This window comes from Choloepus didactylus, chromosome 8 (genome assembly GCF_015220235.1).
Source record: "Choloepus didactylus isolate mChoDid1 chromosome 8, mChoDid1.pri, whole genome shotgun sequence".
Lineage (NCBI taxonomy): Eukaryota > Metazoa > Chordata > Mammalia > Pilosa > Megalonychidae > Choloepus > Choloepus didactylus.
This window is the reverse complement of record NC_051314.1, coordinates 127,435,998-127,507,539: the sequence shown is the minus strand read 5'-3', so window position 1 is coordinate 127,507,539 and position 71,542 is coordinate 127,435,998. Positions and strand designations below refer to the sequence as shown.

Below are 71,542 nucleotides of genomic sequence, written 5' to 3'. Positions count from 1 at the left end.
TGGCAACATGATGCAAAGCTAGAATTGCGGAGGGTACATCTTGGAAGATGAAAAACACTGTTCTCTCCATAGTCAAGACTGCTTGCATTTGAAGTTTACTCCAGAATGCACCAGCCTAGTGACTCCAGGACATGATTTAGCTCGTCTGTGCTTCAGTTTTCTTGTTTATATAAGGAAGATAGGAAAAGCTTCTACTCTATAGCACTTAGAAAAGTGCTTAGAACACAGCAAGCATCCACTCAATGCTTATAATTAGCTGTTATTATCTTCAGTAAATATTTATTCAAGGATTAATAAACAAGTCTTTATCATAAAGACTTAGCATCTGTCCATGGTCCCCCTGGAGATGTCAGATAGGAGACCGGGATTAGAAAGCATATTGCTGTTACCTCAGGAGTACAGAGATCAGAAAATGGACAAAGAAGAGCAGAAAGCCAGACCAGTTTAATATAGATACACAGAAAGATCTCTACAGAAAGGTATGTTAAGGGAGAAGTAAACCACAATAACAACAAAAAACTTGGCCAAAGTTAAGCTTTTGGAATGAATTTCATGATCCATGTTCATTTTTCTTCTTGTAATAATAGGAAATAAAACATCGATGACCTCTGTGTTATAAATATCTTCCAATCAGGAAAGCAAGTAGATATATCAGTAAGGAGCCGTTAGGTTATGCTGTAGTAACAAACAAACCACAATTTTAATGGGTTATAACAAGGGATTATTTATTGCTCAGACTACACATCTAGAACTGGTGTTTTGGGGACTCTGCTCTGCTTTTTACCCAGGGTCATAGGCTGATAGAGTAGCCACCTTCTCAAGTGCTACAGATCATTATGGCAAAGAAAAAGAGCTCTGACAATTCAGTGCTTTGGGCCAGATATGACACATCACAATTCATTAGCAAGAAGTTCTCGCATGACCACATCCCACCACACATGGACCAGGAAGTATGCAATCCTACTATGTGCCCAGAAAATGAAAAGCTGGATATTTGGTAAATATTTGGTAAATAACAGCAATGGCTACCATTGTCTGTCCTTCTGAACACCAACTGTTTGGCTCCTACAGGCAAAACACTTAATTCCTAAGGGAAACAGTCTAAAAGTCCCATCCAATCTTAGCATCAAGCTGAAATCCTAGCATCTTTGGTGGTATGTGTAGTCTTTAGCTTGGGGGGATGACAAGTTCTATCTCTACATCAGTTCTGGTTATGGTTCCTCTTGATTCAGAGACTTAGGAACTGGAAAGACAAGTTATCTGTCCCTCCAACACAGTATACAGTAGTTGATTAGGAATAGGACAACTGTGATAATCATTCTCATTTCAAAAGGGGAAAGATGGAAGAAGCAGAGCAGTCACTGGTCCACGGCAATTCTGAAATCCTGCAGAGCAGAATTAGGCCCTTTTTTTTGGCTGCCTGGGAGAGGTGCCCAGTCCACTGTTCTCTGGCTCTTGGCTTCTCCCTTTGGGAGGTTCTTCTTTCCTTGTTATCCTCCTTGGTCACTGGAGGTGAGCACCACGGATGACCTCCTCCTGGGGGACTAGCTTTCTCAGCCTAAAGCCTAAAGATTACTTTAAATCTGGAGCAGTCATAAATCATTTAGTCCAGATCCTAGCTCCTTTGGCAGTATGGGTGTCTTAAAAGCTTCTTAGACTTTTTCCTACCTGTGCCAATCAGCTCTGTGAGCCAATAGCCAATAACCACACTTATGGTTCTTCTCAAGATGAACCTAACAGTGGGTAATTTGAGTCTATTAGGTTTTCGGTGGGAGGTTACATACCTAGTCTATTTTTTTCTCAAGATACTTTGTCTTATTCAAATGAGTCTTCTGGAAGCCACAACTTTAATTAGATTTTGCCCTAAAACCCCCTATTCCATTCAGAGGATTAGCAATGGGCCTGACCACCCTATGCTTGATTTGTTCCATGAAGCAAGCCTAAGTACTAATCAGCCTTTCTTGCACAGAGGCCATCTAAGTTTTGTTTATTTCTTATTGGCAATCAGAAGCATTTGCCTCTGCCAACCCTAAAAATCTCTGGATTTCTGAACTGTTTCTTTTCCATTTCATCTTGGTCCACTAACTGGCCAACTTCTTCTTCTGAGCTTGTCAATATGTTTTACTATATTGTCAGATGCAGCCAACAGTAGTCAATATGTTAACAATCTGTTTTCAAGCCTCTTTCTCTAGATACACTAGTTTTTTGGTACATTATCTGCTTTCTAAGTTATCACAGGTAGCAGATTTTCAAAGAAATTCAAAGATTTTCCCACTCATAATATGGATCACCTATGTGCCGGTTTGAGTGTATTGTGTCCCCCAAATGCCATTATCTTTGTGGTCTTGTGTGGGGCAGAAGTTTTGGTGCTGGTTGGATTTTCTTGGAATGTGCCCCACCCAGCTGTGGGAGATGATTCTGATGAGATGTTCCCATGGAGGTGTGGCCCCGCCCATTTGGGGTGGGCCTTGATCGGTGGAGCTATATAAATGAGCTAACTTGGGGGGAGAAAACTGAGTGCAGCTGGGAGTGATGTTTTGAAGAGAAGCAAGCTTGCTAGAAAGGAACGTCCTGGGAGAAAGCCGTTTTGAGGCCGGAACTTTGGAGCAGATGCCAGCTGCCTTCCCAGCTAACAGAGGTTTTCTGGATGCTTTGTGGCCTTAAGACTGTAATTGTGTAGTGAAATAAACCCCCGTTTTATAAAAGCCAATCCATCGCTGGTGTTTTGCATTCTCCAGCATTAGCAAACTAGGACAGATTTTGGTACCAGAGAAGTGGGGTGCTTTTGCTGCTGAGTTTGCAAATACCAAACATGTTGGAATGGCTTTTTAAATGGATAAGGGGGAGTTTCTGGAAGAGTTGTGAGGAGCTTGATAGAAAAGGCCAAAACTGCTTTAAAGAGACTGTGGAAATATGGACTCTAAAGATACTTCTGATGAGGACTTGAGCAGAAATGATGAATGTGTTGTTGCAAACTGGAAGAAAGGTGATTCTTGTTTTAAAGTGGCACAGAATTTGGCAAAATTGAGTCCTGGTGTGAGATGGAAGGAAGAATCTGGAAGCAACAACCTGGAATACTTAGCTGAGGAGATCTCCAGACTATGTGTGGAGGACGTATCCTGGCTTCTCCTTGCAGCTTATAGTAAAATGCGAGCAGAGAGAGATAAACTTAGAACTGAACTCTTGGGTTCAAAGAAACCAGAAGTTGATGGCTTGGAAAATTACAGGCTTCCAGGGGGTGGAATCCCAGAAGCTACAGCCCAACATGAGGATGTAACCAAACATGGAACCCAGCCGCCATTTCAGTACAAGCCAAGATTGGAAAAGGAGTTAAGCAGAAAGGATTTGTGAAAAGTCCTATTGTCTGATGGCTTTGACCCCTGCATGCTTCATGCAAAGCGAACAGAATTTTTGCGAGATCTTTATAGACAGAGCCATTGCCAGTCTGGACTGGAGGAGACAGACAAGGAAAAAATTAAAGGAAAAATCTCTTCAAAGACAGAGCCATGGAGGTTGAGGTCTGGAGTCTGGAGGTCTCGGGCTGGGAGAGCGGAGCAGCCCGCATGCATGGAAAGGGTGAGTTTGCCCTGGTGGTCGAGGGCGGGCTTTCCGCCTCGATGCTCTGGAAGAGTTTTGCCACCTCAGGTCCCAAAGAGGGTGGAGCACATTTCCAGGGAATTGAGGAGAGCCTGGCTGCCACCACACTGTTCTGAAGGGGTTGAGCGTGTGCCCCGGAGATGGAAGGGAATCCGGGAGCTGCCCCGAGGTTTGAGGAGGGTGGGGCCGAGAAGGTGGTCTCCCCAATGTGTGGAAATGTTGGAGCACTCACCCAAGCATTTGGAGAGGAAACAGCTGCCAAAAAGGCCCTTGGGAAGGGTTAGACTCCCGCTCTCTCAAGCCCCAAGGATGCAACGTTGTTCTGTTAATGACTCTCAGACTTTGAAATCTAATGGAGTTTGTCCTGTGGGTTTTAAGAACTGTTTTGGTCCTGTTAACCCTGTTTTCCTTACTGTTTCTCCTTATGGCAATGGGAATGTTTATCCTATGAATGTCCCTCCTTTTTATATTGGAAGCATATAACTTGTTCTAAATCCACAGATTCAAAGCTAAAGGAAAAGTATGCCTTAGGACTGACCACGCCTAAATTGAGTTTGATGGGATTTTGTACTTAACTTTTGTTACTGAAATGATTTAAGTTTTTGTGATGTTGTGATGAAATGAATGTATTTTGTATTTGGAAAGATAATGTCATTTTGGGTTCCAGGGGGTGGAATGTGCCGGTTTGAGTGTATTGTGTCCCCCAAATGCCATTATCTTTGTGGTCTTGTGTGGGGCAGAAGTTTTGGTGCTGGTTGGATTTGCTTGGAATGTGCCCCACCCAGCTGTGGGAGATGATTCTGATGAGATGTTCCCATGGAGGCGTGGCCCCGCCCATTTGGGGTGGGCCTTGATCGGTGGAGCTATATAAATGAGCTAACTTGGGGGGAGAAAACTGAGTGCAGCTGGGAGTGATGTTTTGAAGAGAAGCAAGCTTGCTAGAAAGGAACGTCCTGGGAGAAAGCCGTTTTGAGGCCGGAACTTTGGAGCAGATGCCAGCTGCCTTCCCAGCTAACAGAGGTTTTCTGGACACTTTGTGGCCTTAAGACTGTAATTGTGTAGCGAAATAAACCCCCGTTTTATAAAAGCCAATCCATCGCTGGTGTTTTGCATTCTCCAGCATTAGCAAACTAGGACAACCTAAAACAACCTCAAAAAATGTTTCTTCATTGTCCACCATTTGATCATAAAGTCAATGCCACAATTTTGGGTTTTTGGTTATAGCAGCTTCTTATTTATGAGTACTAATGTCTGAGTCATTTTGGATAGATTCAATTTTACTGTGGTAGCACTCCAAAAATACCAGAGGATTAGAACAACAAAGAATTACTTCTCACTCATGCTATATTCTTATTGCTTTGGTTGAGGGCCCTGCTCCATGTCAACTCATCCTGGAACCCACTTCACTTTTAACAGAGCAGCTACTATCTTGAGCAATGCTGGACATTGTGGCTGGGCTAACGAAAGCTCTGGAGGCTTTCACGTTGGTAATGAAATGCTCTCACCCAGAATGACATGTGTCACTTCTATTTACAACTCATAGATGAGAATTAGTTGCCTAGTTCAAACCAACTACAAATGAGCTAGAAAGTATGGTCCCCCATGTTCCTGAAACAGCAGTAGAATGGGTTGAAGAAGCAGACTATAAACTTGTGGTACTAACAAGATCTCTTGGGATCCTCCCTGAAAGATAAGGAGCTCTTAATAGGTTCATTTCTTGGCACAGTTAGTCATTTCCTAAGGCTGTTGATTTGTGTGGCACAGATGTCTAATGCATTCCTTTCTCAATATACAGCTTTGCTCAAGTGAAAGCTGTTAGATTTTTCTCTAGTGAATTCTGGAGCATCACCATCACCACTTTGTAGTTGACAACATCGTCATCATCATTAAAAGCTGTGACTAAGAAGTCAATTATAAACGATGCTTGTCTATAGGAGCTTATATATTTGAATTGTTCTTCCCCCATCCACTCAGGCCACAGGGAAAACCTGGGAGGAGGAAAATGGTCATGGTTCTTGGTTCTTCCCAAGACTAATTTATAAGGGGGGAACTTCTTTCGCTCCAAGAGTTATGCTGTCAAATGTGCATGGGGGACAACCGCTAGTTTGTAGAACCACTGGGTGCAAATGGCAGGATATTAGCCCTCAAAGTTTAAGACAATTTTTTTAACTAGCTCTTAATTGACAGACTTTTTGGTGCGTGTGTGTAGAGGAAGGGGAACAAAATGAAAATAAAAAAAATTGACTGCAAAGTAATCTATGGAACCACCCAATCACCCATTATAATTCCCCTCTCCCCCAGGAGTCAAAGCTTCCTTCCTTCATCTCCCCAGTAGAAATAATGGGGGGAGGTGAAGGGAAGGAATAAAAATGTCCCAGCGGTGAAAGACGTAACAGGAAGCAGGGGGCTAGTTTATGTGGGTGCTGTTTTCTGGCCAAAGGCACTTCCATATAGGACACATTGAAGAACTGGACAGTTAGAGGAGGGACACAATGTCGGACCCATCACCCCTACTCTCCACCTTCTTTGTGTGGTTTAGATTACACACTGGAAAGCTAAAGAATGGGATAAATCTTCTTAGGGAGGGCATGTGTGTACTTGTGCAAAGCTGGAGAGAGGGGAGTTGGCCAGTCTCCATCCCTTCCTCCCAGCAGGGGCCTGTGGGTGATAGAGCTGTGGAAAGGACAATTCCCAGAGATTAGCTGGTCACAAGTCCATATCCATCATCTACCCTCCCCTACAGGGATCCCATTACATTTATAATCGAAGTCTCACAATGCTATTGATATGAAGGAATCTGAAAATGGCAAGGTCATACACACACACACACACACACACACACACACACACACACGCAGCAAAGTGAAAGACATAATAAAAAGAAGTTTAGGAAATAGTATAGGATGATCATTTATATACCTGGGATAAGTACATTTTAGGGTCCAGGGTAGAGATAAGAATATAAATGTTTATCAAATTATGAGCTGTGTTGCACGTGCTCACCTCGTTTGGCACAGGGCCATTTTTAGGTGGTTCTCTCACTGGCACTCTTTTGTCCCACCAGGTATTCCTGATCTGATGCAGATCATGTGTTCAGTGGTAGGGTCAGCATGGACCTGTGAGGATGGGGGTCCCTGGAGTTTGATCCTGGTTGTTGGTTTCCAGGACAGTGCCTTGAACTGGTTTTCATCCTACCTCACTGGCAACCCTTCACTCTCTTTTGCTGGCCCCTCTTCCTCCTGAACTTGAACTGTAAACTGTAGAGTACTGTGAAGGGCTTGGTCCTGGTCACACTTCTCTTATTTTCCATATTCTGCCTCTCTAGAAGACTGCAGTGTCATGGATTTAAATACTCCTAAGTGTTGTAAATTCACAAATCATAAATTTCTCTTCCATATTCCAGACCTCCTTGACGTCTTCATTTGCAGGTTTCATTTGCCTCTCTAACTTCGTATGTCTAAAAACAGAGTCCTGATGGTTCTCAACTTGTTTAACCCCTTGTCTTCTCCAACTCAATAAATGGCACCACTACCCACCTGGTTGCTCAAACCAAAAATAAAACAAAGCAAAACGAAACAAAAAAAATCTGGCATTCATTGCTCATTTGTCACATGCTACTCATCACCAATTCCTGTTGACCCGATCTCCTAAATACCGCCTCCCCCCATAAACACACACTCCATTTCTACCCTCATACAAGGCACCATCATCTTTTTCCTGGACTACTGTAATTTCCTGGTCTTTCTGTTCTTCTTTTGCCCCTTTGTAATTCATTCTCCTCACAACCTCTATGTGAATCACATTATTCTGGTTTGCTAAAGCTGCCATTATGCAAAATACCAGAAATGGATTGGCTTTTATAAAGGGGATTTATTAGGTTAAAATTTACAGTTCTAAGGCCATAAAAGTGTCCAAACTAAGGCGTCAACAAGAGGATACCTTCACTGAAGAAAGGTCAATGGCGTCCGGAACACCTCTGGGAAGGCACATGGCTGGTGCTCCTGGTCCTTTGCTCATGGGTTGTGTTGCTTTCAGCTTCTGATTCTAGTGGCTTTCTCTTTAAGCATCTCTGGGTTCTCACCTAGCTTCCTGGGGGAAACTCTGGGCTTCATCTCTTAGCTTAGTATCTCCAAACTTCTGGTTTCAACAGCCATCTTCAAAATGTCTCTGGGTGTTTTCTCTTTAAGCATCTCTCTGAGCTCTCTTCAAAATGTCTCTCCCTTTTATCATCTTAAGAGGACACCAGTAAACTAAATAAGACCCACCTTGAATGGACAGCTTCACATCTTCATGGAAATAATCTAATCAAAAGGTCCCACCCACAGTTGGGTGGGTCACATCTATGTGGAAACAACCCAGTCAAAAGATCCCACCCACAATAAGTCTGCACCCACCAGAGGGGTTAAAAGAACATAGTCTTTCCTGGGGTACGTAACAGTCTAAAACCATCACACACATGAAGTCATTCCTCTACCTGAAAGCCATCATTGGCTTTTTGTTACCTGTAAGATGAAGCCTGAACACCTCACCCTATAAGGTCTCACCCCCTCTCTCTTCTTCACCTTCATCTTATACTTCTCTTCCTCTTGTTCTCTCTTCTCTCACCACACTGGCCTTCTCAGTCACTGGTGCCCTTTCTAGCTCAGGGCTTCTGCACATGTTGTCTGCTCAAAATGCCCTTCCCCTGCTCTTAGCATGGCTGGTCCATTCCCATCTTCCAGCTTCCAAGTCAACCACTACCTCTTCAGAGGGAAATTTCCCAACCATCTTATCAACAGTTGAATCTCTAGCTTCATTTCTGACAGAATATCCCATTTATTGTCTTCAAAGTATGTACCGCAATATGTAAATACCATCGCATTTGTTCACTATCTAAATGTTCTGTCTAGAATGCAATGTACTTACCACACTACAGCATAAACTTGGAAGAGTAGATTTTTGTTTAGATCACTGCTGGATCCCCACACCATGCTGGGCACCCACCAGCTGCTCATTTATTTGTTAAATAAACGAATAACTCCTAGGATCATTGCAAACATCCAAATTTAGACATAAGGAAAAGAAAGTCAGCTTCTCAGAGCACAGGGCCGGCATGAGACAGGTGCTCAGTGGATGCTGGGGAAATGATCACCTGTCCCCGGAAGCATCTCTGCAGCCTGTATGGGGTTGCACCTCTTGTCTTCTCTGTTCACCTGGGACCCTGCACTTCTGAAGGTGTGATTTTCCTCATTCTTAATACATTCTTAGGAGGAATGATCCAGGAATACGATTTGTCTTAAGTTGAGAAGTGAGAATATTTCACAAAAGAACTAAAAACAGAACTCTGATTCATGGACTTGCTAATGGGTTTTCCCTCCCAGGGGGAGCTCCCTGTGCACAGAGGAACTTCTCTTGGGTCAGAGCCTTCGGTGAGGGAAACCCGGGAACATCAGGCTCTGATTATCCATTGACAGGTGGTGCCAGCCAGGCTTAACCCACGGGACACTCCAATGGTGGTCTATAAAATACCCCGAGGCCCTGCTGTCATATTGGGCTGTGTATGCTTCTGGAAGAAGCATTTCCATGTTCCTCCAAAGCTTGTTTTGAAGAGTTCCTGACCTGGTTGACAATCCCATGAGTAAAAAGGGCAACGAGGAAAACAAACTTGTAAATGAATAATTCACTTTGATTTGAAAACAAATAAAAAAGAATCATGGGCAAACCAATTTACAACCCAGAAAATAATTACGGATATTTGGATGGGGTAAAAATATGTCTTCTATGCTGTATTTATTATTGGTTTGCTTTTCTTTCCTTTAATTGTTTTTTTTTTTTTTTAATTTGAATGGAGCAAAATACTTATGTGAAGTCTACACTGCACTTACATAACCTGTAAATAGGAAAACTATCGACTGGATGACTCCATACACTTGCTTTCTCGTCCTTCATTCCCTTCGTGGAAACATGAGGTGAGAGGAGTGTGGAAACCAACAGTACAAGCATAGATAGGAAGCAGTGGCCATTGTCCAGGACACCTACGTGGAACTAGACCAGGGAATGAGGATGCAGTGTGTCCCAAGGCCAGCATCTCTCCTTCTTACTCACCACCTGATCTCTTCCTTTCATATTCAGGAGTTTTAGTTCCCTCCTCCACCAACTCCACTGGGAGTGAATGATGCTGAAAACCACTGTGGTTTTAAAACACTTTATGCAACACAAAGCACTCTTATATGCATCTTGTGGTTTGAGAGTACCTTTATATATCATTCCCACCATTATACCATATCAATGGACCCTTACTAATGATCTGATATGTGCAAGAAATTACCCAAAGAAGACAATTTGTAGTTATCAGTCTCTTCATTCTGGTCACAACCTAGACCAGAAAGGGGGAAACTGATGCACAAACAAATGTCAATCCTACCTAGATGTGGCAGTCTGAGAAGATTAGACCAGCTTTCCTTACCTGACCCAACTCATTTGATCTAGCAAAGAAGGACAACATAGTCTCTGGAAAAAATGGATGGAAAACCATTCTTACCTCCTTCATCCTGGATGCAAGCGGTCCCTGACAACAAACATTACCCTACCCAAATATTGCCAGGTGGGTCTTCATTCTGATGTTACCTGGGAGCAGAGGTATTCTTTCTCACAGGGTTTTGAGGATTGAATGAGATATAAAGGAAAGGCACTTAGATGTGACTGGCACATATAAGACGCTCAGTAAAATGTACCTATTATTTTTAATCAACACTCTTGCATACCCCTCTCCACTCACCCCTCCCTCCCTTTTCTTGACTGCCCAATAAATAGCAATTCCAGACATGTTCCTAGAGAGTCTGGTAGCAAAGGATTTCCAGTGTGCACTTCCCTGGAATATGATACCCCCCGAGATGCCGCCATCTGTTTTTTTCTTCACCGGGTGGCTGCTTAACCTTCCCAAGACTCCCCTGGAAAAGTTCTGATCAAAAGGCATTGGGAGGCTTCCCACCTCTTTCTCTGCTATCACTTTGCAAACATAGGAGGATTACAGCTTCCCCTTCTGGGTTTGTAAAGGTAAATGTGGGATTCTCTGGGGTACATTGGAATACAGTTTAAATTGGAAGCTCTTAAGACATTCAACAATTCTCTCACTTCGTGGAGACTGGAGAGGCTAGCAAATGAGTCTTCGTAAATACAGAGGAGCAAAATATGATTTAATTTTTTTTTTTTCATTAAAGTTCTGGGTGAGTGGAGGGCATGATGCAAGCCTTGTGTGATGGGGTGGGGTACATGGGGGCGGGGGGCTGTTTTCTTAGTGATGAATGACACTGCACAGGTCAACTCGGTAAATCGAAATGAGAAAAGCCAATTGCAGGGGCTGCGGGTGGGGTGAGGTGGTATTAGGGCACTGAGTGCTTGTTTAGGGAGGCTGTGAGTGTGAAGGTGTGAAAGGGAGAGGCGTGTCAGGAGAGCGCGGGAAAGATTACCGGTGAGGCAAGTGTGTGTGTGTCTTTCCACAGCGCCCTGGCTCGCAGCAGCCCCTGGCTGGGTGAGGGGTGTGATGTGGGCGTGGGGTGGGAGGGGGCAGCAGGCGGGGCCTGCCACGTCACTTGGAGAGTGTGTGTTGGAAACCAAGGGCAGAGCGCAGAGCCGAGCCGCTGCAGCTGCAGCGGCTGCAGCGAAGGCTTGAGCGTTGGGGAGGTGGGTCCCCGCGCTCCCGCGCCAGGGCAGCCCCAGGACCCACTCCGAGGCCTGCGGCGCGATTCGTGGGGAGAAGGTGGCGGCTGTGGCCAGACAGAGGGAACCGCGCGACCTTGTCCAGACGGAGCTCCGGCGTGGCCGTAGGGCGGAGGCCGAGCCCCGCCAGGAGTCTAAGCCGAGCCTGAGGGAGGCGCATCTGGCGCTTCGGTACCAGCTGCAGCCTGGGGTCTTGAGCTGTTGGAGAAGCGCAGTGGGAGCCGGGAAGAGGTAACCGGTCTGGAGGGCGGACCCTTGCGTTCGGGAGCCCAGCTGCAAGCCGGGCGGGGAGCGAAGCCACGCGTCTCTTCGGGTATCCAGTTTCACACGCGCCAGTTTGCGGTTCCAGGTGTCCCTTTAAGCTCTAGCACCCAGGTGCGGGCAACTGGAGGCGCAGAGCCAAATACTCTGCGCCCAGATCACCTCCCCAGATTTAGCGGGGACCAGGGCTTCAGGGCTTCCGCCCCCCGCCACTAGGTCAGATCGCGGGCTTGGAGGAGCGCGAGCCCCACCCTAAAAAGAGGGCGCAGCCGGGAGCTGGGAAACGGGTGCCGCGCCGTGGGCACCGTCCTAGTGGCTGGGAGCGCACGGAGGAGGGGACATGAGATCGGAGAAATCCCTTACGCTGGCGGCGCCGGGGGAGGTCCGTGGGCCGGAGGGGGAGCAACAGGATGCGGGAGACTTCCCGGAGACTGGCGGGGGCGGGGGCTGTTGTAGCAGCGAGCGCCTGGTGATCAATATCTCCGGGCTGCGCTTCGAGACACAGTTGCGCACCCTGTCCCTGTTTCCGGACACGCTACTGGGGGACCCCGGCCGCCGCGTCCGCTTCTTCGATCCCCTGAGGAACGAGTACTTCTTCGACCGTAACCGGCCCAGCTTTGATGCCATCCTCTACTATTACCAGTCTGGGGGCCGCCTGCGGAGGCCGGTCAACGTGCCCCTGGACATCTTCCTGGAGGAGATCCGCTTCTACCAACTGGGGGATGAGGCCCTGGCGGCCTTCAGGGAGGACGAGGGCTGCCTGCCTGAAGGTGGGGAGGACGAGAAGCCACTGCCCTCCCAGCCCTTCCAGCGCCAGGTCTGGCTGCTCTTTGAGTACCCGGAGAGCTCGGGGCCGGCCCGGGGAATAGCCATCGTCTCCGTGTTGGTCATTCTTATCTCCATCGTCATCTTTTGCTTGGAGACCTTACCCCAGTTCCGGGCGGAACCTCGAGGTGGAAGCAATGGTGGTGGTGTGAGCCGAGTGTCCCCAATCTCCAGGGGGAGTCAAGAGGAAGAGGAGGATGGAGACGATTCCTATAAATTTAATCCCGGTATCACCACTGGGGGTATGGTGGCAGGGGGGTCATCCTCACTAAGTACTCTTGGGGGCTCCTTCTTTACGGACCCTTTCTTTCTGGTGGAGACGCTGTGCATCGTTTGGTTCACCTTTGAGCTCCTGGTGCGCTTCTCCGCCTGTCCCAGCAAGCCAGCCTTCTTCCGGAACATCATGAATATCATTGACTTGGTGGCCATCTTCCCCTACTTCATCACCCTAGGCACTGAGCTGGTGCAGCAGCAGGAGCAGCAGCCAGTGAGTGGAGGGGGCGGCCAGAATGGGCAGCAGGCCATGTCCCTGGCCATCCTCAGAGTGATCCGCCTGGTCCGGGTGTTTCGCATCTTCAAGCTCTCCCGCCACTCCAAGGGGCTCCAGATCCTGGGCAAGACCCTGCAGGCCTCCATGCGGGAGCTGGGCCTGCTCATCTTCTTCCTCTTCATCGGAGTCATCCTCTTCTCCAGCGCCGTCTACTTCGCTGAGGCTGATGATGATGATTCGCTCTTTCCCAGCATCCCAGATGCCTTCTGGTGGGCAGTGGTTACCATGACCACGGTGGGCTATGGGGACATGTACCCCATGACAGTGGGGGGCAAGATCGTGGGCTCGCTCTGCGCCATCGCTGGGGTCCTCACCATCGCCCTGCCCGTGCCTGTCATCGTCTCCAACTTCAACTACTTCTACCATCGCGAGACGGAGCAGGAGGAGCAAGGTCAGTACACCCACGTCACCTGTGGGCAGCCGACACCAGACCTGAAGGCAGCTGACAGTGGACTTGGCAAGCCTGACTTCTCTGAGGCTGCCCGGGAAAGGAGACCCAGCTACCTTCCCACTCCTCATCGCATGTATGCAGAGAAAAGGATGCTCACTGAAGTCTGACTGATGGAGGCAGGGCTTACAGGAGAAGATGGCACTGAGCAAACAATCTCCTATGCTTCTTTCCCATCCTCCTCTACCCTTACCCTAGCTCCAGATGACTTCCTGACCTCCTCTCCTGCACTCAGTGGAGAGCTTCCAGGACCAAACGCTGGAACGTATACCTTGTTGCTTGGTCCCTGCAATATTCAAGGTTTATCCACCTCAGTGACGGTTTTGAAATTCCTACGGTGCCACCCAATCATGCTCATCTTGTTACATGGATTGAAATATACATTTCCCCCTGACCTTCCCTCAAGACTCTAATTTTGCATATCTGGGACCTTAATATCTCTAGGAACAGAGATGTCAACAGGATGGAAACCAGGCATCCCAGCCCAGGGCCGCGTCTCTCTCCTTAGTTTACTTTGCTTTGGGGCATGCACCTGTGTTAGCTTCTGGCCTCTTGGTACCTGGCAGAAACTGGGGGACAGAAATGGTACTCACCGGCTGTTTTATTCCAGTGCCCTGTAACACCTGCTGGTCATCCTGCACAGGACCCCTCAGTAGGGCCTTCAGTAGCACAGTCTCCAAATGTGTTACTCATCTCTAACCTTGGATGGAACTCGATAAACTACAATTGAACTTGACTATGTGGAGGATAGTAGGGTCAGTCCTGGACAAAGGGAGCCAATGGATTCTTCCAGGTGTGTTTTGGCACAGCAGATATCGGTCTTTGGGCTATATTCAGTCCTTCCCACTCCAATCCCCTAACTCTCTCTAGCTTCCAGGAAGGTTCCTGCTCAGAGCCAAATACTCTTTATGCACGAGTGCCTTCCTGTGCAGAAGAACTGGAAAAAAGGGAATCACAGAGCCAGGAGAAATGGCTGAAGAGAGTCAAGCAACTGGCTGGATGACAAATTCTTAACTAGACATTCTTAACTCCAAGGGGTAGAGGAATCTTGTTGCAGACTGCAGATTTCTCTCCTTCGCTACGCCCCCCACCCCGTCCCCCCGCCCCCTAGGACTCTCTGTAGCCTTCTACCCTTCTTGGGAATCGGATTTAGCATTGCAGTTGAAGGCTTTCTAATGCAAACTCCAGCTGAAATCCCAGGCAGGCAAAAGCACACACTGGATGCTAGCATGGGTCTCTTCCCATTTTATGGGCAATGAAATGCGTGGTTTAGAGTAAGCAACAACCATTATTCCTTTGCTGACAGCCCCACTGCTAGAGGTTTTTTTTGCTGAGTCAAGCAAACATTTGCCTGCTCTTCACTTGGAGCTGTGCTGACTTCCTCTTACTGGTAAGGTAACCTGGTGGTTTACAGCCTTGGATTAAGCCATCCTCCTCCATTGTGAAACTGCTGCCTTCCATCCCACCCCCCACACCCCCTCATTTCTCACCCAGTAACATTGTCATTCATTTTTTAGCCTCGATAAACTGTGATGTACTATTCCGAGCTTTTCTGGGTGCAGCTCAGAAACCGAAAGGACTGTTAACATATTTTTAATTTTATATCTATGCTTTGAAACTCTTTGATGAGAATTAATTTGTTTTCCTCCTCAAAGAGAGACTTATGGGGGATGGCCCTTTGAGGGTTTGCTTGAGGAGCAATGTGGCTCCTGTGAGTGCCAGATTTAAAACTGGATTTTGCCATAGCTTTAACAGGGTAATTCGAGAACCATGTTCCCTCTTTGTGCCTCAGTTTCCCCGCCCATTAAATGGGACCATTAATGTCTTCCCCTTCTTACCTCGTGGGGAGTGTTGATGAGCTTGCCTGGGAAGCTGGGGTGATGCTATGCAAATGTGGGAATTTTAGCCACTGACTTGATTTTTAGTTCACTGCCCTGTATCCCCAGGCAAGGCTCTCCCCAACCCCAACCCAACTTCCTGCCTTGGATGCAAAGCCCAAGAATAGGTGATTATGGGCCATTAGTTCCCTAAATCTGCCCTTGGCCTCTGGGATGGGCCTGAATCTTTCTTCTTACCCTTCAGATAGGAGGATGCTCCTTAGGCAGGTTCTCTGGGATCCTTCCAGGGATGGAGGTCACCTTGACTGGGAGCTTTCCTTCTCCAGACCTGAAGGACAGTAGGAGATAGAAACCTACGAGTTCATGGTTCAGAAACCTCCTCTGAGGCCAGAATCTGAATCTCGTCAGTTACTCCTGGCTACCTGGGGAAAGAAGAGAAGGGCCCACTCCAGAAGCAAAAGGGATGCTCCAGGGAGGATAATGTTGGCACATGTCTGCAGGTATCCCTCTATATGTGTATGCCATCCTCCTTCTCACCATCCCTTAGGAAACATTTCCTTTTCAAGTCAGAGCATGCCCAAAAGTAAAGGGTTTGTGGAAAGCTGGGCTCTCTAGGGACTCTGGTTGCCATAGCAACCTGCCAGCCTGTTCTCTCCATCTTCTGATTTGGGCAGCAAGGGACAACATTTTCTCAGCTTCCCAAATGGGAGAATCTCCCATGTATTGGTTTAGGGGCTGGTCGTGCCAGGACAGGAATGAGTGACCTTTGGAAAATGTGGGGAAAGCAGAGCCCCACAATTTCCTTCCTGGATCCTTCTTCTGTTTACCCCACCCAGTCATTGAAGCTGCCTCATCTTACCTCTGACTCTTCAGAAACTTGAATGCCAAGCACCTGCCCAGTTAAACCGACATCAATATCATCTTTTTCAAAATGACAAGGGGAGCCCTTGGAGAGCCTCGCAGAGAGTAACCATAGTTTTTGGTGTCACAGAGCTCTTGTGTCAGGGGAAGGCTCTTCCCTCTCGAACAGAGTAAGAGATAAATGAAATCCTTCCTCCCGGGGAACAATCTACCCCCTGGGAGAAATCTCTTAGGTGGTTTTCCTTAGGACAATGAAGAAAAACTGAGAGTCTGGACCCTGAACTAGTTTCCTTGAAGGATTTTGCCAGGTGAGCCCTCTCAGCCTTTTTATGTGGAATTTGCATCCTGTGCACCTAGAGAATATGTACTTTGTGTTGCTGCGACAGCTGGGGCAGCTGTTTCAAAGCTGCTGGGGAAAGGTGGGATTCAAGCTGTGGTTACCCCTGACTCAAGCCAGCAGGAGCTCCCGAAGGACTTTCTGGAACTGTCAGCCTCAGCCTGAGACCCGGGAGAGTCCTCCTTCCTGCCTGATGGTCCTGAAGGAGAGAGGAGGCACAGCTCGCTGTCTTTCCATCTGAGGTAGGCCCTACTGTGGGGGAATTTCATTCCTGGCTCAGTCCTCTAGGAAAAATTAGAACTTGGGGTACAGGGTGGGGGGAGCAGGTGGGAGAGCATATATTTGGGGAGAAGTGAGGTTTTGCTTTCCCCTTTTTCAGCATCCGTGCTGCTCTCTTTCTGTGTATTTTTCTGTGTATTTTGACTCCATCTATTTTAGTCTGTTTTCATCTCCTTTTTCTCTGTTTCTGTCCCCTCCATGCTGTCTCTCCCCACCCTTCCTAATCGTCTCCTTTTCCTTTTCTCTGCATCTTCCCCTTTCGTTTTTCTTGTTCCCACCTTCTCTGCCTTTTTTCTTCTTCTTCTCATGTTTCTCGTTTTTTTTTTCTTTGTTGTTTTAACCTCTTCCTTCTCTGTGTATCTTTCTGTCTTTCCTCCCCCTTCCATTTTTTTGGTGGCCAGCAACACCTGTAGCAGTTCTGCCAGTCCCACACATTTGAGCTTTAGGACAGATGTGATTCAGGGTGTTTGCTAAGAAGCTCTCCAGATGGAGGATTCCCCCTTTTTCCCGACATTCTCAGTATTCCACCCTTTCCTGCCTTGCTAACCTCTGCTGGAGAAAATCCTAAACTTACCAAGCAAGATGAGATTGCTGTGGGTTTAAAAGAAAAAAAAAATGACTCCCAGAAATTTCCTGAACCTGTAAGAATAGAAGAGAGAGAGAGAGAGAGAGGGAGAGAGAAAAAAATCTGGTAAGTGAATGGAAATATTCTGCTGTACAGCAATAGAATATGTCCAGCTCAGGGTCCCACAACCGTAAGAGGCTCACTGAGAGTTTAATGACAAAGGAACAGTAGAAATAAGAAAATAAACAAAGAAAGTAGGACTTAGGAGGAAGGGAATACGATTGGACTTAGCTTGGAAAAAGCCTTAACTGAGGGTGGCCTTACAACAGCCCTTAATTGGCTCAGAGTTTCTTGTACTGTGCAGCTGTTCTTGTGTACTGAAGGTGGAGAAAAAGGGAAAGACAAATCCCAGTGGTCAGGTGTAGGGGCCACCCTTTGACAAGGTGGCTTAAGATTCACCAAGCAGTCCCAAGGAAGAGCTTGTGGCCTCTGCCTCCTGGAGGCTGCAGAGCACAGAGCAAGTCCACCCACTGATATCAGAAGCTGGAGGGGCCCTGGCCAGGCTGGAAGACTGGAGAAGGTGCTATTAAAACAGGCATGCGGGGATTTTGGGGGTGGAGGGGGTGATGGGAATGTGGAATTTTCTAAAACAGGATTGTGGAGATGGTTGTGCAACTCTATAAATTATCATTGAATTGTAAAACAAATAAATAAACAATATGAGGATAATCCTGGCTGGGGGAGTGGTGGTTTGGTTTTATAAATCTAAAAGTGTAGCATCTCTAGACGTGGGGCAGACTGAACATCCAGGATAGAATGACAGGTTTTTCCTTCTGCTACATAGGGACACCTTAGAGCTTTCATCCAGTTGCTTCCTGATACTTCATGTACAGCACCAAGAACTTGTGATTTTTTAGTTTTTATTTTGGCACTCAAACCATTGTGGAATTGCCATGCTCTTTTTGCTCTACACATAGATCAAGCCATTTCTTGGCAAGTGTGGAGCACAATTAGCATGTATTAAACTCTGATAAATATGCTGGACATTATTCATTACATAGGACTAGGGCAGTGAGCTTGCCCGAGAGACTTGGGTTTTGCTGGCAAAAACAAACAACAAATCTCACAAACACAAAACCCCACAAAAGAACAACAAAAACCCAAATAATCTCTGTACCTGTAAACTCAGAGTTCCTTAAGAAATTGAAAAGGAGTCAAGGTTCTGTTTTCCCACCCCCTCCCCATACTACCCACATCCCCAGTAGCCATTAGCCCTTAAAAATCCTGTGATGAGGTCTCAGCACGGTCTTTGGTGCTGTGCTTAAAAAAAAAAAAAACTGGAAAGTACCAGCCTTCATCTCTGTTGCCGTTTTCAGTTGTCATTTATCAGACTTTAGTCTCCTCTTGCTCTTACTTGCCTTTTTGCTCACTCCATCCTTTCCTTCTTTCCCCTTGGTGCTTTCTCTTCCAGTCCTGCTGTGTCTCATTCCTCTCTCTGCTTGCTGAGCCCTTGCTCCTGTCGGAATTTTCAAGCCTCTGCATCCCTGCATAATACCAAGACAGAGTCCCAGGGAGTATTGTTATCCCAGGACACTCTGGCTGGAAGCAGTTTTGACTGTCATTGTGTTGGCAAGGGAAGTGTGGTCTAATTCTAGCTTGTCAGTGTCACTCAGGGGAGGAAAAGTAGTCCTTTAAAAAAAAAAAAAAATTGTAGGACTTCCTCTCTCCATCCCACTTTGTGCTGGGCTGCCTTGGACTGCACAGATAGCTCATGGCAGAATAAGGCCTGGAGCAGGGGGGTCTGGCGGAAGAGGGCTCTTCCCAGATGCACAGGGAATAAAGACTGATGGGCTTGAGGTCCCTGTGGGATTGGAGACGGTCTTGTTTTTCATGTTTGGAAGTCTGCAGAGTGATGGCAGTGATGTGACTCCCCAGACTCTGTGCTCAGTGGCCTGGCTTCATGAACCGGCATCTGTGCTGGGAAATCCCAGGGAAAGGAGTTCACCCTGCTCTTTGTCCCTCTGTGGTCCCCAACCCCTTGCTTCACATGTACTCTAAAGTGGGAGGCCGTGGAAGCCGACTGCTATGAAGGATTATCCAAACAAGATACTGGCTCTCCTGTTCTCATAGCAAAAGAGAAAAGGGGCCCACAGTGCAGGGAATGTCACTAATACTGGTCTAACCTTGGCTGTCACTTTACCGGGGGGGGGGGGGGGCTGGCCCTGGTGGGGTTTATGGCCAGTGGTTGCTTTATTAACACAACTCGAGCATCATCAGTGTTACTCTGGAGAGGATCCTTGCTTAGTCTGTCATCGGCCCCAGCAAATATTCTTAGCCTGATCCCAGGAGATGCCTTGGAACTTTCAGGAGCCTACACCGCAGGCTGTCTGCACAGCTCGCAGACAGACCCTGGCTCTTTGGAGAGAGTAAAGCCGACATTTCAAAGGGAAAGCAGCCCTGCAGTCTGCTGGCGCTGCTATTTTTGACATGCTTGCTGTTCTCCCAGGGGTTGACAACCACTGTCTCCAGGAGACAGACAAACCCGCTCTGGGCAGCAGAGATCCTTTGCTTTTAAAGGGAACACAGGAAGACAGCGGTGAGACCTGGAGGGGCTTGTAGCGCCCACAGGGCTGAGGCCGGAGGCTTCATCTTTACCCAGTGAATCCTTCTGCTTTGCATCCTTCCTAGTTGTAATAAGAGTAAGAATTTCAGCAATCATGAGCAAGCATTTGAGACACGCTCAGGGCTTTCAGGTGCCATCATATAACAGATTGGTCAAGAGTCTAGATGCTGGAGCCAGATTGTCTGGGTTCTGGGTGACATCGGGCCAGGTACGGAACCTCCCTGCAACTCAGTTTCCTTCTCTGTACAATGGGAGATAATAATAGGACCAATCTCATAGGGCTGTTTTGAGGACTAAATGAGTTAATAATGCACAATGTTCAAAATAGTAAGCGCTATATGGAGATCAGCTATTATTACTGTTATTACTATCTTACAACAACCCCTGTATGTGGAAGGGTCAGTAGGATAGGCATTGTTTTCCTGTCTGGCAAGTAAGAACACTGAGGCTTAGAGAAGCTGTGACACGTTCCAGGTCGCACAGCTAAGGTGTGGTGGGTCCGTCGTCCTCAGGGGAGACAGTACGGAGCCGAATGCAGTGAGGGACTGATTAGTACTAAGCGAGAAGGGAGAAATGAACTCATGGCTCCTAAATGTGTACTTAGGCTTTAAAATGTTATTGTGTTTTTTTTTTTTTTATTTTGCAAGCCTGTTTGTTTCTTTGACTGGAAAGCAGCAGGCAGTGCTGTGGGGTTCTGAAAGCACCTGGCCTCATACAGATATTTATGGGCCATCCTGCTGTAAAGCCCTTTGTGATACCTTCACTGTTCTCCCCCTCTTCACATTTTAACATTCCCAGGAGTTGGCACTGCACTAGAACTTTCCTTACACCCTTCCTCCTTGGGACACATGCAGGGTCTTACAGTTAGCACCAGGGAAGGAACCCATAGGCCAGACTCCGCGGTTTTCAACCTTCTACACCCCTGACCCCCACAGCCCCTTCTCTTCCCCAGCCACCTCCATGTCCCAGGCCCGGGGCTCACTTTGCAGGCGGGGAAACCTTTCAATAGTCCTTGGTTGGGTGTGGTTCCAGCTCCGTTTCCTCCTGTAAGATGGAGGGGACGGGGGTAGTCTTCTGAGGGAAGAAGCCAGCTCCCAACTCCTGGGGTTCTCCATTTGCCTTCACTGCGACTACAGAGCGGCCACTCCCGCCCTCACCGGGGGTCCCGACTCGGGGGGGGGGGGGGAGCGCGCTCTGCGCACGCGCGGCGCACCCTCCTTGATCCTGTAACTTCTTACTGCGCTGGACCCAGAGCAAGGCGGCCGACTGCCCTCCGGGTCTCTGAACTCAGTGTGGACTTGGCTTCCTTGGCGTTGGAGCCAGAGAAGAGAAACTGTGCGCGAATCATTATTTATTAGCTGTATGTACCTCATTCGATCTCTCCAAGCTTCTGTTTTGTCATCTGCAAAATAAGGAAGCTGATAACACCTTCTCAGACGGTTGTGAGGCTCAAACAAGGCTGTGAGCTAAAGGGTTTAGCTTTCGTACCTGGGCAGGAGATAGATCCAGCAAAGCACAGTTCTGCCCTCTGCCAGTCGGCAGGAGGGGGCCCTTGGCGACACTTACTGACTGCACCCTCAGAGAGAAAGATGTCGTTTTCTGAAACCAGAGTTTAAATGAAAATGTGACCTAAGAAACAGACTCGGTAGCAATCTCTTTTACCTGAAGGCTCTTTGCCTAAAGGATTCACAGCAGAATATCTTTGCATAATTGCATTTAAGATGTGATTTAATTTACGGAAATGGAATCTGAGTGCATCTTGTAAGGAAAGGTTGGATCTACAGGTAACGTTTTTTTCAACAAAATTTGTTTCCAACCAAACGGATGAGGATTCTCATTTAATCCTTCCATGAGCAACACAGCATTGCAGAGGATGGTGCTCAGGTCATAGAATGTTAGAGCTGGAAGGGGACACAACTACCACCCCCCACCCACCCACCCCCATGCCTCAACCTCCTTCACAAAGGAGGAAAACAGTGCCAAGAAGTGATATGACCCACCCAAGATCACACAGGCAATTAGGGGCAGAGCTGAGTCTGGGATACAGGTTTTCTGATTCCAACACTGGTATATTTTCCCATGGAAAATAGAAACCTAAGGATTGAGCGTCTTTTACAAAATTATTCATTTCCTAACTCAACCAAACTCCTTAGCAGAGCTGCCTATAGGAAATGGAATTAATTGATTTTTAATTTCATTCCTCTATCCCCTGACTATCCAGGTTACTGCGGCAGCAGACCCAGCTAGAAAAATCCATAGCTAAATAACAAACTCCTGGGTTTTTAAGGAAGGACTAATTGCTCCTCTAGTGAATAGCAAGGATATTTTAGCACTGGGCCAAAAGAGGCTTATTCCTTGGCAGCCAAGGTTTGGGTTTCTAATCCCACTGGTGAAGCGGTGCTTTCACTTTTCTGGGCTTGACTATTTCTAAGTTCAGTGACTGGGTTGAAAGAAACTGTCATGGTTTGAAAATCAGGAAAGCAGGGGATTATTCGAGGCTTCTGTTTCGTTTTGTTTTGTTGTTTTTAGAAGGAAGCATAAATGTAGAAGGCTAGCATCTCGCCCAGGAGTTCCAGCTTCTGACTCCATAAAACTTCATGCTTTCCTGGGCCTCAAAAACCAGCTTCTAGACTCTTCCCTGCACTTTGTTGCCTGGCTAGAGAAAGAGAAGTTACTGCTGGGGTGCAGATCTCTCTTATAAATCACAGGAACAACAAAGTTTCCAGAAGCCGTGGTAGCTGAGCCATAAATCAGACAAGCTCTCCCCAGCTGCTTTAAGGCAATCTGGCATCGCTGGAAAGAGGAAAGGGCTGGTGTGATGCGGAGAATGCCTGGGCTTTCTGTGCTTCGGGGGAGGGATCCCACCTACACAGGAGCAGCACACACATGCATACGTGAAAGCCCAGCACACACCTGCCCCAGTCCCGACTTAGCCTTTGCAATCATTCCTTGCTTACTTGGAATGTGGTTTTGTTTGTTTTTGCCGCATCCTCTGAGTTCCCAAATAGCAGTTGTACAGCCCCTACACTAAAACCATGCAAGTTACTCCTTTTAAAAGAAGTCCCAAATCAGTGGCTTATGGACCAAATACGACACAACAGTAAGAAATATTGGCTGATTTTACACACAGAACTGGACATTGGGTTTCTTTGAGAAAATGGAAGGTTTGATCTCATTAATCCTGCATTTCTGCTTTGCAACACCAATCAGCAGGAGCTAACATGCAGCCACCCCCTGGGTTCCCTTTTGCCCAAACCCTGCCACTCTATTCCTCCCTGATGCTGGGGCAGAGGCCATTTGTCAGTTTTGATGGCGCCCAGTGTATTGTTTTTCCTATAGCTGGGGGAAAAAAAAATCTCTCTGTGCACATTTCTGGCAAAGGTAAGAAAATGGATGACTGAAAGGGCTCCATGTTTACAGAAAACTGCACCAGGCTTCCTTCACCCTAGTCACCCCTTTGGGCACTGGTGGGTGGGACGACTCCCTAAAGCTAAGTTAGCTCACATTTCTTGGTGATTAGCCTTGACTTTCTGGTTTAGAAGTAGTAAATGAGATGGGGATGGGAATAGGGGTGGTTGTTGGCAACAGATCATGAGAGCAGAAGTGCAGGCTGACAGCGTGCAGTCAAGACGGACACAACCTCAGACGAGAGACAGAACTGCATACTGCATGGAGAAGAAGGGACCCCACGGTAATCAGCGACATGGTAAACTGAATCTATTGCACAGTTAAGCAGGTGGGGAAACCTGGGGTACAATTAAGGATTTCCATCCAGATGATGAAAATGAGAAACAAGGCAAACTTCGGTGTTTGGCTCTGTCAGTTTGGAGGACCACCTTCTGCTTTGTGTTGTCAGGTAATGAGCCATCACTCTAGTCCTGCTGGAAGGAAGGGTATGGAGTGGGATCCTGTGGTTTTCCTGGATAAAGTCCTTGACTTGACAACTGAGCTGGGGGTCTGGTTGTGCTGTTGCATGAGGCTTAGAGTTCTTTGTTATTCTTCTTGCCTCTCTTCCTAGATATTCCCTGTTGGTTTCAGCTTTTGGTGGGATCTGCTGTCTTTGAAGTTCATTGGCCCAAAAGCTAAATGGAATCGTGTCCAACATTATTGCCTTGGGTGAGAGATGAGAAAGTCTCTTTTCTTTCCCTAGCTTTATTTGCAATTTCATTAAAATATTTCAGGGCCAACATTCAAGAGGGGTGTTGCAGCTGCAACTTAAGGCTAGAACCAGCACAAAGTCCTTAGGATCTCAAGAGAGGAGTAGATTTCACACTGGTCATTCCACCCGGGAGGAAAATGTTGTCAGGTTGGGCTTAAAGAAAATCCATTCTGGGCCTCACATTTTAATGCCTTTCTGCCTTACTTTTTCTAATCCATGCATTGCTGAAAAGTTGCTGTTGTGTGTGTATTTTAATAGAATCATTTTCCTATCAGGCATGTCAGAGGTGTGTTTTATCAGAATAAATGGAGCGTTTTGCCGTTAAAAAGAAAAAAACAAAAACTGTACAATGAAGCTAAATTTAAAAGAGCATGTGCATTCAATAGAAAAAAATGAATTTAAAATAGTTTTTAGTGTAATTCATACAGTGTTCCTGTGGAAGGAAAAGGAATGCTGTGGTGTTAGAAACAGTGGAGATGGGAATGGCTGACCGGATTTGAGAAGGCAAGAGACTTTTTTTCCATTGGAGGAACTGGGGGATATTTTTCAAAATTTCTTTTCAAAAATGGGAACCCTAAAAACCTCTATTATAATTTTCTCTTTTTCTTACTGCACTTGGACTCTGTAGATGGTGAAGTTGCCATCTGTAATGTAGTCAAAGGACAGGAGAAATGAAGGAGGAGCTCTGAGCCCTGGGTCTCTCTGCCAACTCTGGAGTCGGAGCTCAGTGCTGCCCCCACTGGCTGAGTGACAGTGTGACCTCAGGAAAGTTAGGAACCTCTTGCAACCTTGGTTTTCTCCTTTGTAAAACTGGGCCCTTGGTAGACCCTCCCTCATGGTGGCTGTTGGAACTGAACATGACAATAACAGCCACAGTGCTTCCGGGGGCCTGGTGTGTAGTGAGCATGCAGTAAAAGTCAGTTATTATTTCCAAGCTCTTTTTCTTCTTTGCCCCCTTCAATGGAGTAGAGGCATAGCAAGGCCTCTGAAAACAGGCCAACCTTTAGACATGGTTAAAACCACTCACAGCTCTCATAGATCAAAGTCTTTCAGGAAAAACACACATCAGAGATCACTCCTCTCATTTTCTACATTTGATATCCAGACCAAACACTGACCATGATTTGGCTATTCGATCAGCAAATACTTGACATAGCAGAGATGACTCATGAAAGGGCTTAATACCCTTTTAGAGTGGAAATGGCTTCTAAGAAATGGCTAAGAAAGCCTGCAGAAGAGAATATCCAGAGATTCTGCTACATTCCTAAGGAAAGGGCATAAATAATGAGCCAACTTATCCATTCAAAAACCCTGAGCTTAGTGAGAACTTCAGCGCTCTTGGGAATGAACTGTGGAAAGATAGTGTAAGTTAGAATGAGTCCCTTCCTAACTTCGTAGGGGTTACTTGAGCAGAATGAATGGTAAAGACGCTGCCTTTGGGCACAGGTAGAAGGCTTCCTGGAGTGTTGAGTAGGGTCAGAAATGTGTCTTTTGTGATGTGTTTGAAGTCACTGCTCCTCTTTGGAATTATAATACAAATCAGAAGAAAATATGACTCTATTTTAATTACATACAACATTTCAGGAATGCATTGAACTTGCAAATAAGTCAGCTGAACTCAGTTAATGATATATAAGTAGAGACTGAACTAAATGGTTTGCAATAATGGAGCAGAAAGAGACTTCCAAAAGTCACGGAGTTTACCCTGCTTTAGAGCAATTTCCAAATTATACTAGACTTATTTTGAAAAATCCCCAGAGAAAGAAAATCCATAACTCAGACTCCCTCAGCTATTTGTGTTTGAGCTTTATATTCTTTTTTCCTCAGGATGTTTTCCTCATATCTCAGTTACACATCTTCTCCACACATCCAGTTACACATTTTAAACTTCCTCCTACTTTGTGCTCTATTGAAATCAATTCACAACAGACCATATTATCTAGAATAAGTCCTTATGCCAGAGTTTCTCAAATGGGATCTGCAGATCACTAGTCCTATGCAACATTCCCATGGAAAAGGAATTCCCAGGTTCTAAGTTTCAGAAGTGTTACCCTTGGAGACACATAATGCATAGGAACATAAAATTAAAGGCTCTGAGAAGGCTTGCAGCAAATAAACCTAGTTCACTTCTTTTCACCCAGTGATTCCCAAAATATTTCACCACAGAATCTCTACCCATTTTGGGGGGTAACGTCTATTAACATCCACAAAAAACTGTCATCCAGGAAACACATTTTGAGAAACTCAAAGAGATTTGAAACTCCTTGCAATGGATTTGAGTGCATGGAACCTCAGTCCTTAAAGGTTTCTCAGAAGGACATTTTGTGGCTTCTTGTCAACCCTCTTAAAGTTCTCCACATCCTTCTTGAGTTGTGCAAGAGGATGTTTTAATAAAGCTCTGATTATTGTGAAAGGAGATGTCTCTCCCTTGTTGCCTTTCAAAGCCTTCTTAAATAGACGTCTTTCTGCAAATAACTGTAAGAGTTGGTCTTACTTGTTAGATTTAGATTTCTGTCCTACTCAGCTAAATGCCCATAATTCAGATCCCTACCCGTGGACAGGGATGCCTGCATTCCCTGCCCGTTTCAATGAACATTGCTAACCTAATCAAAGACAATAACATCCATTTCTACTTGCAAGCAGTTTTCCAACTAAACCAGACCTTTCCATGGAAACATTCAAGCATAACCTTTACTAATTCTCATACTTATAAAAATTTGTTTACAGAGCTAGGCATTAAGGAATACAAGTGAGCTATAGTTAATCAGCTTTTTCAATCTTCATTCCTATTTTTCTACATACTGTTTTCAAGCATGCCACGTTCCCAATCTGTCTCCTGATGTACTCCCATATCAGGTGGCCCAGGCTCCTCTGGGATGTAGATTTAAGTCCCCTGGAAAGCTCTTTCGTACTAGGTTTTCTTTGTGCTGCTGAAGGCTCTTACCTTTGACTCTCCTCTGCTTATCCCAGGAAAGGCCTGGTGTTCATTCTCTGCTTCTCCAGCAGCTGTCTTGGCACTAGATGCTTTCTTCCATGGTTTCCCTTCTGTGCTGAGAGGCAAAAGGAAACAGGAGGTAGCTGCTCTTGCCCAGTTATTACCTTTGTGCCTGCTTCTTTCCTGGACATCTCCAGCCCAGAGAAGAAGGAGTTTCTGATATCTGATTGTTTCTCTCATCTTTAAATCTACTAAAAGTTGTAACAAGTAGACTGAGGGGCAAGTGTGAATTGCATCTAATTCTGGGTCTGACGTCAACTGGTTGTGTGACTCTGAGGAGTCACCTGCCTGACAGTCAGCAAGTATTTGCTATTAATATTAGTCTACGGCTTTGGTGACCTCACCTGGAGAGCAGTTCCTGCTCAAAAATTCTGTGGGCACTCAGGTTTATTTATCAGATGTTCAGTTGGTTCTCTTGGCTTTTGACACCAGAATGATCTTTTAAAAACGGATTTGGAATTACAAAAATCTCAACTTTATATTAGAATCATTGAGTTTGAGAGCTTCTTTATTCCAGCCTCTTATTTCATAGGCAAAGATCAGAACTAAACATTCAAAAATACACTGAGCAGGTTATAGTAAGGTTTTGAAAAGTTTTGAAAGAGGCACAGCACTTTTTCTTTAGTATCAAGTAGGGTAAATGTCTTCCCGCTGTTTTCCTTCTTTCCTCCCTCCCTTCCTTCCTTCCATTTACCTTAGCTGAGGTCCATCTTTGCTATTAAGTGATTCTAGATCCTTTTTTATTTCAAAGTTGCAAAATAAACAGTCCTCGGTTTTGGCTGTGTCAAGCACCTTGGCATTATGATTGGAAAAATGTTGGGCATGGAAATGCACTTCTAAATTAAGGAGAAGCAAGGGAATGCAGACAGGCAGTGAGGCTAACTGGCATTCTTGGAGTCTCAGGGTCCACACTTGCAGAAAGACCTTTTCCAAAAGCATGGAGGAAATAAAGGTGGTACAGTTCTTTGTTATCCTTAAAGGAAGAAGAAGCTGGTTCTTTCCATTTCTGGGAAAGGGTAGTGACCCCAAGGACAGGATCCTTGGATTGTACACTGGGGTCAGCGCATTGTGACAAGCAGTGGCTCTGCTTGGAACAGAAAGTTCTTGAGAAAGCTCTGCCCTTGCAGGCTGGAGCTGCACAGCCAGCCCATTGTCCCCTCTGAGCAGGGCCGCAGCCCTGCAAGGCTCCACCAGGTCTTGGTCATTTTTGGTGTTTGTTCATCACCCTTATCCCCTTTAGCTTCCCTTCCTACTTCTAGTCCAGCTACGATGAACCAGCAGAAGCCCCGGGTGGGACATTAGAGAACCTATGGGGGCCCCTGATATGCTATTTGGACTTGAGCAAATTTGTTTTCTGACTTTAAAAGTAATATCTGCTCATTATGGAAAATTAGTATAATTCAGAAAAGCATAAGGAAGACAATAAAAATCCCCATAATCCCACAACCAGAGACACCTAGCATTGGCACTTTGATGTATTTTTCTTCCAGACCATCTCTGTTTGTCTTTGTATATATACTGTGGTTCATTTAAAAAAAACTTCATGTTATACTTTTAGTTTTCTCATGCAGTTATTATATAACCATTATATAGATGCACCATAATTTTGGTAACCTACCACCTATTGTTGGACATTTAAGTCATTTCTAGCTTTTTGTTCTTATAAATGGTGCTACGATGAACATTTTTAGTGCGTATCTTTTTTTCATATTTAGACTCTTTCCTTAGACTATATTTCTAGAAGAAACAAGAAGTCTGAGCAAAGTGAGTAAATCACTTTCTGGCCTCAGCTTCCTCACTTATAATAAAACAGAAACAGCAATGATAATAGTAGGAAACACTTATTCAGCACTTCCATGTGCCCGGTGTGTTTCTAATACTTTACATGGATTAACACATTTAATCCTTCCAGTAGCCCCACAAGACAGGTGCTAGTATTTTCCTCATGTCACAGCTCGGGCTTGCCCAAAGCCACACAGCTGGTAAGCAGCAGTGGTGAGATTTCAACCCAGCAGTCTGGCTGCAGGGTGCGTGCTCTGAACTGCTATGCTGGGATCGCCCCTGGGAGACGAAAGAGCTAAACTGAACGATCCCTCTGGTGCCTTTCGGTACTAACGTTATTTGCACATTTCATTTCTGCACTAGAGATGTTCCCAAGTAACCCCTGTTCCTTTAATTATCTTCATCCTCTCTCTTATGTGTATGATGGGGTTGGGGGTCTGTGCATGTGTGTGTGTGTGTGTGTGTGTGTGTGTGTGAGGAGGGAGAAAGTGTATGTTTGTATAACCATATGAATGGAATGGAGTCAGCAGAGAGGGCACAAAGCAAGAACGTCTGGACAATCTATGGACAAAACAATAAAACACTGGTAATCTTCGTTGCTAGTTACAGATAAGTCATCATGGGTTCCTTTTTATCTTAAAGTTCCCAGGCTTTTGGGTTGGGAAACTTGTCATTTTATAATTGGACTGCCATCCCAGTGGAGCGGGATGGGATTGGATTTGGCCGTCTAGCACTGCCCTATAAGGAGACGTCCGTACTTTCTGAGGAGGATGCTCCTTCTCCTTAGCTGATTTGACCGGGTGGTCCAAGGAACATCACTGATATGACTATCCGTCCTGAAGAGGAGGAGATGATCGACATGCTCCTTGCTGAAACAGTGTACTACACTGCTTCCAGTGCTTGTTATATATAGATTGCCAGGCTGCCTGAAAATTCTAATTCAGGACAGCTGAGAGAAGCCTGGGACTCTGTGTTTAAAAAACATGTTCTCCATGTGATTATCTTTTGGAAGTCTGGGGAATTCTTGGGCAGTGGATCTCAACCTTCACAGGATGTCACAATTACCTGAGAAGCTTAAAAAAAAAAAGTACTGGTTCCTGCCCTCTCTGCTCTCTACCCCCTAATTTGAATAATTGATCTAGGATGGAGTCTGGATACAGCATTTTTTTTTAAAGCTTCTCAAGTGATTCTAATTTGCAGCCAGAGATGGGCGCCATCAGTCTAAGAAATTCTGGCCATAATAATTTTACACTTTTACATTTAATTGCACTTCAAGTTTTATAAATCTCTTCCAAAGACTCCTAGCAGAACATCATAATATTCGTTAAAGTCAGTAGAGCTGCCATTATTAGGATCACTCCTATTTTACAGATGAAGAATTGAGGTTCAGAGAGGTTCACTGAGCTGCCTGAAGTTGCACAGCTGCTCCCTCAGCACCCCCTCCCTGAAGACTTTCCTGGATGAAATAACCTCAGCCTCCAGCCATTGCCTCTCCTAGTGTTGACACCCAGGGGACTCTTTCTTTCTGTCTTTCTCCTGGAGAGCCTCCTTGAGAAAGGTGCAGTTCTCTTATCTCCCATTCTCCACCCCACTTATACCAGGTACTGGCCTGAGGTGCAGAAAACTTGGGGACCTGGGCAGTCAGATCACCCACAGCAGTTGGAGGATGCAGGCTTCCGACATTCGGCACCCAGCTCTAGCCCCTTTCCTGCTGTCCCTCTGTGGGAGCAGGGTGCGTGCACGGCAGCCAGAAGGGTCAGTGCCAAACAGCTGCTCCCCAAGCTGAGCTGCATGCTTTCTCCCCCAAGCTCCCATCACGGACCCACACATGCACCCCCAAAGCTTACCCCCCTCCCTGCCCCACATATCCTTAAAGCCCACCTGCGTCCCTCCTGTGAGACTGCTCTGAGGGGCTAGAGGCCCTTGCATGGTGGGTCCCCTCCACTCTGGACGTCTCATTATTGGAGCTTCACAAGGTGAACCAGGGAAAGAGACACAACCAGGCGCCTGCAAATGCCCCTCCACCCTCTTCCACCTGGCAGCCAAATAGTGGCTCAGTTTCTCTCCCAGTTCAAACCAGGGACTTTGCTTCTTTTTGCTCTTCCTCTCGTTTTCAAACCTTTTCCCTCGCACAGGCCGTGTCCTGGAGAGGCTCCCAGTGACTGCAGACTTTCCGTGTCAGAATCCTGCAGCCGGCTCTTTGCAGCCTCTGTCCCTGGGATGCCTGCGGGGAGGGGGTGGAGGAGGCAGGGTTTGCCTTGTAGGCAATGCAGGCAGCTGAGCTGTGGAAGTGTTTCTGAGAGGATCAAATGCTGATTCCCCCAGCTTCCCTTGACCTATTCGGCAACCTTGTAACGAAGCTGATGCCACCACCTTTGCAGATTCCTGCCGCAGAGGCGTTCCTGTCCTCTCTCAGGGCTGCCTTGTTCATTGATTGGGTGGGCTGGTGTGGGGGGTCAGTTGGTGTCCTTGGTGACTTCTTTTTCCTTAAACTTTTAATTTTGAAATAATTTCAAACCTACAAGACAGTTTCAAAAATAACACAAAAACCCTTACACAGAATTCACACATACCCCCCACCCAGATACCCAGATCTACCAATTTTAACATTTTTCTACATTTGCTATATCATTCTATTTATCTCTCTCTCTCCCTCTCCTTCTCTTTCTTACCCTATCTATACCTATCTATCCATATCTATATGGATATCATCTCTCTGTCTGTGAATTGACTGAACATTTGCGAGTAGGTTGTATACATCGTGCTCCTTGAACCCACTCCCATGTACGTGTCCTAAGAACAAGGTTATTCACTTATGTAACCACCTAAAGTACAGTTATCAAATTCAAGAAATATAATGTTGATATAAAGTTTTCAGTCTAGAGTCCATTTTTTTTCATATGTCCCAGTAATGTCCTTTTGGACCTTTTCTCCTCCATTAATAGATTCAGACCAGGATCATGTTTCACATTTAACTAATTGTCTCTTTAGTTGCTCTGTTTTTTTTAACTGTAGAAACATATATACAACATAAACTTTCCCATCTTAACCATTCTCAAGCATACCAGTGGGATTAATCACATTCACTATGTTGTACTACCTTCACCACCATCCATTACTAGAATGCCCTACACCCATTATGCCTTAACTCCCCATTGCCCCTGCCCCCACCCCTGGTAACCTGTTCTCAACTTTCTGTCTCTATGCATTTGCATATTCTAGCTTTTCATGTAAGTGGAATCGTACAGCATCTGTCCCTTTGCGTCTGACTTACTTCACTCAACGTGATCTCTTCAAGGCTTATGCATGTTGTTGCATGTATCAGAACTTAATTCCTTTTTGAGGACAATGTTCCATTGTATGGATATACCACCTTCTGTTTATCCATTTATCTGCTGATGGACATTTGGATTGCTTCCACCTTTTGGCAATTGTGAATATATGCTGCTATGAACATCGGTGTGCAAATACCTGTCTCAATCCCTGCTTTTAATTCGTGAGGGTACATACCTGGAAATGGGATTGCTGGGTCATATCCACAGGACTTCTGATTTCCCAGGACTGACATTCAGGAGGGGCACATTCTCTGCTGGCAAGGCTGGGCCCCCTCTCTGCATACCTCCCCTTTTCCAACAACCCTGTATGGCTTTTCTGCCAAGTGAAGGACTTTGGGAGCAGGGGACAGGAGGATGTGTTTGATAAGTTCTCCTTTAATAAAGCAAAGGAAACAGTGGTACAAACATTCAAAGCAGTCCCTGTGGTCTCACTTGGCTCAGAATGGCTGGCTTGGTGAATCTTTATTGGTCCAGCTGGATGTCATGGGACAGAAAGGTTGTCAGAGGGTCCAAGAGCCCCTCATGGTGCCCTCCTTAACTGCCCAGCACTCACAAGGCCAAATTGGTGCCCTCAGACTCCGCTCCCTCTTGGGCCAATCATAGCCTCTTTCCTGGAAAACATTAGTTGGGACAAAATGTTCTTGTTCAGTCTGCGTTAGTCCCTCTGTGAAAGAGATGGAAACCTGCCAGACATTGGGAGTTTGAAGGTCTGATCCATCATCCAGCTCCATGCTCTCATTTTAGAAATGGAAGAAAAGAAGAATCTTGAGGTCCTGAGAGATCGCGTGACTGGCCCCAGGTCACATGGCTACTTAGTAACAGAGCTCGGTTTTGAAGCCCCAAGTCCTAACTTGCTTACTCTCTTAGCCAAGCCACAACACCTCTACAAATAATCTCCTGTGAAGGCTTGTGTCAGGCTCAGAGTTGGAAGAAATCATCTGTAGTGGGCACTACATGGGGGCTTAGTGGAGAGAAGCATGGGAGTCAAACGATCTACGTTCAAATCCTGGATCTCCCACTTAACTAGTACTGAGACCCGGGGCAAGTTTCTGACTCTCTTGGGACCTTGTTCTCCTCACCTATGAAATGGGGATCAGGAATATTGTGAGAGTGTTATAATGAGGCCAAGATATAAATAATTGTTGCTCAAAAAGGAAAAAGAAAGTTTCCTGGACATAAATAATAGTTCCGTCCTCCCCAGTGTTTTAATGGTTTGGTTTTGGAATTGTGCAGTGTCCTCATGTAGGTGGTTGGAACCAGAGAACAGTGGGCTTCCCTTTGCCTCTTCTCCAGGCCTCAGGGTGAGTGACCCTGCACAGAAACCAGGTGTCATCCAGTGAGCCCCTGGGAGATCTGTCAGGCTTGGGGCAGCTCAGATGAAGCAGTAACTTTCTATTACTTTTCATCTCCCCTTGTGAAATCCATTCAGCCTATGAGCCAGCATTTATTAAGCATCTACTCTGTGAGTCCACCACAGATTGGCAGTGAGCATTGGGCAAGAGAAAGAGAGAAGGATGCAAAGGTAGAAAGAGACTCTTCAGGCCAGGTCACCTCTGAGGTCATGGGGCATTGGCCTGATGACCCCAGTGACAGTCTGCCTTTTGATACTCTTTTGAGGGTGGCCTTGTACCTCATAGGATGGAAATTTGCTGGGCTGCACTGTGAAAGCTAGTCTTTCCTTGTTGTGTCCTTCCTGCCCTAAGGCACTACATCTGAGCTCCATTCTTAGTCATTCACTTCTTCCCCAAACAAACCCCTATGAACTTCTATCTTTCGAAGCCTGGATAGGGCCCTTCCTCTTTCTGCTTCCCCTTCTACCACTTCTCCCCCTGTCTGAGTCTTAATCCTCCCCTGAAGACCACCACCCAGCTCACATCCAGCCTCCTTCAGGAAGCCTTTACCTGTACCACTCATTTTGCACTCAGCAGAGGTCACCTTGTGCATTTTCAGACTCTAACCCTTTCTGCAGACACCACCGACATACCACTAACCCCTAATCTCAAAGAGCTGACCACCTGTGGAACATATGTGTCAGCCCCAAATGGACTGTCATTTCCTTGACGGCAGGGCCCCTTATCTCATCTTATTCCTTGGCAGCCCTCTCTTAGGAGGCTTTTGGCTGCATTTAGCAATGGTGTTTAAACAGGAAACAAAAGAACTCTTATTTCACCCAAGAAGGGGTCTTGAGGAGGGACAGTACCAAGGATTAGTAAATGTATGAGTTAGCTATTGCTATGTAAATAACCACTCCAAAACTTAGTCGTTTGAAATGACAACCATTATTTTTTTCACTCCCGGCTCAACAGGTTGGCCATTTAGGCTGGGCTCAGCTGAGCTGTTCATCTGGTCTCCGCGGGTTTCCTCTTGCTGCTGTGGTTGACTGTAGGTTGGTCAGATGGTGCTGCTTCTGGGGGTTGGTTGCTGGCTGACTAGGGAGCCCTGCATTTCCTGCAGGTGTCTTTCATAGTAGGTTAGCCTGGGATTTTTCCTTTGGTGGATGCAGGGATCCAAGAGCAGGAGCAAAAGTGTTGAAGCCTCTCAAGACCAAGGTTTGGAACTGGCACAGCCATATTTGCTGGATATTATTACCTAAAACAAATGACTAGGCCAACCCGGATTCAAGAAATGGGGAAATAAATAGATTCCACTTCTCAATGGAAGGACCTTCAAAGTCACATTGCAAAGAGCTGGATGGAGAATTTGAATTGTTATTGCAGTCAGTCTACCACACCCAATTATGTTGGTGCCCAAAGGATTTTGTTCCCTGGGATTCACTTGACTCTCTCCCCTCGAGCTTGCAAGTCAGCAGGAGCCATTCCTCACAATATCTGAAGGCCGGAAGGGATGGGTCTAAGAATGAAGAGCAGCTTTCCTAGGTATCTCCCATCAGACCTTTCGTAGGCCATCCTAGCTAATCTCACAGAAGGGGAAAGGATTACCCTGGCTGGTTAGAAGAGCAAAATTGAGACTCTCAGAGCAAAGAAGCAAGGATGGGGAAGGAGCTGGGTTCATGACCAGTAGGGTGTGCAGGAAGCACCTTACACAGTGTCTTGTACCCATTTATTATTTTTTCATGGACATTTAAGTCTACTATGTGTCAGCTACTAGAGAAACAAAGGTGAGCAGAACTTTATTATTTTTTTCTTTCTTTTTTTAATTGAGAGTGTTCACAAACCATACAGTTATCCAAAGATCCAAAGTGTACAATCAGCTGCCCATGGCACCACCATATAGCTGTGCATCTATCACCACAATTAATTTTTTTTTCAATTTTTAGAACATTTTCATTACTCCAGAAAAGAAATAAAGACAAAAAAAGGAAACTCAAATCCTCCCATACCCCTAACCACCCCCCCTCCATTATTGATTCATAGTATTTGTATAGTACATTTGTTACTATTGATGAAAGAATGTTAAAATACTACTAACTGTAGTATATAGTTTGCAATAGGTGTATATTTTTCCTATTTTTCCTAATATTAACTTCTAGTTATAGTGTCATACATTTGTTCTAGTTCATGAGAGAGATTTCTAATATTTGTACAGTTAATCACGGACATTGTCTACCACAAGATTCACTGTTTTATACATTTCCATCTTTTAACCTCCAACTTTCCTTCTGGTGACATATGTGACTCTGAGCTCACCCTTTCCCCCACCTTCACACACCATTCAGCACTGTTAGTTATTCTCACAGTGTGCTACCATCACCTCTGTCCCTTTCCAAATGTTTAAGTTCGCCGTAGTTGAACATTCTGCTCATAATAAGCAATCGCTCCCCATTCTTTAGCCTCATTCTATATCCTGGAAACTTATATTTCATGTCTATGAATTTACATATTATAAATAGTTCATATCAGTGAGACCCTGCAATATTTGTCCTTATGTGTCTGTCTTATTTCACTCAATATAGTGCCCTCAAGGTTTCTTCATCAGCCTGTTTTTTTAAAGATGGTTTTGTTCACACACCATACATTCTGTCCTAAGTAAACAATCATTGGTTCCCTGTATAGTCACATATTTATGTATTCACCATCACCACTATCTATACAAGGACATCTCCATTTCTTCCACAGAGAAGGAGGAAGAGTCAAAGAAGGTAGAGAGACAAAAGAAAAAGAAAAAAGAAAGAGAGAAAAACAAAACATGACAGCTAGAAAGCAACAAAAGGAAAGAAAGCATTAAACTAAAGTAGAATAAAGAGTTAGACACCATCACCAATGCCAGGAGTCCCATACCCCTCCCCTATGCCCCATATGCATTTAGCTTTGGTACACTGCCTTTGTTACATTAAAGGAAGCATAATACAATGTTTCTGTTAATTATAGTCTCTAGTTTAAATTGATTTTATTTTCCCCCAATCCCAACCTATTTTTAACACCTTGCAATGTTGACGTTTATTTGTTCTACCTCATGTAAAAACATATTTGTACCTTTTATCACAATTGTTGAGCATCCTAGGTTTCACTGAGTTATACAGTCCCAGTCTTTATCTTTCCTCTTTCCTCCTAGTGTCCCACGTGCTCCTAACCTTCCTCTTTCAACCACACTCACAGTCATCTTTGTTCAGTGTACTTACATTGCTGTGCTACTGTCTCCCAAAATAGTGTTCCAGACCTCTCACTCCTGTCTTTTCCTTTCTGTCTGTAGTGTTCCCTTTAATGTTTCCTGTAGAGCAGGTATCTTGTTCACAAACTCTGTCATTGTCTATTTGTCAGAGAATATTTTAAGCTCTCCCTCATATTTGAAGGACAGTTTTGCCGGATATAGGATTCTTGGTTGGTGATTTTTCTCTTTAAGTATCTTAAGTATATCACCCCACTTCCTTCTTGCCTCCATGGTTTCTATTGAGAAATGCACACATAGTCTTATCAAGCGTCCTTTGTATGTGATGGATCGCTTTTCTCTTGCTGCTTTCAGGATTCTCTCTTTATCTTTGACATTTGATGATCTGATTATTAAGTGTCTTGGCGTAGGCCTATTCAGATCTATTCTGTTTGAGGTATGCTGTGCTTCTTGGATCTGTAATTTTATGTCTTTCATAAGAGATGGGAAATTTTCATTGATTATTTCCTCTTCTTGCTTCTGCCCTCTTTCCCTTCTCTTCTCCTTCTGGGACACCCATGACATGTACATTCCTGCATTTTGTGTTGTCATTCAGTTCCTGGAGATGTTGCTCATATTTTTCCATTCTTTTCTCTATCTGTTCTTTTGTGTATAGGCTTTCAGGTGCCTTGTTCTCCAGTTCCTGAGTGTTTTCTACTGCCTCTTGAGATCTGCTGTTGTATGTTGCCACTGTGTCTTCATCTCTTGTGTTGTGCCTTTCATTTCCATAGATTCTGCCAGTTGTTTTTTTGAACTTTTGATTTCTTCCTTATGTACACCCAGTGTTTTCATTATATGCTTCATCTCTTTTACCATATCTTCCCTAAACTTTTTGAATTGATTTAGCATTAGTTGTTTCAATTCCTGTATCTCAGTTGAAGTGTAAGTTTGTTCTTTTGACTGGGCCATAACTTCATTTTTCTTAGTGTAGTTTGTAGTTTTCTGTTGTCTAGGCATCTGATTTCCTTGGTTACCCCAATTAGGTTTTCCCAGACCAGAACAGGCTCAGATTTCAGAAGGAGGCAATAGTGTCAGGTTTCCCTGAGTGTGTGTCTTAGAAGATTGACACACCCTGTGAGGCCTCAAGCCACTGTGCTTTTCTGCCCAGCAGGTGGCACCTGTCAGCCTGTCACTCCCAACTGGTGTAAGGAGGTGTGGCCTGTGGCTGTTTTCCCCCAGGCTCTGGGGTCTGGTTCTGAATGGAAGGCAGGTAGTAGAGCTTGGAACCATCTCTTTCCTCTTAGGGAAGATACACTCCCTAGGGAGATATCATTTGCATTTGAAGAGTCTCTCTGACTCTGCTGTCTCCACCCTTGTCTGGGTCAGAGTGCTGGGAACTGAAAATGGCTGAGGCTTTCTCCACTGAGCTAAAAAAGGGACAGAAAGCCCCCTTCAGGGCCAGTCTGCGGACACCCTCAGTTTCATCCATTGGCCAGAGATAGCACCTGGTACTCTGGGCTCCCCCTCCCTCCCAGAGACATCCTCTGGCTCTCCAAGTTCAGTTGTCACCAAAAGCCTGTCTGCTTGTTGGGGATTCATAGCTTATATTGAGCAGTCAACATGTGTTAATTAAACCTCAGTTGGAGCTGGACTGAGGTATATATATGCTTGTTCAGAGAGTGCTGCTCTCTAGCACAGTGAGGCTTTACACTTCAGGCTGCAGTGGGGGAGGGGCTCCCAGCATGGATCTGCAGTTTTTACTTACAGATTTTATGCTGCAATCTCGGGCATTCCTTCCAGTCCAGGTTGGTGTATGATGTGTGGATAGTCACATTTGTCCCCCAGCAGTTATTCCAGATTATTTACTAGTTGTTCCTGGTTGTTTATTAGTTGTTCCAGAGGGACTAACTAGCTTCCAGTTCTCTATTCCACCGTCTTCTTCCTTTTAGAACTTTAATTTTTTGAGGAAAGAGGTCCCATCTAGATGGCAGATACAAGAAAACACCTGGCTCTAGGACAATGTGATAAGTGGTAGAGATGCAGATACATTTTTGGGGCTTTTTACATGAGGATCAAGTATTCAGGTTTGCCTAGGTCCTGCCTGGCTGTTCATCCATCATCACCACTGGGATCTGACTGAGGGATTTATAAATAAAGATCAAGGTAGGATTCAAGGTACAACTTCATTACTGTCTGAAGCACCACCCAATTACCTACAGTGCAGGGCTAAATAGTAAAAGGCACGGTTGAAATGCACAGCTTGGGGCTGCAGGCCAAAGGGGGTGTCTCTTACTCTCATTTATGTCAAAACCAAAGACTGGGAATAGCTCTTTTAAGGCTTACATGGGGGAGGTAGGGAGAGAGAGAGAGAGCAAGACCCCAAAGTGGCTCTATGCCCACTTACCCATCTGGTTTCATAGACTGAGATTCACATGGACAGAAAGGAAAGAAATTCTGACACAAGGGATAAAGAACTGAAAAGTGAGCTGGTTATGAGGAATGATTTTGGGCCCAGAAACTCTGTTAACTAGTAAAATATAGCCCAAGGAATGTTTCGGGCTGGACCACTGGGATTAAGAATTGAGCTTCTCTTGGAGGCCGGATGGGAAACCTGTAAAGGGAAGTAGCGGGGGTGGACTCTGTGGTAAGCGATACAGTGGAGGTATGTAGCAGACACTCCAGCTGGGTAAGGGAGGCAGAGCAACACATTCTTGGGGGCTGAAGGGGGTCCGGGAAGGTTTCCAGAGAAGTTGTCATGTCAGGGTCTTAGGGGATAAGAGTCAGAGTTTTCAAGGTTCAAAAGAAAGTTCTTAGTAGAAGGAAGAGCTTGAATAGAGGCATGGGGGCCAGAGAATGGGATGGTGTGTTCAAGGAACTGGGAGCTTGGGGCACATGGGGTGGCAGAATGGGGAAATATTGGACTTGGATGGTAAAGACCCACGGAGTTGCTAGAAGTTGGATTCATTCTGAAGGCTGTGGAAACAAGCCAGAGTTTCTATCGGAGGCATGACATGCTTAAATTACAGTTGGGAATGATCTCTCTGGCTGAAGTGAGGGTGGGCGTGGGAAAGAGACTAGGGGATGGGGACCCCCTGGGAGTGGTGGCTAGCAGAGCCAGTAGAGGGACGGTGGGAGTGCTGAGAATGGGCTACCCCAGTTTGGAGAAATATTTTTTGCCACTGACATTGTTTATAATTGCCCACACATGGTGACCATAAAAAACAGTGCAACTTTTTGGTCAGCTCTATTATGGTTTTCAAGTCCTCTACAAAATGCACCCCTTTAATTGCCTGTGTGCGGCAGACCCCACCCAGCTACCCTCTTATGCCGCCGACGGGAAGCTTTTATAGGGATCCAGGTGGCAGAGGTTACAGTCATTTGCTAGTAGCTCACGGATAAACGGACTGAACACTGGCTCTGCAATTAAGAGGAGGTTTGAAAAGAACCTTTGTATTTAGGGTGCGGCGCCAGGCTGCAGGGACGTTCTCCGTGAGTTTCTCGAAGAGGGAAACTGCGCACGCGCACTTGTAGGGCGGGGTTGGCATCGTCCGAAGCGCCTCAGGGGCAGGGGGTCGCCGGTGGTTTCCTCTTGACCCTCCCCAGGAGCCTGACTCTCCCGCGGGCTGCTTGGAGGGGCTGGTAAGGAACAGTGTGTCATTTGTTCCTGCAACTTCCTCTATAAAATAGTCAAGGCTGCCGGGAAATCGTCTAGTGGAGATGTTTGACAAATAGATTTATTCAGAAGCAAACCGAAAAGCTTTGCTTGCTTGCCTCCATTCCTCCCGGCTTCTAAAGACAGCCCCGCTCCCTGCCGTTGGTGTCCGGAAAGCGCTGGTTTGGTGCCCTCCACACACTGTGGCGGCCATGACTGGTACAGGGTGATATTATTTGGAGGGCAGAGATGGAGGACAGCAGGGGCTCTTTCCTTGACTTCTGATTGCTTTTCAGGGGCAGCCTAAGTGAAATGTGATTTTACAGTCCAGGGTTCTCAGTCGCTTCTGAAAAATAGGACACTCTGTTATATCCTTTTGCTATTGACCTGCTGTCTAACTCTGAATAGAACATACAACCTATATGTTGTACCTCAGTTTCTTGAGAGGGATATTGGGTTACCGTGAAAAATAACAAAACAAAATAAATTGCAGACAGAATGTTACATCATAGGCAAATGTGCATGGATCATCTTATTTGGCTGTAAGAAACCAAAGAGGATTTATTGGGAATAGTAAACCCAGAGATTCCTTTGTCTCAGTTCTGCGTGTATATGTAATTCATGCCCACGTAATTCACACATTTTAGGAAATGTCAATATTTTGAAATTATCCCATTAATTTCAATAATGAAGTCAACTTTGATTCATGCTTGGGGGATTGTACGAGGCTGATTGGCATTTGACATTACTCAAATGAGCCAAACACTTGTTTTTCAGATCTTGATCCTGGCTTGGAAATTGGAGAAAACGGTAGAACTGAGGTGATTTCCTTCACCTACTTTAAACTAAAGCTAGCACTTTTATGCTTCATAGACTTCACTTCAAATCAGAGTCATCTGCAGGAAGTTAGGCTTTCTGCTGGTTACTTTATATCAACACCTAGGGAACCCAAACCCAGTGAAAGAATTCTCTCTGTGCCTGAGACTAGAATTCAGAATTCTAAATGTAGATAAGAAGATAGTATGGTGCAGTGGGGGAAACTGTAGGCTTTGATGTCTTGATATCCTATTCCAACCGTCCAGCTGTGTGATCTTGGGTGAAGAACTTAACCTTGTGGAGACTCAGTTTCCTCATTTGTGAAGTACAGAAAATAATGCCTGTCTCAAAGGATGAGAGAGAATATTAATGAAATAATTTATTTAAAATGACTCGCACATAGTACTTAGCACGATGTCGCTGTTATTATAATTAGACTATAGAACTTAGGTGTTGGTGGTTCCATAATTAATTGGGTCTGGTTAGCTTCCTTTTGGTTACGGTGACTGAAAATCTGACTCAAATCAACTTAATCAAAAAAGGGAGTTTATTAACTCATGTAATGTCATCTAACCCTAGATTTCAGGTACTGGTTGATCCAGGGGACAAAAAATTTCCAGCTCTCTTAATGTAGTTCTGTTCTCCATGTTGGCTTCAGATATTGGCAAAAATGGCTGGGAGCTCCAGGCATATATTCCCCAGGTTCTAGAACTGTAAAAAGTGAGTGCTTTGATTGACCCATAGAAGTCCATGATCTGATTTTCATTGGTCGGAATTCCACCTCCTGCTCATAACTGGGCTAATTTTTGGCCCAGGGGAATGGCATGCTCTGATTGGCCATCTCTGGGTCACATGCATCTGATAAGAGTCCGTTTAACCCAGAGCACATGGACTGAGCATGGTGTGTGAAGACGGTTTCTCCAGAGGAAAACTGGTACTCGGTAACCAAAAGAAGGAGTAAAATAGATGCTGGGTAGCCAAAAAAGTAAATCCTCCCCAATAAGCAAAAGTAGCCCAAAATAGCAAATATCCACTAAAAATCAGGTTCTTCTCTGGCCTATTTTTAGCAAGAGAAAGATTTCATAGTTCAGATAAATCAACACCAAAACACGAAGAGAAACACGTCCAGGACTTTAGGTAAGGATTCCTGGATCCACACATGATTCACTGCCTCAGATTTTAAAATTATAGACTTAATAAAGAATGCTTTTGCTTAATTCTTTTTTTTAAGTTACTTGTACTTTTTTCAAAATTGTGATAGCTTTATTGTTTTATTCTGATTATTAAGGTAATATATGTATAAAGCTATATAGTGGAAAATAAAAGTCACCAATAATCCCACAATTGAGTGATCACTCCTGTTAACATCTTGGTGTAATCATTCCAGATTTTTTCAATGTATGTGTGTGGGTACATATGTGTTTGTGTGTATGTCTTGGAAATATAAAATACTAAGTTAAAAATAAAGTCATACTTTAAATTATTGTATTACTTTTTTTCATTTCATAATATATTCTGGATATTTCATGTTAATAAATATACATCTTAAAAATTATAATTTTAAGGCTGCAAAGCATTACATTCAACAGACATACCATAACTATTTAACCATTTTTCAATTAATCCAGTTTTTCATGGTATCAGCAATATTCTGATAAATGTCCTTACCTGTACCTGATTATCTCATCTCTTATCTAAGGATTTCTTGTAATAAATTCCTAAAAATAGAATTGCTGTGCTGAAGATTATGCAGACCTTAATGAATTTGACAGGAATTACTAAAATGCCCTCCAGGAGATTGTATGTGTGCTGAATAGGGTTGTCAGATAAATACAGGATGCCCAGATAAATTTGAATTTCATATACACAATAAATAATTTTTTAGTATGTCCCCAATATTGCAAAATTATCTGAAATTCACATTTAACTGGGCGTCCTGTATTTTTATTTGCTAACTCTGGCAACCCTAGGCCTGGGAATGACTCTCAGTTCACAAACCCAGTAGTGCCTCTGCAGCTTCATGGCCTGGCTGGGAGCCTGTGCATGGAATCTAGAACTTACGCACCAGGCAGCCGGCTCCCAGGATATTACCGTTGGGTGGTGTGTGGCTCTGTACTCTTTTCCTACAGGTGACCTCTGGTCTTTTGGGCAGCAGGGAGAATCCCTGCCTCTAAAACCCTTAAAGATGTTCTCTTCCTGTTGCTTTAAAATGCATTTCCCTACCCCAGGTTCTCATGGAGCTCAGACTGAATAGAACAATAAAATTTGTGAGTTGAACTCAAAAGCTTAAGAAACTTGATTTAAAGAGCTATAACCTCAATAAATGGAATATTTATTTATTAAAACAATGTTTCTTCTGAATAATCTTTTCCACCCACAAAAGCTATCTTGAGGGAATATAAAAAGTACACGTTCACATATATGGATGTGTGCACTGAAAAAAGACTGGAAATATATTCATAGCAATTATCATTGCTAACAGCTATTGGGCACTGTGGCCTTATTCAAACATTACTTGAACTCCTCACACTGTGGGGTGGCTTCAGTTATTATTCCATGTGTCAGATGATCCCATCAAATAAGTAACTGGACGAAGACCATCTAATTAGTAGTTGGTAAAACTGGAATTTAAACCAAGTCTGCCTGACTCCAAAGGCAAAGTGTTTTTCCTGGGTAGAGGGGATATGCATGACTTTTAGTTTCTTTTTTAATAGTTTTCTTCAGTGCCTGACTTCTTTACAACGAGTATGTGTTGTTTTAGGAGCAGAGAAAAAATTATTTCCGTCTTGAAAAATTGTAATGGTTGGTTGTGGAAATTAAAAGACAAACAGGTAGGAAAAAACCATGTCAGCTTACAAGAGAGTGTTTATGTCACCAGTTAGCACTGAATATTCTAGTTGGGGGGTGGGTAGTGGGTGTTAATTTGATGGGCATAACGTGGTATCTTGTTGAATTTGCATTTCTTTGGCAATTGTAACATATGCATGCTGTTAAAGATAACGTTGAACTGTACCAAGCCTTAAAAGTGTCCTGAAAATTTCTCACTAGGTGTTTGCGGTGTAAACTGTAACCCTAAGGTTGTAGCATCCACTTCTCTGCCTCTTTAAGAATGCACAGGATTTTGGTGACATGGTCAAGAGGAGCAGAAAATTTTCTGCTTGGGGTTTCAAGGAGTGCCCCATTCCCCAGCAGAGTGGTCGGGAGACTGCCTTGACCCCAACTCCTGAATCAGTAACTGGAGCACCCACGTGGGTAATGAGTCCAGAATGGTCGGGGAGCTCACCCTGAGTCCAGCAAGAGGCAGAACCACCCAGATTCTGACCCCCAACTTTCCCTGCCGATGTGGCATGGCCCGAGGTCTGGGCCAGGGAGTCTGTTTAAAGATGTGACTCCAATAGCTATTGCCAGAGACTGATGTTGGGGAGCGAAGGACTGGGTGATTTATAAATACACACAAGAGGTATTCTCAGATTTAGTGGTTCAATTGTTTTAGATTGCAGACATTAAAATGCTTTCTTTTATTCTAAATATACAGGGTTGGGACTCCCTGTGACATTGTAGTTTATGTCTGGAAGGGAGCTAATTGAAAGGAAGACAGTCTGCTAGTCTTTCTTTTTAGAAGAGACCTAAATGTGATTTGGTTTATCACACAGTCCTGGGTAATTAGAAAGAAAAAAGATGCATGAATTTAAATGTGTATTCAGCAGAAGGTTAAATTAATATTGGATTATCAGATTGTCCCTAATTGGATAGGGATTGTAAACTTGTGGTGCTCAACATTTGATGTTCAAATTTAAACCTCACTAATGCCCCTTCTATGCTGAATTTGGACTTTCATGTTTTAGCTGGCAAATTGTCATTCTCCTGGTAGGCCTGTCAGCCAGCCAGTGTCACCACATTTTCTGTACAGTAATGCATGTGTGATAATTTGGCGATTTTATTGCATTTTGCCCTTATTTTATAAACACAAGGGGGAAATAGAGAAATCTACAGCACAAAGCATAGATGTCAAACTTATTAGAGTTGAGGCAAGATGAAAATCTTTAGGTTCGCTTACTGTGCTGAATCTTTAGCCTTATCAGATGTTCACTGGAATTCATCCACCTGAGTCAGTGTTGAATTGCGAAGCAAGATAACTTAAAGATCATATGTGAATTGCTCAAAATATATCAGGGATGATTATGTCTAAAAGACAAAGTGTAAGGAAGGATTTTATAATATGTTAGCTCTCCAGAATGGAAGCCCCACAAAACACATAATCTTTTGCGCATTTTATATCAGTACACATTTTTAAGATTTTTGGTTGAAGAGGCGAACTGCCTGCAAAGAGAGGAGAAGGGGACAGGGATTTAAAAGAAGGACATGCAGTCTCCAAGCGTTAGAATTTTAGGGTAGAGAAGAGACAAACAAGTAAATGTTATGCAGACCCAAGCAATATATATTGGTTATTGCAGTAGTAAAAGGAAATGTTTCAACAAATCATTCAGCATCTTTATTGAGCTCCTAGACACTGGGGATGTAATGATAAATGAAAGAAATAATTTCTTCCTAGAGTTTCATAGAGTTTATGAATGCACATTTTTGTCAGGATGGAGGCAGATGTTAATCCAGTGAGCCTACAAAAGTAAAGTTGCAATTGTGACAAGGGTTACAAAGGGTGTTAGAAGGGGGATTTGACCTGATGACATTTTAGCTGATATTTGAAGGATGAGCAGGAGGTAGATGACCAAGGAGGGCACAGAAAGCTCCCCAGGCAGAGGGACCAGCCGTGCCCGAGGCCGAATAGGGGTGACAAGCAAGGTACATGGTTGGTGGGTTTCGGGGTGGGATGCCATAGCCAGGCTCTAAGCAGGGGGTGAGGTGGGATATGATCCAATTTGTGATTGAAAATATCAGTCTGACCACAGTGTAAAGGGTTGGAGGGACTGGATAGATGCAGGGGGACCAGTTACAAAATTTTTGCCCACGTCCAAGTGATGATTTGTACTGGGGCCTGGGGCAATAGTGATGGAGAAGGAAAGAGGTGAATGTATTTGCGAGTAAGGGAGGAGGGGGGAGGTTCAAGAGTTGGGGATGGATTGGAGGTAGAGGGTAAGAGAGAAAGAGGTGGATGAGAGAAAAGATGACTTCTAGGTGTTGGTAATACAAATACTAGATAACCCAGTAGTCACTTTATTTTGGTATTGGAATGGAATATGATTTAGGTGGTAGGTGAACACAGTGAGCATATTCTTAAAATAATTTTAATTTTTTAAAAAGTAATATATGCACATGGTTTGAAAAGTCAAATAATATATAAGGCTTCCAAGGAAAACCAGCTGGCCCCTGCCTCAGAGTTAACTGCCTTCAATTACTTTAACAGCGTGTTTTCTAGTATTTACCATTGGATTTATCAGTCAATGCTTACATTGCTATTTCTGAATTTGTTTTTCCATTTAACAAATATTTATAAAGCACCCACTATGTGCCAGGCACTATTCTAAGCATAGATACATTAGTGCACAAAGAAGACAAAATTCCCTGTCCTCACGGAGCTTTAATTTAAGTGGGGAGAATAAGCAAACATTCAAATAAAATATCACTCACTCTAACCATCTCATTACCTAGAGGCGGTGTTCTACACAGAGATGGCCATGAGTAATATGGAGAAAAATAAACAGTAGGTGTAGGGAATGTCGGGGCAGGAATGTTGAATAGGGAGTGGGACTGAGAGTGGCAGCCTTGCTGAGAAGATGCCATCTGAGCAAAGACCAGAAGGATGGGAGAGAGTGAGCCCTGAGGATATCTAGGGGAAGGGCATTCTAGAAAAAGGGAACAGCACATCAAAGGTCCTGAGGTGGGAGGATGTATAACCAAGGAACAGTAAAGAGGCCCTGTTGCTGGAGCAAGGTGAGCAAGTGGGGAGTGTTAAGGAATGAGGTGGAAAGGTGGAGACATGTTGTGTAGGGCTTTGCAGGCTGCTATCAGGACTTTGACTTTGACGCTGAGTGATGGGACATGGCCTCTTGTCTTTGTATGAAGCCCAGTACCCTTTTTTTCTGCCTCCAATAGAATTGTTTGGTTAAATCCACATTCAGTGTTGACATTATTATAGCTATTCAGGCATTGTCAAGCAGCCTATTATTAATACTGTTCAACAGTGGTGGGTTCTCTGCTCGATGTGCTCAAATGACCAATTCCTGAGACACTGGGGTTTCAAAGACAGAGTTTATTGATAGGCACAAAGGAGGAGATCAGATGGCCTATCAGCCTAAAAATCTGTCTCCCCGAACCGCACTAATTCTGATGGTTTTATAGTATCAAAAGATGGGCAGGTTTTATTTTAGGATAATGAGCACAATGGCCCCAGATGATGTAATTAGAACTCATCTAATTATCGAGTATACACAGATTGATTACATGCTTAGTCACCGAACAGAACTGTATGCAAGAAAATGCCAGCTTTAATATGATGATGGGCATGGTTTTTAGTATTACAATGAGGTATAGGCCACTTATAGGTTAAAGTCTAAGCTACTGCACATGTCAGACGGGCCCATTATGGTTAGAGCCAGCTTTGCTTATCAGGATAACTTTGGAATTGGGGTAGGTTAGTTCTGGGCTGACCCAAAGCCCTTCATTAATAAACATTAAGGTCTGTCTTTAGTGATCATAAGACTCTAAAGTCGAAAAACCGGATAAAAGGAGTACAAGTGAGGGTCAGTCAAAAGGTTTTTTTCAATCACAAGATAAAGACTATACTATCATTATTAGAGAACAAGGAGCTGATCACAGTTCAGAGACTTTAGGTATTTCCCTCTGTCTGCTCTAACATACCAGAAAGTAAAAAAGAATAACTGTATAATGATTCAGTAATCATAGTCATACCCTGAATCCTAACTTCTCGGCTACATTATGATAACATTTCTTTCCTCTCAGGTACACATTATATTAATAAGTGCCTCATTTTGTCATTTGCTTAATTTTCTGTGTATCTATTTTATAATCCTCTCCAAATTCTCCAACAGAATTGGGAAACCCCTCAAAACACCATTTTCCACTGGGTCAAATGCATCAGGCTTTCTGTCAGTTTCTTATTATTTTTTTTTTCTGGAGTCTTCCACTTTGGAGACTTCTCTTCTTTTTTAAAAAATATTAATTTGTTTTTTATTAGAGACATTGCAGGTTTACAGAAAAATCATGCAGAAAATAAAGTTCCCATATACCCTTCCCTCTCTCACATGTTGCATTAATGTGGCACCTTTGCTATAACTGATGAAACCATATTATATTATTATATTATATACTATTAGCTACACTCCAAAATTTCCCTTTGAGTTCACTCTTTGTGCTGTACAGTCCTATGGGTTCTTAAAAAATTTTAATTCTAGTAATATATCTACAACCTAAAAATTTCCCTTTTTAACCACACTCAAAATATACAATTCAGTGCTGTTAATTATATTCACAATGTTGTGCTACCGTCACCACCATCCATTACCAAAGCTTTCCTGTCACTCCAAACAGAAACTCTACCAATTAAGCACTAACTCTCCGTTCCCTACCCCAACCCTGGCCCCTGGTACCCTGCATTCTAGTTTCTGACTCTATGGATTTGTGTATTCTAAATACTGGTATCAGTGAGATCATGCAATATTTGTTCTTTCATGTCTGGCTTATTTCACTCAACATGATGTCTTAAAGATTCATCCATGTTGTCACATGTATCAGAACTTCATTCCTTTTTGCAGCTGAATAATATTCCACTGCATGGGTATACCACATTTTGTTTATCCATTCCTCTGTTGATGGACCTTTGGGTTGCTTCCATCTTTTGGCAATTGTGAATAATGCCAATGTGAGCATTGGTATGCAAATATCTCTGTGAGTCTCTGCTTTCAGTTCTTTGGGGTATATACCTAGAAGTGGGATTCCTGGGTCATATGTCAATTTTATACTTAACTTTATGAGGAACTGCAAACTGTTTTCCACAGCACTGCACCATTTTATATTCCCACCCACAAGGAAAGTGTATTCCTATTTCTCTACATCCTCTCCAATACTTGATATTTTCCCTTTGTTTTTTAATAGTAGTCATTCTAATGGGTGTGAAATGATATCTCATTGTGGTTTTGATTTCATTTCCCTAATGGCTAATGATGTTGAACATCTTTTCAGGTGCTTTTTGGCCATTTGCATATCTTCTTTGGAGAAATGTCTCTTCTGATCTTTTGCCTGTTTGTAAGTTGGGTTGTCTTTTTGTGGTTGAGTTGTAGGATTTCTTTATCTATTCTCAATATCAAACCCTTATTGGATATGTTGTAACCAAATATCTTCTTCCATTCTCTAGGTTGTCTTTTTTAATTTTCATGATAAAATTCTCTGATGCACAAAAGTTTTTAATTTTAATGAACTCCCATTTATCTAATTTTTCTTTTTTTGCTCATGCTTTTGGTGTAAAGTCTAAGAAGCCATTGCCAAATGAAAGTCCTAAAGGTGTTTCCCTATGTTTTCTTCTAGGAGTTTCAGTTTTGGTTCTTATATTTAGGTCTTTGATTAATTTTTGTATATGGTGTGAGGTAGGGCTCTACCTACATTCTTTTGCATATGGATAGCCACTTTTCCTGCATAAATTGTTGAAGAGGCTATTCTTTCTCCACTGAGTGCACTTGGCACCCTTGTCAAAAATCAGTTAACTATAGATACGAGGGTTTATTTCTGAACTCCCTATAAAATAGACCTTTGCCTCCTCCTGGAAGCTCTATTGTATATCTTAAAGTTGATAATCCTTTGCCCAGGCCACTTTGACTTAATTGTTTCTTACTCTGCTTTAGCTGTCTACAAGCTGCTTCTGTCTGTATATCAAGTTCTGGGATTGCAAGCCAGAGATTTAGTTGCAATGGTTCAGTCTTTCAGGCTGCCACTTGATAGATGAACACTGATATAGAGACACCCCGGTAGGTGTGCAGGAGTTACTCTACTCCCTGTGAAACAGGGCCAGGGACCCATGATGGGAGCACAGGCTTGCCCCACACCATTCCAGAAAGGGGGGTAGCCAATGAAGGGAACCATGAGCTTGTCTTACTATTTTTTAATGTTTTTTTTGATTGGGCACTCACCCAGTTACTATAATCCTTTGACTCTTTTGCAGAGTCTTTCGGAAGATGGTTTTGCCAATTTTTGTTCATTGTTCAAAGATTCTGTGAGGGAATGGCACCCTGGAGCATCTTATACTGCCATCTTGGTCAACCAGAAGTCTGGAGCCTTCCATTTTCCCACTCCCTTTCACTCCTTACTCTCAGCCTAAGCATAGTTGTAGTACTGGGAATTCATTTCCTTTCTCTCTTGTTTTGGGTCTCCTTTTCCCTGGTCAATATATTTTCTTCTTTCTTGGTTCCTTCCTTGTTTTGGTAGGGAAAATCCTCCCGTCCTTTTCTAAATGGAGGTACACTTTTGAAACTTTGCATTCCTTAAGATTCCTTTATTCAGTTCTCAAATTTCATTAATGACCGGATGGACTTAGAATTCCAAAATGTCTCTTGTTTTTTCAGAATTTCACAGGCATTGTTCTACTGCTTCCTAACTTCCAATCTCACTGTGAGAAGTTAGGCTTTTCTGATTTCTTTGTATGTGACCTTTTTTCCTTCTGGAAGCTTTTAAGATGTTTTTTCCCCTGGTGCTTTTCAATGTCATGTGACTTGGTGTAGATATGTTGGGCTAGATAAAATATAGGACACCCATTAAGTTTGATTTTCAGATAAACAATGAATGAGTTTTGCAATTTTTGGAACATAGTTATACTAAAGGAGTACTCTGAATTATCTGAAATTCAAGTTTAACTGGGCCTTCTTTTTTGTTTTAGTTGTTGTTTGTTGATTCTACAATCTGGCAATCCTAGAACTTGGGCTTGTCAATCTGGAGACTTATGTTTTCAGTTTGGGGAAATTTTCATGTATTACTTCTTTTCCTTTAAATTAAAACATTAATCTAAGTTTAAAAAGATAAACTATTTCAACAGGCTTATAACCAAAATTAACAATCCCCTGCTCCTTTCCTCCGCATACCTATCTTGCACTCCTCAATAGCTGTCTCTTTCAACTCTTTAGTTCTTTCTTCTACGTTTGCCACTGTATTTCTTAATGCACTGACATTGATATGATCTATTTTTTCAAGTTTTAGAAAACTTGACTTCCTACTATGGAAAATAAAGATTTAGCTTTCTTATACCACCTACCATTACTCTCTACAAAACAGACACACACCCTTCCCAACACTCTTGCTTTTTTCCCTCCTCCCAATATTGTATATATGTCATATTTCTTAGCTCAGTTTGCAATACAACCTTATTTTGACTGTGTAAATATTACTCCTCATTGAGCCACCTAGTGTGCTGTGCTATAATTGCATTCCCTTTCTGGTACTACGTTTAATTTTCCTCTGGAGTTATTATCTTCTTTTTCATTGCTTAATTTTCTATATATCTATCACTATTTGGTCCCCAAAAGGAGAGTGGGGTTCAATAGACTTCCCACCCAAAATGTAAATCTCCTCCCAATCAATTCAGGCACAGCAGGCTATCTTTCACCTTCATTTTGACTGCCTGGGGTCTTTCCATTCTGCTGCAGTGTGGACTGGGGGTTGTCTAGGCCTGCTGCATGGTTGCCATCCTAGGACACCTCTCCACTGTAGAAGAAATTCCCTGCACTTCTCTGTTATAGATACGTTCCTGCTTGGCTGGGTATAAAGTTTCAGTTTGAAGATCATCTTACCACAAAGTGCCTCAGTTTGGGAGGCATTGCTCCACTGTCTTTTAGCTTCTAGTGTTGCTTTTGGTAAAATCTGATGCCATACTAATTCTAAATTTCATGATGCTGGGCCTTGATGTGGGTCTTTTTTTTTTTTTTTTAATCAATTTTCATGAGTGTTTAGTGAGTCCTCTTGGTCTAGAATGTGTTTTTAAGTTCTGAGACATTTTCTTGAATTGCTTGTTTGATGTTTTTCTTCCATAACTTTTGTCTGTTATCTTTTATTCAGACTTTGAATCTTCTTGACTGATCCACAAACTTTCTTATCTTTTCTCTACTATTTTCCATTATAGTTTTGTTCTACTTTCTGCAAGATTTTCTCACCTTTATTTTCCAGCCCTTCTCCTGATGTTTTAATTTTGGGTATCCTATTTTTAATTTCTAAGAATTCTTCTCCTTGGATTGTTCCTTTTTTATAGCAGCCTGTTCTTGCTTCATGGATAAAATATTTCATCTTATTTATCTGGGGGTTTTTAATTAATTATCTTTTCTGCACTAGCATTTTGTTTCCTCTGAATTTCTCTCTTCTGTCTGTTTTGGGCTCACTTTCTTGATGTCTGTAATTTAAGAATATTTGTTCATATTCAAGAGTGAGGAGCTAAAAAGCTGATCGGAAGCTCTGTGTCTATGGGGCTTGTTGAGTGGTACGATCATTGCAGGGTGATGAAGTTGGGACTGGGCCATCTTACTGGGGATCTCCAGATATCAATGTCTTTAGGCATTTTTCTTGGAATGCTTTGGTTTCTCCAGGAAAGAATTCTCCAGTTGCCTGCCTGGGCTGTATGAGCCTGGCTGATATCATTCTGGGAGCCGAGCAGGAGAGGTGGTAGATGACCTCACCGTTCAGCAGGTAGACACTCAAATCACATGCCAGCCCCCTATTTTCAGTGCAGTGTCCCACCCCTGCCTTATATGCCACCAGGTGTCCTTGGGTCTAGGCTGTTCTGTCCAAGTTTCTACAAAGAATAAGGTTATCACCTTTTGATGGAGCAGCAGAGGGGTAGGTACCTGGCTATATGGAATTAAGGAGGAGACCTAGAGACCTGAATGAATGTCTCACTGAAACTAAGTTTTGCGGAGCCTTGCCCCTCAATCCCCTTCTTTGGAACCAGGTGCTTCAATTCCTGAGTCTTTATGGGTTCTCTGGGGGTAAATCAATTTTGTCACATTGGACAGTCATCAGAAGATATTCAGATTTCAACTCTTGCCCCTCTCCAAGGTCAGATGCTTTTTCATCAATGACTTTCTATCATCCACAAATTGATTTTTAGTTATATTCCATTCACTATTCTGATTATTTATCTTTGTAACTTTACTCCCTCCCCCCTTTAAAAATCTCCTTTACTGTTATTTTAGTAGGGTTTCAGGAGGAAGCCTCCCCAAAATCTATGTATTTAATCTGCCATTTTAAACTGGAGGCCATAGTATTATGGCCTATCATTATGGACTTCCCTAATGATGTTTTCTTTAGGCTGATGTAAAAATCATGATTAATTCCATGAGAACATGTAAAGAGCTGTAAGTGGAGTCATAAAGGGTGGCTCTGGGATAAAACCCACCACATATAACTTACATTCAAATCATGAGAACCGAGGGTAGTGCAGACTCTTGATGTTTGGAATTTGTGTCCAGAGACCTGAAACAGCCCAAAATTTGTGAATGCAGAAGTGCTTGTACAGGCTTCTCCCCAGGTACATGTGTTTGTGAAAAGAGTAATGCATTTTCTGTTCATTTCCCTTTGAAACAACTTAACTGCATTTTCATAATTTGCTAAAGCATTATCTTTCACGTGAAGACCATCAGAGTTTCACAAAGAAACCTGGTTTTTATTTGTCTTATCTCATGTTGATCCACTTTGCAGGGGTTATTGCATGCCGATGAAAACAGTAGAAAGCAGGGAGCAATGCTCTGGTGAGTGCTGCTGCTCGATGGCCAGTGGCCCTTGTCACGAGGCAGATGCTGCCCCAGGACACCAGGCTTGCAGCACACTCCTGAGCCAAATTTGTGTTTCAGTGAAACTTTAAATTACTTACTCCACATTATGAATCTTTGAGTTTGCTCCAAAATAACTGAAATGACAAATATTAGATCTCTGCATTCTGCAGGAGTCTACTGCATAAGCCTAGCAATATCTACTGGTATTTTTGAAAATCTTGACATTAATTTGCAAAGCGGTTCCACAGACCTAAGAGCCTCAGAACACACCTGATAGGCATCTCTGTGATACAAGCGCAGAAACAGAAGTTCTAAGGGATTGTTGGTTTGCTTGTTTAGCCAAACCCTGGCTTTCCCCGAAGTGCTTTGTGGTGACCACAGAGATGCCCTCAGAAGGAGAGTGAGGGAGGAGCTTGACCTCCTCTGCCCAGAGCACGGTAGACGCAGAAGTTGAACCTAGGTCTTGGGGCTCCAAATTTCACATACTTCCCAGTGGAAAATAGCTCCACATGATCCCGTGTGGGACAGACCATAAAGGGAGCAGGAAATCAAAGAAAGAGAGATCAGGCATACCTGGGGATGGCCAGAGAGGCTCCTGAAGGTGGAGAAGGTTGGCTGGGCCTGGAGGGGCAGGAGGAGGTAGGAATGTGGAAGAGGGAAAGGGAGAAAGGAGAGAGAATTGGTGGGTGGGAAGAGGGAGGAGGCTGGGCTGGGGCAAGAGCTCTTTCATGGAGGGAGAGGGTGCCTTATCCACGCTGAGGATCAGAGGTGGGCCCATAGCCAAAGGGGATAGAGCAAGGTGTTAGCAGGGAGACGAGCAGGTAGAGGGTAAGAGGCCTCACTTTACAGGGCCTAGATGTCAACACATTGCTTAGACTTGGACTGTCAGGAAATAGGGAGCCACTGAAGGTCAAGAATTTGTGACAGCAGTATGTAAAGATGACTTTCACAGGAGTGGCTTCAGGTTGCATGTGCTCAGCAGTCAGTAAGGAGCTGCAAGGGACTGGTGTGGTCGTGGGACACACAGCTTGAGCAAACCAGAGACCCCAGAAATAGGAACCTATTAGGGTACCCCTGTGCAAATGCAGTGGGAGCTGAGGAAAGACGTGGAGCCCTGGGTTTCTCGGGGCCATTTCTTGTACATCTCATCTTCATATCACTAACGACACTTCCTCTTGTTCTTGATTCCTTCCCAGCAGGGTGGTCCAAGCAAGAAGACTTAGGCATACATTTTGGATAGAGACTGGATGGAGACGGCCGAGCCCTTACCTTCTCGGGAAGACCAGGGTCATCCTTGGGTGATCTGGCCTGACTCCCTTCGGTGGCCTCCCACAGGCAGCAACGGGGCCAGGAAAAGCTGAGGCTGGACGTATGGCCTTACAGATGGGGTCCAGGATAGAGGGGGAGAGGGAACGCTGGTGGTGTGGGCAAGAGAAACAAGGTGTGGGGAGGTTAGGGGTTGGGGGATTCCAGAAAGTGCATGGCTGTGTTACAGATCCACCCAGGAAAAGCGTGGCTTGAAAGAATAACAAATAAACATGGCAAAGTCTCAAAAGCTGTGTATCACGCCGTGGGCAGACATTCACAGCTAAGTTAAGCAGACAAGCCGAGGAGCCTTGGCAGATACTCAAGATGCCGAGCACCCAGGAGTTCATTGCCACCTATAGGAATGTGTTCATCACCCACAGATCAGCAGAAAAAGTGCCTGATTGCCCACTGCAGTGACCCAGCCTGTAGGCAGAGACTTCTCCAAGAAGACAAGACATCTAACAGGTGGTCTAGGACTTCGTATCTGCCTCTTATACATACATGACTGTGGGCAAATATCAAGGTCCGAGATAATATTTCCCATGGGTTTTCAGCTTCTTTCTCACTGTCTGCCTTGCTCTCTGGCATAGGAGGGTGCAGGGCCCAGAAGATGACATGTCTGTGTTCTCCCAGCCCAGCAAGGATGGCCTTTCTAGTTTGTAACCCACGTTACTCTTCTTGTGGTTGACAACTGTTGGTTCCTGGCCTGCCCTCAGTGGAAGGAGAGTAACTCTGCCTCTGGAGACTTCCTTCCTCACCCACGCAACTCTCTCTTCTGCCCTCTTCCAGGGTTTCTCCAGAGTGGGTAATTCCTGCTAGCAGCCACTCCTCCAAATACCTTTCCTCTTGGTGACAGAACACCTTAGGATGTTTTCCTTGCACTGAATTTGCTTCCCTAATTAGGCATTGCTGGGGTTACAGTTGCTTTAATTCCCAGACCTTTTGGATATGTCTGAGGGCCAGGGGTTCATGACCACACTGCAGAAATCCTGGCAGTCGGGACCATCTTTCTCCCCATGCGTCCACCTCATGTCCACCTGAAGCAGAATTACTGTCACTGGCGAAGGAGTGAGTGAGGAAATGAATGAATGAAGTGTTGACTCTGGTAAATACATACAGTCAGAGCACCTGCAAATAATCGGGAGCTTACACATTGTTTACTACGAGTGAGTGAAGGTGGTTATTAAACATCCCCTGACACACACACACACACACACACACACACACACATACCCACACCCTTTCTCTCCCAGGCTTCTCTTCTTACTAAACAAGTTCAATGACTGACTTTTCTGGTGAAGGTCTATTTCCCAAACTGTGCCTGCTGTTCTTTTGTTTGTTCATCCAGTGCTCATGGAGTGCCTACTGTGTGCCATGCTTTTCTAGGTGCTGGAGATAGATACATCAGTAATAAAACCAACAAGTAGCCACAGCCTCAGGGAGGTTAGGTTCTGGTGGGGGAGACAGGTAATCAGTACAACAAACAACTAAAATCTATTGTATGTTATAAAAGCAAAGGGTGTGGGGGGGAATAAAGCAAGAAAGGGGCTAAGGAAGAGGGCAGGAGTAGGAAATGGCGGTCAAGCTAAAATAGGGTAACGGGGGTGGGGGGTGGGTGCAGAGCCTGACCTAGAGGGTGATGTTTGAGTAAAGAGCAGAAGGGGTCAAGCAGTGAGCCATGTGGACATCCAGGAGGGGGGTGGAGGCATTCTACACAGAGAGAACAGCAGGTGCAAAGGCCCTGCGGTGGGAGCATCCCTGGTGGAGGCCAGTGAGGCTGGAGAACAGTGAGCCGGCAAGAGTGTAGCAGGAGAGGAGGCTGAAAGCTCTGGGTCGGAGGAGAGTCATTTCTCCAGGGTTCTGAGCAGAGAAGGGAAACCAGCTGACTTAAATTTTATTTTAACCGAATTACCAACTAGGAGGCTGCTTAGATAATCCAGTGAAAGCTGATGGTGGTTTGGGCCAGGCTGACAGCAGTGGCAGGAGGGAGAAGTGGACAGATTCTGCATAATTTTGAAGGCTCAGCCAACAGGAGGAACTAGACGTGGGGTGTGAGGGAATGTGAGGGCAAGACCGACTCTGAGGTTGTGGATTTGAGTGGTATGTGGGAGACACGAAAGGCAGCTAAGGCAGCAGCTGGGCTCTGGAGACTGGGCCCCCGCCCCTGGCTGCTGCTGGAGGCCCCTGACCCTCCTCCCAGAAGTGACCTGTGGGGTGCAGGATGGAGCTGCCCGGCCCACCTTAGCCAGGTGACAGGCTCTGCCACCAACTGCCTGCATTCAGAGCAGGCCAGCAAGGCAGGGCAGCACCTCCCAACCCCACCTCCTTCCCTGCAGGAAGTGATGGTCGCCTTGCCTGCCTGTCTTCCTGACCCCACATCTAGGGTGGGAAGCTTCTGAGTTGCCATGAGTCATTTTGTGTCTCTATTCTCTCCCTCCACACATCCACCCCTTGGTTTTATTCACCACCCTCTTTGTATCCCACCTCCTCCCCCGCAGAGCAGAGCAGAGAGCCTCTGCTTCTTGGCCAAGTGACAGGAGGCCCGTAGAAAAGCCCCCAGAGAACCCTAATGTGTCCTCCAACCAGGGAAATGCCACCTCGGTCTGTGACCAGAGAGTGGTAAAGAGGGGCCCGGAAGGCTCTCTTCCCCCCAGCCCACTCCGTGGAAAAGGGACGTGGCTGGCATTGGCTCCAGCTGGGAAATGGCAGTCAGGAGGCTGTCACCTCTGGTGGAAACCAAACATCAGTGGGAAGAGGGGACTGAAATACCCTGAGGCAGGGATGGTGGGGAAGTAGCATCCTGGGAGGAGAAGAAAGGTTGGTGGGAAGCTGAGAACACACCTCCATGATAGCTCCTGGCAAGGGACAGGATGGATAATGGAGGCCATGGCTGTCACTGTCACTGTTGCCGTGAGCCAGAGGTTGGTGTCACAGTCTGCCCTCAGACAGTCTCTGCTCTTGGCTGTCTGTCTCGGAGATGCACCATTCCAGGGGCCTCTTGTGAGGTTGCAGAGAACCTATTTTCCAGGACACTGCTGGGTGCCTTAGGTGTTATGAGAAGGTGTGATGGGTTGAATTATGTACCCCAACAAACACATGTTCTTAATCTTAATCCACGTCCTTGTGATTGTGAATCCATAGTAAGTAAGACCTCTGAAAGAGGTTATTTTAAGTTAAGGTGTGGCCAAACTGAATGTGGGTCTTAATCCATATTACCAGAGGCCTTATAAAGAGAACCCAGAAGTCACAGAAGCAAGAAAGGAGAGGACATTGCCACGTGATGATGGGAAGCAGAGATGCAAGCCAAGGAACCCCAAGATTTGCCAGCAGCCAGCACCAGAACACTACAGATTTCAAGGAGAAAGCAAGCCTTGCTGGTATCTTGATTTTGGACTTCTTCACCTCAAAACCATGAGCCAATAAATTCTTATTGTTAAAGCCAACCCATGTGTGGTACTTGTCATGGCAACCTGGCTAACTAAGACTGGAAGCTTCTGCTTATTGAGCTCGCTTGAGCTGGCTGATGATCAGGGAGATCCCTGAGCAGTCGAACGGGACCTTCTGCGCTGCTCATTCACTCAAGTGTGTCTCAGGGCCATGGTCAAGTGGAAGGAGCTTTGGCTGAGAGTCTGGAGACCTGGGGCTACTCCTGGCCCCTCCACCAACTTGCTGTATGATACACAGTAAGATTCTTTGTGTCTTTATGTCTTAGTCATCTCACCTTTAAAGTGGAGGTATGGGACCAAATGACTTCCCGTGGGTCTTCCCATTTTGTCATCTGAGATTTGTAACTCTATCACCAGGATAATCAAGAGCAAACTGATTTCTAGGGATATAATGGAGAATGAAAGCCCTCTTCTCTTATCTAGGGAGATACAAATTGATTCAATTCTTATTGCGCTTCTATATTTGGAGGCAGGCAGTTATAATAATCGGGTGACTTTGGTTCTTATTCAAATGATTCTTGTATCCAGGCAAGAATGGCAGGTGTATGGGTACTTATGACACAGGGGTGCTGTGATGACTGAGTAAATCTCAGGGACGTGTTTGGAACTGTCTAGCCTGTAGCAGGCATGTGCAAGTGTTAGTCATCATCGTTATCAGTGCTGTTGTGGGATGGGTTAGATAGACTTTCTGTTCCTGCAAAGGAAGAGTGGAATTCCTCAGCCTATTTTCCCAGGACTCCAAGCTCAGGCTACCAGCCCCAGTGAAACTCTTTGCTTGCACCCTTGGGCTCTGTAGGCCATAGAAGAGGATCCTTTGCCTCTTAGCTCAGTGTCAGAATACAAAGCCAACCCGATTGTTGAGGCAGAGTGGGAGAGTCCAGGATAAGGTGCATGCGATGGTTGTTGTGAGAGCCAAGGACCATTGAGCTTGTGAAAGTATCTGGTAATTGTCAGGCTGTGTCCAAGCATTGCCTGGGAATTTCAGGCAGTGTTGCTTGCTTCTGGCTGAGCAATGGACCCTGAGCTCATGGAGTTATAGCTAGGGAGTCATACCACAGTCCCTACAAATGGAGGAAACCAAGCCCCAGAGAAGTGAAAGTGCATTGTCCACAATGTGGCAGTGGCTGGAAGAGGCTTTCTGGGAAAGGGATTAGAACCCCTGGCCCTCCAGCTTTCTTGTTGAACCATAAAGCCTCCAGGCAGAGGGGAAAAGTGATTGTTCCTGCAGTCAAGGCCTCCTGTGCCGGGTGCAGTGGGAAAACCAAAACCCAAAACACTTCTAAAAATTGTTCGTATTACTTAAGTTGGCATGTGTGGGGATCTTTGGGCCACTCTCATCAGTTCTGCAGCTTCCTGCCTTCTGCACGAGGTCAGAGCAGCTTTCAATTTCTCACAACGTCCACTAGAGGGAGCCTCCTCCCCTGTACTTCTCTGATAGGAGACAGAGTCACTCAGAGGTGCTCTATGGCACCTGCAGGTTGGAAAGAACTCTTGAGTCAGCACTTACACCACATCGCAGGGGCCTGGCTGGACCAACCAAACCTGTTGGGTGAATCCATTCAGGGCTGAGAGTCTGCTCTGCCCGTCCTCTGGGCCAGCAGGTTCCCTTCCCCTTGGCAGACAGGAGCAGCCAGCAGGCCTGATGTGGCTGGACATCCAGCCAAACGGACAGTGACCTGCCCCCCTGCACCTGCATGAGGAAGTGCTACGTGCAGGAATAAACACAACTGTGCAGAGGTCCTGGGCAGAAGTCAGGGGAGCAGGGGCATTGTAGCCTCCCCTGGTCCTATTCCCTGGGCCTGTGAGTCAAATGGGCAACTTGAGGGGGACTTGCCTGGGAAGGTGTCCCTAACCTCCTGGAGGAGGTGGCAGAGCAGTAGGAAGCAGCAGGAAACTTTCCTGGAAGCTCCATGCAGGAGCCTGCCATCCTGGGAGCTCTTGCACAATTTACTCTCTGCAGAGGGAATTTATCTGTAGGCAGGCGCCAGGAGATGACACAGCAAAGAGATCAGTTATCTCTTGGAAAAATGATTTTCCAGTTCACATACCCATCGGTCACAGAGATTTTCCAGAATCACAGCAGGCTGAGAATCAGGCTGAATTATCTTGCATCTCTACAGCTAACTGGACCTGGAGTTAGGAGGGGACAGAGGGACATGTGATGTTGCACACAACCTCTTCTCCTCCAGCACAAGTCTTCAACTCTTGGCCTCAGTTTTGTCATCTGCTAAGCAGGGAGTTGATATAGATGCCTCCAAGATTCCTTCTGTACTAAACAGTGATAGGTTCAGTTTGTCCTCTGGCACCGTGGCTCATTTGTCACTGACTCTTTGCTTTCCACAGTTTGAATCATATTTAAAATGCTCCCTTCCCCCAAAAGCATCTTTTAAAAATACCAATAAAAATAAAATTAGATTGGCCTCTTAGAACCAGTCAACTCATCAAAATGCTTCCAAGTCCTTCTGTGCTCAGCAGCATTAAAACTAGTCAGTGTGTTTTACAGCAATCAGCTGGAAATGTACGAAAGCGAGGTCAAGGTTTGCATTTTCGGTGTCAACATTCACTGGCCTACTGCCTAATCTCTCTTTTGCTCCTGCTCAGTTTTGGTGGGCTGGTGCCGGCTCTCTGGGCTGTGTGTGGTTACCCGGCATCCCAGTGGCAGGGTCCTTGTTACCTTTAATTGCCAAGCACCGCTTAGTCTAGCAAAGATGCCTCAATGCCTCAGACTCCATTCCAAGCTGGTTTTTGATGAAATAGAAAGCAGATGACAATGGAAGGGGATTGTGGGGAATCTCCTTGGAGGCAAACTTGGGATTGGCATAAGGAAGAAGCAGCATGTGGTTTTCTTTTTGTTTAGGCTTCTGGAGATTAAAAGGAGAGAGACAGCTGGGCACGCTTGATCTAAACCATTCCTACTTATTCTTTAGTGTACATTAGAATCAAATAGAGAACTTGTTAAAATGCAGATTCCTGGGCTCCGGCCCCCAGAGTTACCAAGTTAGTAGGCCTGAGAAGGGGCCCGAGGATTTGTATTTCCATCAAGCTCCAGCTGATTCTGGTGCTGCAGGTCAAGGGACAGCATGAGGACAGCTGTAGCTGGGACATGTCATTGTCCATGTCCAGGACAGTGAGTGCTGTGCAGAAGTAGCCTGAGGATTTCGAATTTATAGGGAACTGTAAATGCAATAGATGCACGTGTGGCGAAATCTCCAAGGAAACAGGCATGGTCTCTTCTCCCACTGTTAGTTAGTAAGAGTGTGATTGTAACTAAACTGTTGGCTAATTACAACGTTGGGGAGAAGCAGCCCAGGCTGGTGCTATTGCGCTTCTGGCCACTAGAGGGAGCCAAGACTATTTCTTCTCAGGCCTCAGGGTCTGAGAGGCAGAGGAAAAGTACTGAGGAGAAAAAGTGCAAAGCCTTTCAGAAAATACTGCAACACTCCATGCTGGAGGCCCCAGCACACCCCTGCAATCTTGATGTACATGGGCGCCCTCGGGAACTGCAGATCTGGCTGGGAGGGGGATTGTTTGGTTTTTACATTGTTTGCTTTTCCTCCTGTTGTCTCAAAGTGCATAGAAGAAAAGGGGCAGGAAGCTGGCTGGGCCAAAGTGTTCCTTGCCCAGGTGTGTCATGGAGGGGAGACAGCTGGGTGTGGACTGACCAGTCCCAAGGTCTCTGTCAACCCCGAATGCTCTGCTCCCTCCGATTCTTTAGGGGGCTAAAGACCTGATACTAAGAAGACAAAATGGGCTGAGAGGGTATTTTACCTGCACTGATCTTGCAAAGAAGTGCATGCCATGCAATATTGAAAGGCTGTGTGTCCCTTCTTTACATGCTGTCAGCTGATCTCATACAGAGGACGTTTAGGATCTGAGCCTCACAGTGGACAGCCAGGCAGGCACGGTGCCACCGGCCAGGAGCTCTCCACGTCACATCTCCAGGGCACCCCTGCATCTTCCTCACTCATTCTGCCCTCTTTGTCCCACGGCTTAAGGAGCTTTGGAAGTAGCTTAATCTCCCTTAGTTAATTTGAAATGGATTTACAGTTCAGTCACCAACAACCCTTTTCTTTCCTTTCTTGGCATGACAGCGGCCATTTAATGGTTTTGGAGAAAAGACAGGACTCCAGGTAATGCTGGGAAGTGTGGGATCACTGGTGGGCTTGAGGTGTATTTTGAACTCTCATTCATTTGTGGGACACAATTCTCTGGTGTGTCTGTGTGTGTGTCTGTGTGCATAGGGGTGTACAACGTCTACGGGAAATTAGGGTAACAAAATATCAGCTTTATGAATGTAATTTGGGGCTTGGTGCACCTCTCCTAGGGAACCTCCTCCTTGTCTCATAATGCTGTAGTTAGTTAACATCATTTTCCTGACCCTGGGATCGACATCTGCAAATCACTTGTTCAGATGGAGCCCCCATAACAACTAAATAGAGGGACTTCCTTCTCAGGCTGCAACCTGTCTCTTCTCCAGCTCACTGTGACTGCTTTTAGCACAAGCAAATGAGCAGATTCCTTCATTTGTAGTTATCTAGTGATAAATGAAAAGGGGTGTGCCTGCATGTGTGTGTGTTTAGACTTTATCAGCTCCCACCCCAAACTCACACCTTAAAGCTTTCTTAGTAAGCAAAACCGTGTCTCCAAGCTGCACTCTCATTTCCCAGAGAGCTCTCCTTATTGCCAGCCGTAGAAAGGTTCTTGAACAAAGGATGACATGGATTCCCTGACTTTCCTGGTAACAGTTTCCAAAAGGGCTCCTTCCCTCCCTAGTTGGGTGCAGACAGAGCATCTCCTCTTACTCTGGACCCCTTGGCCATTCTGGAGCTCTCTGGATGGCAGGTACTTGGAACATCAGATCTCAGCCCAACCTACTGCTTCCCAGAACTTGCATCTCTGGGGACACCCCAGAGCCCACCCATACATGCCCTGGTACCCCCTCGACCTCTTGGGTTGCCCGCATCCACCCTGCACAGCCCCTTTGGCTGCTGCAGGCCTCTGCTGCTCACTGCTCTTATCCTGCACGCTTCCTGGTTGCTGGGACAGGAATGGATCCAATGACCAAAAGTCGGGGAATACCAGGCAACAGAGAGGAGCTTTCACTCTAGATTGCAGTTCTGCTCCTTCGCCTGTCCTTGAAGGACCCCCAGCCTCCCTGCCCCTCCCTCCCAGCCTTCTCCAATGCTATAACTGACCTGGAACATCGGAACATGGGAGATAGGAAAAGTCACTGCTCCAGTTGGATTTTGCTGCAATTTCTTTTTTTCCTCCCCTAGATGCTGAGACTATTTTTAGCCAAGGCCTTTTTTTTTTAAATTTTTTTTTTATTTTTTGCAGGGGATCCACAGTCTATTTTTAAAGTCCTTACAGAGGACAAATCATCCAGTGTTCCTCAGAGGGCCTTTGGAGGGAGTTAGTTGGGAGAGGCCAGGGCAGCAGGGGTTGGAGGGGGGCAGTGCACAGCAACCTGCTGGAAACTGGGGGGGGGGGTGGGGTGGGGTGGTTGGGAATGGCTTAAAAACGCATGGGAGAAGCTGGAACCCCGGGCAGGGGAGACTAGGCTGCTTTCTCAAGCTGGGGAGTGCATGAAGGACCTGCCATGCTCTTATCCCCAATCTCCCAGAGCTCCTGGGCCAGAGAAGCTCCCATTCCATCATCCCCAGCAGCTGCGACCACGCTGCCTTCCGATGTGGTGGTGGGTTCAATGCATAGCATTTTCCTTTCCTTTTCATGAAATTCCACACTCTGATCTCTCCTTCACACCTCCCCCCTGTGGCATCAGCATCACCTGGTAGAGGCTGAGTTGGGGAGAGATGGTTTTGGCCCCTGGGTGGCCCCTGGGTGGAAGTTGAAGTGCTGGGTGAGGAGAGGGGTGGTGTCTGCTCTGAGATGGAGGGCACCGGGACGGTGGGGAGAAGACAGCCTGGAGGGAGAGATGGCCGGGACTGAGGGGCCGACGGAAGGACTGCTTTCGGGGAAGCTCAGGAGTCCCTTCAGAGTGACTTGGGCAGAGACAGAATCTGTCCAGGTGGGGGCCGCTGTGGCTGCTTCCTCCAGAGCCTCCCCTAGCACTGTCTTTCCCCCACTCCCATTCCAGGGACTTGAATTCACCCCTTTGCCTGTGGGATGGGGCAGGGCATGTCCACAAGGCCTGAGCTCTTGCCCCTGGATGGAGCAGGTGGGCAGAGGGGCAGGGGTGGGAGATGTCTGGAAGAGTTGCTAAAAATGCAGCCAAACCAAACTAACTGCCCCCCTTATCCCCGTTTTCCATGCTGTGACTTGAGACAAAGCAGACGTCCCCGCAAAAAGTCCTGTCCCCTCTGACTGCTTAGCCTCCCGTACCTTCCTCTCCCTCCTCGTGGAGCCTGGTCCCTGGGGCACTGCCCTGAAACCGCCCCAGGACTCCTGGCCCCTGACCCCGACCCCAGCTGTACTGAGGGGTGGGCAGGAGGGAGGCAGGGGAGGAGGGAGTTTTAATTTCAACTCATTAACGTGCACTCACACTGTCCGTGGAGCAAGTGCAGGCTGGGAATGCCACACCATGAGGCCCATCAGGGGTTGTCAGGACCCTGGACACAAGCCCCCCTTTCCACACACATCTGGGGCGAGAGCCGAGAGCTAGCTCCGGTGCTCTCAGCCCAGCAGACAGGACAGGGCGGGGCAGCTTGGGCCTCTTTGCCTCCATGAGCAGATGGGGAAGGGGCCCAGAGGTCCATGTGCTCCTGTGAAGACCCCCACTGCCCCCTCCCCACACTCATGGCCTCCTCAACATGCTTTGCCTTGAGAACCCCCAGCCAATCTCACCATACCCCTTTCTCCAGATGATCATGGGGACCCCCAGACTCACCCTCGTGGATTCTTATCTCCATCGTGTGTGACTTCATCGTGAGACCCTCCCTGACCACCTGATTTCAAATTGCAGTACCCCTGGTACCCCCAGCTCCATTGCTTGAGTGTTCTTCATCAATTATCACTATCTGACATACCATACAATGGGACCAAACTGTCTTTTATTTTCGGACTCCTAACATAAGCTCCGTAAGGATAGGGGTTTTGTCTGTTTTATTCATTATTAAATCCCCCAGTGCCTGGATAGTGCTGGCAGATATTAAGTGTTAAATATACATTTGTTGAATGAATTGATAAAAAGCAAAAATGGGCCGTGGTGTAAGCTTCCTGGAGAGGCTTTCTCTCTGACCTTCATCCTGGGCTCTCCAGCCCAGCAGAGAATTCAGGGAGGGGGTGTGAGGGGAAAATGGTGACCCTCTCACCCTCCACCCCCTCCCTGAGCACATCAGATCAGGCTTATTGCTTATTATTAGCAGTTCAGAAACATATTAGCATATAAGAAGGGGAAAGGGCCTAAGAGAGCCTCAGATCTAAGCCCCACATTTTACAGAAGAGGGGAGGTAACTTTTCCAGAGTCATACACAGGCAGTAGAGTCTGGGCTCCCTGCTCCCAGGCTGGAATTCCCTCCAGGAGCTCAAGCTGCTGTGTCCGCACTATGTTTAGAAATGGGTGAAAGGCGTTACATCCCCTCCCAGGGCAAGAGACAAGTGCCTTCCCAACCTGCAGTATAGGATTGCCCTCGATGGGGCGGCCAACAAGTCAGCCCACCAGAGTAACCAGGCTCTTTGCCAGCTGGGGGGCTCTGGGAGGCTGTGGGAAAATCTCCCTTGTGAAGATGTCTATGCTCAGCAGCTACCAAAAACTGTAAGCGGCAAGGAACCCATGCCAGCAAAGAGACAGGGATCGAGGCAGCGCTCAGGGGCTTGGGTCACGCCCCCTAAAGTGGAGGCAGTGTTCTCCCAGGGGTAGTGTGTGTGCAGGGGTGGACTGGGGGCTCTGTGAACCCCTTGGACTGGCTCCCCTGGAGTGGCCGTGTGGCAGTCGGGAGGCTGTCAGCAGCCACCGCTGTGTCCAAGTGGTTTTCCAGGGCTAGACAATGAGGCATTGCCTCATTCCAGAGGAAAAGAGCTGTTCACTTGGTCATCATTCAGCCACCCCATCAGTGACACTGACTTCCCACCCGGTGTTAAACACCCAATACCCTGGAGAAAAGGGACTCTGCGGCCATAGGGGAGGCAGGAGATACTTTTCTCTGCCCAACCCAAGAACCCGGGAACCAGTGTTGCACGTGTGAACTCATAACACAAATTGATAGTATTGCAACCACATTTCTAGGAAATGAAGCGACTTGGTCATAGGGCAATGAAATTAATCAATGTTAAAAGTGAGTGTGTGTGTGTGTGTGTATGTTTGCATGTCCATCTTATACCAAAACAGATTTAGGGTGACCTGACATTCTGTTCCATATGTTCTACGATGTACCAGGTACTTCCCATGCCCCTTATGCTGCAGAACTTCACAATATGCCTGCGAGACCAGGCATATCCCTATCTGTGTTTTATGATTAAAGGAACCGAGGTCGAGTGAAGTTAAGTCCTGGGTCTGAAGTCCCTCTAGAGCTGGAACCTGAAACCAAGATGGACTGGATACAAACACTCGCTCATGCTCAGGTGGGGCTAGTAGGGCTGGCTTTGAGGAGGGGGCTTTGAACCCAGTTTAGGGAAAGGGAAAAGGTGTGGGTTTCTGAGGGCCCCAGTGGGGCTTCGAGAATTTGTCCTGGCAGCAGATTCTTGCTTCCCACCATTGTTTTCCTCTCGTGCCACTGATGCCCACAATCCTGAGACCTTCTCCGGGTTATTCCCTGGTCCTGTTTCAGCTTCTGGTGCAGCTTCTGTTCCTTGCTTTAAAATGTGCCAAAGGAACCCTGAGTGGGCAAGCAGACTTCACCAGGCTCGGCTGCTCCGTGCTGCCCTTGCCTCCGAGATTCTCAGCCTTTATTCTCTCCTTTTTCTCAGTCCCATTCGCTCTCCCTGCACCCCACCAACCAGGATGCAGGCTCAGGTCCATGGGGTGGGGGTGGGGGGTGTTGTCAGAGTGACAGTCCCAGGACCATGCTCCGAATCCCTCTCTTCCCTGCTAAAGCTGTGCCATTGCTCTTGGGAAGTGTGTCTTGTCTTTGGAATCAGCTTTTTCCCCATGAGTGTCAGTTCCTCAGGCAAATAGCCCACTCCATTGGATTTTCCACCATGGGCCTTCAGATAAGTGCAGAGGGGTGAGACTTTATGGCGAACCCAGTTTCGAGTCTCCAGCTGATGCTTTGGGATGAGTCTGATTGAGGAGGGAGCTGGCAAGCTGGGGAGTCTGAACATCATGGAAGAGGGGAGCTTGTTTAAAGTTATCAAACTACTGCCTTTTAATGGCAGATAGGATTTTATTTTTCCCAGCCCATCTGCCTTTACTGGGTCATCCTCTTCAAGTCTGCTGTAATGACTAGTAGATCTCCAGAGGGCCCCTGCTGTCTCAACAAGTTCTGGAGCAGGACTCTCCCAGCCACCTGGGCTACCAGGTCAGAAATGCACCCAGCTTCCAGGAGGCAGGGGCTTTCGGCCAAGTGCTCCAGCTGAGCCAACACTGAGCTGGGCAGGGCAGGGAAGCTCTAGGGTCAAATCTCACTTGTACAACGAGATGTTTTAAATGTAGTCCTCTTATTTGGCTGCTTGTTTATTTATTCAACCATAGCGGGATATATTTTAAAGGACTTCGCAAGTCAAGGCTGTTAACTGGGTCCCAGGGGTCTTCAAGTCTGTGGGATGGGGGTATGGGGGTGAATGGCAACAACTCACAGCCTAAAACTTGGCTGGTCTGAAGAGATCCCCCCTAAGGACAGACGGTCACAAAGGAATGCATGGGCAGAGGGCAGCGACTGAGTTATGGTCCAAGATGCTATGGGAGTTATAATAGTGACAATGATGATTCACGGTGGATAATAAAACTAATGATGAAGATGGTGACAATCATAAGAGCAGCTGATATTTGCTGAATGCTAACTCCATACCAGGCACTGTGCTAAGTCCTTGACTTGCAATAGTTCATTTAATCCTCACAACCACCCTTGAGGTCAGAACTGCTATTATTCCCATTTTACAGATGAGGCTTAGAGAGGTAAGGTAACCTGCTCGAGATCTCAAAGCAAGAAGGTGTGGGGCCAAGCCTCCAGGCACCCAGCTCTCACCAATGTCTTCCACCATGTTTTTAGTCTCCGGTTGTCCCTTATGCATTCCAGGTCTTTCATCCAGATAATGGGCTCAATTCCCCACTCCCCCACAAAGAAAAATTAAGGTGCTCTTGCCCAAGAAAGAGCATGGAGAGTGAGCAGGCAAGAACAGGGCTGTCCGCAAGGTGTGTATGGAAAACAGTCAGGATTTGTGACTGGGGAGGGGAGGGTGTGGGAAGAAGGGGAAGGAGATGAAACCAGAGAAGCAGGTTGGGTAAGACAATGGAGATTAAGTTTTGATTGTTATCCCAAAGGCCATAGGGAGCTATCAAAGGTTTTTGAGCAGAGAAATGGCAAAGTCAAACTTGTATTTAAGAAGGCCAGTGGCAGTGATTAAGAACCAGATAGGGTGATTCTGCTCATATTTCTTCAAACCATTTAGTGGAGGAGGCCCCCTCCTACCCACTTCCATTGTCTGTGCCTGCCTGTGAGGTAGAAAGCAATGGCGCGTCCCCCCATTTTACAGAGCGTGAAGTTGAGGCTCCTTGGTTCCCTGCCATTTTGACTTTGCTAAGCAATCAGAGATGAGAGTCAGGCCCCTGCAACCAGTGTGTATTAGCAAATGCTTAACAACCAGCTCTCTGGGAGGGGGAGAAGCCCTGATTTGGAGTGTTTGCAAATTTCCATGACTTAAAAACCCCCACTGTGGCTGATTTCAAGCTACCAACCTGATGTCAATAGGGTTAACAATCGGCTCTAGAAAGCTGGTTGCAGCCGGCCCCAGCATATCTCTGCGTGTTTGCTGCCTGGTTCCCTTCTGGACAGGGACTCACACAGACGCAGGGGGAACTCTCAACTTGCCCAGGTCACAGTGACTAACTGGAGACTCAGGGATGGAGTGAGGAGTAGAAACTGGCTTCCTAGCTCCCAGATCACCTGTCTATGCAGGCTATTTAGGACGGCAGAATTTACTCTCTGTCTGTATCGCCTTCAGATGAGATGTTATCTTCAGAGGTAGCAAAATTTTCCTCTGGATTCTAAGGCATATGTGTCAGCCACAACCTCCCACCAGAATGAAAAAAAAATGTCATAGAGTATTTTTAATAGCGAGTACAAATCTCCTACAGTGATGGATGAAGACTGAGGATTCAAGTCCAATGAGCCGGCTAGATGATTAGGTTTCAATTTTTTTGTTTCCATAGTGCCTAAACTGTCCTGCCATTCATTTCCTCATTCATTCATTCATTCATTCATTCATTCATCTAACACCAACTGGGAATGATGATTGTGGGCAATAGAAGAGAGATGTCACCAGTTACGTACTGAGAAGGGAGTGAGAGGTCAGAGGTCAGAGGTCAAGGTGGAAGCTGGCAGTAGGTCATGCTGTCCAGGTATGCAAGACAAAAGTTAAGAAGCAAGCAGAGAAGGTTCCTTGCAGCAGACCTGACACTGAGGCAAAAGACTGCCACAGCCACTGGGTTCTTACCCACTTCTTGTGCTAGGAAGGAAAGGAAAGAAGGGAACTCATGCTTGGTGAGAGACCTCAGTATGCATCAGGTAGTGTAGGAGATGTTTCACGTAGACTTTCTCAAGTAGTCCTCATAGCAACCTTGCGAGATTGGTGGCACAAGTCCATTATGTGTTTGAGAAGACTCATGCTCGGAGAGATTAAGTGGCTTGCCCACAGTCACACCACTAGTAAGTGGCAGAGCCAGCAGGGATGAGAGGATAGCAGCTCAATACAGAAAACCCAGCAGGCAGTTGGGATCTGATAGAAACTGAATTAGTTGGGGGTCTCCCTGCAAGTGGGGTGCTATGGCCCAAGATGGGCTGGGATGGCTGGGGAGAGGGCTGGAGGAAGGAGAAGGATGTTTCCATTCTCCCCATGCCACCGGGAGCAAGATGCTCACTCCCCTGTCGTATGTCCTCCCTGGAGGAAGTGCTCCGGCTGTTTATACAAGGGCACATTTCTGGCACTGTGAGGACGGCCAAACTGTAAACGAGATCATACCCCCAGCTCGGCAGAGGCCTGAGAGTGAGGCGCTTGCTGACATGCTGATGGAGAACAGGGACTTCTTGTTTACCCAGCTCACCATCTGGACGAGTGAAGCAATGTCTAAGGAAATGACTTGTAACTGAAAGCTCAGAGACTGCCTCGCTGGCTCCCTCCATGCCTGTTCCAAAGAGCTTTGTCTGCCTGCCGCCCAGCTCTCCAGGTGCACGGTGTAGATGGTGGGTGAGGGGTGCTGAGGCTCTGAACTGGTGGCAGGAGACAGGTGCAGCACTGGGACACTGCCACAGGGACTGGGGAGAGATTGTAAATGTCTGGAGGTGAGAAGTCGAGCCCTAGTCTCCCTGAGGACAGGTAAGAGTGAAAGGACTTTTTATGTAGAAAGAGGGATTTAGGTTAGACACGTGGGAGAACTTCCTGAGAAGAGTAGGGAAACAGTGCAATGTGTTAAGCAGGTCATTTGGTGAAATTCTCTTGGGAATGGTGGGAGGAATGGTTGGGAACAGAACTGCTGCTAGGTGAGGGCATGACTGATGGACAAGGTGACTCTCTCCCAGCCTAGGGACCCCAAGGTTTGGGAGTCACTGATCTATTCCACTTAAGAGAGCTAAGAAAAATGAGGAGGATTTGAACCCTTGAATGCTTTGAGGTGACGTTAGTGTGAGAGTGAGTCAAAGGTTCCTGTGGTGGTGTGGAGCTGTGTGCACCCCCAGAAAGACATGCTCTTTAACTGAATCCATTCCTGTGGATGTGACCCCATTGTAAGTAGGACCTTTACATGAAGCTACTTCAGTTAAGGCATGGCCCACCTCAATCAGGATGGGTCTT

The 71,542-nt window shown here is 45.7% G+C and overlaps 1 protein-coding gene across 4 annotated transcripts; it reads left to right on the top strand.

Moving 5' to 3' along the window:
* The first annotated feature begins 11,532 nt into the window (after window positions 1–11,532).
* Window positions 11,533–58,471, top strand: KCNA6 (potassium voltage-gated channel subfamily A member 6). 4 transcript variants are annotated; one of them, XM_037847779.1, is made up of 3 exons: window positions 11,533–16,657; window positions 55,082–55,658; window positions 58,413–58,471. In XM_037847779.1, exon 1 carries the CDS (start codon window positions 11,897–11,899, stop codon window positions 13,487–13,489), a length of 1,593 nt encoding a protein of 530 aa, XP_037703707.1. In that variant the 5' UTR covers window positions 11,533–11,896; the 3' UTR covers window positions 13,490–16,657; window positions 55,082–55,658; window positions 58,413–58,471. The 4 variants fall into 4 exon arrangements, with proteins under 4 accessions (XP_037703707.1, XP_037703709.1, XP_037703708.1 ...); XM_037847781.1 differs by lacking the exon at window positions 58,413–58,471 and adding an exon at window positions 23,901–23,998 and having other exon boundaries at window positions 55,085–56,705; XM_037847780.1 differs by lacking the exon at window positions 58,413–58,471 and having other exon boundaries at window positions 55,085–56,705.
* Window positions 58,472–71,542: the final 13,071 nt, after the last annotated feature.

Coding starts and splice junctions, on each gene's coding strand:
- KCNA6 (XM_037847779.1), top strand. CDS start 11,897: ATGAGATCGGAGAAATCCCTTACGCTGGCGGCGCCGGGGGAGGTCCGT.